The following is a 71100-nucleotide window of genomic DNA, read 5'->3' on the forward strand; positions in this document are numbered from 1 at the left end:
ATAACAAAGAGGGGAGCACAGTACATTTGGGGTGAGCTTGGAGTCAGTACACTGAGACACAGCCTGGACAGGAACTCTCATTAACAGACACAGAACAGTGGCAGGGTCTCACAATGTGATGGAGCAATAGGTGTGCTGTGGGCAACAGTACACAGTATCTAAAGTAGGAGAAAAGGGAAGTGCACTAATTCTGGGCTGTTTATCTGGAACTTGAGTCATGGGAAGGGTGACCACCCATCCTGAATTGTGTGGGACAGTCCCGAAATGCAGAGTTCAAGTCGCGGTCCCAGGCTGAATGACTCTGGGACAGCATTTGTACCGGATTCCCTGTGGCACTGCCCATGCCTGCCTGAGGCACAGGGGTGGCACCAGCCTCTTCACAGTGGGGGCAGGGGCTGAAGTGGGCCTTAGCCCCCCCTTCACCCTGAGGCCCTGCTCCTCCTCTTCCCCCTGATGTCTTGTTCCCTGGCCAGGCCAGAAGCCAGAGCCAGGCTGTGGTAAGAGCTGCAACAGATAATGCTGCACAAACACTTTCCATTTGGTATTTGTAATCAGGGTATTCACAAGGGGAAAACCTGATTTTAAGAGTTATGCTTGTCCAGTAGGGGAACAGAAACAAAACTACGTGACCAATCAAAACAGCACAGCTACTGAATAGTCCAACAAACTGCTCCAAAGGAGGTGCTGACCCAAATTATTTGATAAACAATTTAGAGTCATAAATAAATCTAAGGACATTGCAATCAGTTCTTGAGCAAGAAAAGGCAATTTTATGTACTATATACTGGGCAATAACATGAGAACGCTCCTGATTTCTGAAACTAACCTGGCTCTTTCTAAAGAGACCTTTTTACAGAGATGCTGCAGCTAATATGCCAACCATGTGCCCACAGACTGACTTCCTTCTCCAAACTCTTCCCTCCTGCCCCCGGTGCTCCCCTCTCCAAGTTCGTTGCAGGTTGCTGCAAGTGATATTTTCCAGGTAAATTGCTTGATACCACGGAGTCACAGATTTCTAACAGCCACGTGAGAGCTCTTTAAAGAGTTGTGCCAGTGCCCTTGTCCTTGACATTGTTGTCTTGTCTTTCTGGTGCTGACCTCAGATTCTAAGCAGCTGATTCTCTGGACTTTGGAGGAGGGAATCCTTTGCTTTGGGCTTATCAAAGTTCTGCAGCTGAAGTAACAGCCCACGTTGTAACCCTTTCAGACTGCCAGGCATAACAACGTGTTGAAGATTTTCCCCCACTTGTGAAAGTGTTGTGTGTCCTGAGTGCCCCCAAAAAGTCAGTTCAATGCCTCAGGCAAATTACTGATTTCTCAGCAGGGGAGGGTGGGGAGAGCAGCTGTGGATGGATAGAGGCAGCTAGAATTGCATACAGAGTGGTAGAAGCTATGGGAGAGCCCACTTGCTCTCCCTGAGTGAATTTTCATGCAAGGGATCATTTTATGAGCATTTGTGAGGTTGGTGCAGGGTGCACATTTCCTCTGGAAAATGCCTCTTTGTGTGGCAGGCAGCTGCCGGGCACCATTCCATTAAATGCAAAATGGAGACTAACTGGACATTTGCTGAGATGGAGATTATATATATTTAATATCTTTATTCATGGTTTAAACAGGGAAAATGGCTTTTAGTCTTTCTGAGAAACTAGCGGTGTAAGCTAGAAATCTGGCAAGTACATGAAACCCTGATTTGTGGAGAGACGTTGTTTGCATTTGGCAGTGAAAACTCTGTGCACCCTGCTCCGTGGCACAATTCCCCACCAGGTCTTGCTGCAGAATTCCAGTGGACCTTTGTTGTGACATATTCCTCCTTTTAAAGTGTGTGTGGTGGTGGTGGTGGGGAAGACATCCCAGCTCTGAGAATGAGACTTTACTGGTTAATTAATGAGTCATTTTCTCATTGAAGGGAGAGAGACGCGCATGCACATGCGCACACACACACACAAGTTCCTAATAATTCTGGCAATGAAAAGAACCAACCCATTGTTAATGGACAATAGGCGCCTCTGAGCTACAGCACCAGCAGCAACGAAAGATGAGATCCCACCCGGACTGGAGTCACGGTGGCTCTGGCACCCAGGCGACAGGGAATCTGGGACAAGCTACATGATGACTGTGTCTCAGCGGTTGCTTGGGGCTCGGGTCTCATGTCTGGGGGCACTGCTGGGCTTCCTTTTCTTCTCAACGGTGCTGAAGGCAGCCCCTGAGTTCTCAGGTGAGTTTGTGAGATGGCATAGTGGAGGGTGAGGGTAGGTTGTAGGGAGGAGAATCTTCTTAAGTCTTAGCCCTGTTATCGCTACCACTTCTTAGCAGACAGTAAATGAGGATGGGGTGGGGTGGAGATGGGTGGACAATTTCCTCTAATTGTACACCCAAGAGATCAGATTCTCAGACCTATCCAGGGAGGGATTCCCACCAGTGCAGATGCAGGGGTAGGGCAGGGTTATATTTGTCAGAGGTGTGGGGGTGGCACAGGCTGTATTTAGTTCTGGTGAGTCAGGGAATGAGTGACACAAACAAACACACCCCGTCTGAGTTCAAGACGGCTGTGATTCACCAGCAAGACTATTCTCCGTCTGACCCAGATCAGACCCCGAAGCAAACAATACCTTCCCTGAGCTCTGGCCATTCTGTGTTTGCTACAAATGGTCTAGGAGAAGGGCCCTGACTGCCACTGCTGCTGCTGGCCAAGTTAGAATGACGAAGTCACAAAGCAGAAAATGAATTCTAGGAAGATCCCTTATGTGAGACGAGAATCAATGAGGCTTTAACCCCAGTGACATTTCCTCCCTGCCCCGCGGAGGTTTGGGCATAGTACGAGTGAGCTGTGAGGCACAGAGACAAAGCCGAGCAGCCTTTAAAACTCACATGTCATAGTGTGACGGGGACCTTGAAGAAGGAGTTGGGTCCAATGCACCTGTGACTGGCCAGTTGCCTTCCAGTTGGGTTTAAGAGAAGGCACCTGGGGCTGAGGGGGAGGAAGACAGGAAGGGGCAGGGGAGAGCTTCCTCAGAACACAGACAGAAGGAACAGAGACTAGCCCCAGAGAGAGAGAGAGTTGCAGGAAGCCTGGAGGAGAACATTAACTGTGGCTGCTGGGGTGAGTTCTGTGGAAGGCCGTGGGGAGGACTGGCTAGAGCTGGAGAAACCTGCCAAGTTGTAGGAAAGTTGCTGCAGAGGCCCCTGAGAATGAGGGAAAGAACCAGTTTGGTCAGTGTGTGCTGGGCCCAGGAATAAGAAGATGGTCCTAGAGGGAGGTTCCCCTGAGTGAAGTGGGGCACACAGATGAGGAGCCCTGGGGCAGTGGAGCCTTGAAGGGGGCCCTCTCACAGGAGACCTCACTTGGGGCTACAGGAGAAGGCTGAGCTCCAAATCTTCAAGGAAGAGCAAGGCTTAATGGCTTCAAGGCTCATGGGAGAGCAGCAGGTCTGGGAACTCTCAGGTGGAGGCCTGGAGAGTGAGGCCCTGGGACAGGGGAATGGAACTGGGACCGAGTGGTTAATGACTCAGGTGAGAGATCTGGGAACAGACCTTTGTATGGGATTGAAGAGCTGGTGCATTGTGAGTGTATTTTACTGAGGGGTTTTGTTTTACCATGAAGGATCCGCAGGCTGTTGCCCTTTCTATGACTAAAAGGGTTTGCATTTGCCACAGAGGGAGAGAATATTCCTTTGTGTGGGTGACACTCTGGGGAAACTCTGGCAGGTACAGCCTGACCCTGGAGGGCACCCAAGTCGGGGGAGCCCAGTGATGCCATATATATTTAGGACCCTCATTTGAGCAGTGTTTTGCGTCTGTGAAATGAACAGGATGAAATGAGGGGTTGGGTAGAGCACAGCCACAAATGGAGTCTCTGGCTGGGACGAGAGAGCTGGAATTTTTCGTTGTGCAGGGGTTCAGATGGGCAGTGATTTGGATTCTAATGCCTGGATTTGAACCAGCACCCTTGCACTGCAGGTAGTCTTTGGGGGCTGCTTACACCTGCTTCAAGGTCCTTTCATGGTGCTGGAGTAGCAGATAGGGGTTTCTTAGAGCAATTAAATGTCTGGCCCTAGAATTTATGAGCCCAGCTATATGTACCCCCTCTGGGCCCAATGGTTCCGAGCACCCAAACTCCTGTGACTTCAGTGGAGCTACAGCCATTTATGCAAGTAGAGAATCTGGCCCTACTATGTGACCATTACAGTTTGTGACTTTTCTCCAACTAAGCTCAGTCAAACTCCAGCTCAGCCTCTAGAGATTTGTGCCTAGCCAGAAAGAGCAAAATGTTTCCCCCTACCTTTGTCCAAAGACTCCTGGACCAAAAAGTGTTTGAGCGAAACCCAGATGCTTCCCATTTTGTGGTAAACTGAAACCTGCTGTGTATTTTTGGGTTTCACAGTAAACAGCCCAGGGCTAGTAGGATAATAAACTGAACTGTCTGCCTTTCATTAAACCTAAGCATCTTGTAGAAGCATTAATGCATATCAAGATGTTACTAAGAATAACAGATGGGGCTGCAGTAAGATAAAAGGAAATGGCTTCATCAGGCAGGGTTATGGTAACTTCATAACCACGAGAAGAGGGACTGAGTCACTGGAACCTCGAGGCAGGAACAAGTCCCTGCAAGCCCCGTTCCTTAAAACAAATGTATGGACTGAAGTCTGTTTAATTCTAACACTCCTAAAACAATGTACCCCAATCCGCCTGCAGTTGTGAAAGCAGAGGCTGGATTCTGGTATTACGCAATATACCATGTACCCACGTTCCACCAGTGCCTTCACCAGCTTTGGCCTCATTTCAGATTTCATTTTAAAATAAAAGTTTTTAGTCCTAATGGTTGTAAAGAAAACTGTTGAACTGTCAGGACAATCATTGCTGGGAGGTGCCAGCTACAAGAGAGAGTGGGAGTTGGGAGCACACTGCGGTATTGAATCATTTTTGAATGCTTGGCATCAGGCACCTAAAATCACGAGACTAAAGAAAAGCCCAATACATTTTATATATATTTGGATTATTAGATGCCTTTTGAGTTTTCAGCTTTTAGGGTGCCCTCAGATCATGTTTTCAAGCTTTTCTTCATGACCATCAGGGCTAGAAACGTACTTTTAAAAAAAAAAAAAAAAAAAAAAAAAAGCTGAGAGTTCCATATAGTCACTTGACTCCAGGAATTGGAGCTTTAAGAAACCATCAAACGTCATGAAGCTCATGATAAAATCGTGAGAGTTGGCAACAATTAAGTTGTCATTGTAAGCTCAGTTGGCCATTCAATATACATAGGAGTTTAAAGAACAGGTCAGCACCATGTATGGCAGGCTATCAAGCAAGGAAATCTCTCTTGTTTGGACCACACTTGGAGGTGGTGTGAGCTGCCAAAAGTGTGATTTCCCCCTCTCACACACACACACACACCCTCCCGGACCTGTGAGACCATTTGAACTACAGTTCCCAGAATGTTCCTGTTCTAAGGAACCTAGGAATTCCAGACTGGATTAAAAAAAAATCATTTGGGACCTGAAAAAGCAGGAAAGCTTGTTTTTCTTTTCCAGATTATGGAATTGGATTTTTTTTATTTAAATCAGATTTTTTGATACAATGCTTTTTGAGGAAAAAACCTATCTAAAGATCGTTTTAATTAAGATACATTATAGCTCAATGATATCTCATAATGGACTAGGGATTATAAATTCTAATTCTATAGTATGAGATAATATATTCATGTAATGTTTAAGAAAAGTTTTGTAAATGAGTTCCAATAGTTCATGGATTAGGGACCCAATTTTATGGGGTTCCAGGGGCTTCTGTATAGATTATTTAGGTTAATCTTTCTATCTACCCAAGTTTCAGAGTAACAGCCGTGTTAGTCTGTATTCGCAAAAAGAAAAGGAGTACTTGTGGCACCTTAGAGACTAACTACCCAATGGGACTCAGTGCTCAGTCTAGAAGATACCATCAGAGATGCTTAGTTTTGCCATTCTCAAACTGTGGATTTTGTGTCTCCAGAGATAACATGCTTGTTAACAGCAAAAATGCTTTTAAATAAATAAATAATATATAGAGGTGAGAAATAACAGACCTCAACCCTATTGTCCCTCTGCAAATTTGTGTACACGGAGTCAATCCCTTACCTCTCTTTAAAAGTGCAAAGTTTCAAAAAGTTCAATGAATAGAAGATTGTTGGGGGCAGAATAGATCTGGACAAGGAGAAGAAGTCTGGAGATAATTGTGAGAAGGGAGGGACAGGCAGTAGACACAAAAGTGAAACTGTTTGAGCAGCATATTCCAGAAGTCTTGAGGTCTTTCTGAGTGTAGCCTTCATTGATTTGAGCTCTACTATACCATTCTCTCATTAGAAGGGAAAACCTATAATGGCAGCAGGCCGTAAAAGAGACCCAGTTTGGTAATAAGAACCATTCAAGAAATATATGTTTGCTGATGATCTTTTAAAGAAAGACGCACCAGTGAACTGGTAGAATCACTTAAGCGCTTGGATTCAGAGACTGTTGAAATGATAATCTCACTTTTAACAGCAGTAGTTTCTTCTGCCGGTGTAAAAAGAATATTTTCTTCCTTTGGACTAATTCATTCCAAACTGAGAAATCGTTTGGGACCTGAAAAAGCAGGAAAGCTTGTTTTTCTTTTCCAGATTATGAACAAACAGGAAAATGAAGGTGAAGACGACTGAGTTAGCTACAGAAGCCAATATGGCTGACATAGTCGATTTAATTTCTTTTTTTTTAATATTTCATTTTAGTATTTTAGTTAAAAACAATTTTAACAAAAACAAACCTGATTTTAAAAAACTTGAATGTTTAACTAAATTCAAAAATTAATATGCTTGTTTTGTTAAAATATTATGTTTGCTGTTGAAGAAAAAAATCCAGAATTCATAATGTTGTTGTTTTAGTTAAATAAAAAATTTAAATGTCTGTCTGATGATGTTCTCCTCCTAAAACAGCACGGCAAGAAAATCCTCCAAATATTAATGATTAACCTATTGAACTGGAGATATTTATGAAGCCATTGGGAGGTGAACTATCTGCTTCAATTACCTTTGGTAAATGAAATAACCAAGCAATCATACAGCTATATCAGAAAATGAAAAACTAATCTGAAAAGTTGTCAAAATAAATCACTTAAAAATGTATAGTGTGTACCTTCTAAAAATGAAACCTTCATCTATCTCTGAGTTGTGAAGAATATGTATTAAGGTTACAACAACCAACAAGAATGCACTTTTATGTAGAAATCCATGATTAAATCTAGTCTTCCTGACTAGTGATTTAAATAATGATTTAAATCAATTTGATTTAAATCAAATCCACCCTGCTTCAGAGGAAGGTACAAGAAACTCTGCAGTAGGTGGTTGGGTGATAAGCTGTCCCCCAGAAAGATCTCTTCCTGATCCCTAATAGTTAGAGGTTGTCTTAAACCCTGAAGCAGGAAGTTTTATATCCCTTCCTATATTCTTGTTCTTATCATTAATTCTGCTGTTTCCATAATCTTGTTATATGTATAAATGTCCAATCCCCCTTTGAATCTTGCTATTTAAGGGTTTTTTTAAAAATAACGTATGGTTCTGGTTCCTGAATAATTTATTACAGCAAATGTAATAATATGTGCTCACTGGGCCAAATCTTGCTAATGTAGGCACTCCAACAGCTGGAGATGGGACACTAGATGGGAAGGACTCTGAGTTACTACAGATAATTTTTTCCCAGGTGTCTGGTGGTAGGTCTTGTTGGCAGGAATCCAGCTCCTCTCAGTTCCCAGACACAGTTCACTGGAAAATAACAGTCCAGAGTCCAGTCTGCAAGCAGTTCAGTGGGTTTATGGGGTTAAGCAAGCCAGCATATTCCAAAGCCCTTCACACCAGTTAGGCTATCTCTGTACGCTGATAGAGTTTTCCTTTTCCGCTCCTCCAACTACAGTTCAATATGCTAATAGTACCCCCTTCTTCTCCTAAGCCCTGGCTTTGCACACTGATGGAGCTGCCTCTTCCCCCTCCCCCCCTTCTTGGCAAACTTAATTATATTTTTAGTTCCCCTCCCCTGGTACCACCCCTTCCAATATATGGTCTGTTCTGTTCTGGGAGGTCTTGAGTCTAGGGGGGATGAGACTACCTCTTTTGTACCTGATGGGAGGGGTAAGGAGCAGGGTTTCTTTTGGCCATGGTCACTTTCTTGCAGACTTTGCGTCTCCTTTTTATACCCTCCCACTGCTTGATTAGCCCCTTATCTTCTCTTGTTACTGAAAGGCAAGGCTACCCACTTGCGGTGGGAGGGGGGAGTGCAGCCTTGTACTTTCACTTATATTTTCTTGCTTGCTTATTCAGCCGGTTTAAACTAAAAGCAAGGCCAGAAGCAAGATTATTGTTTAGTCTCTACCCTATTTATTTCACATTCTCCTAACAGGTCTCACCTACATGCCCAGTGTCTAACAGGTTGCTGTATTTGGGGTCAGGAAGGAATTTTCCCCTGGGGTCAGATTGGCAGAGACCCTGGAGGGGTTTTGCTTCCTCTGAAGCGTGGGGTCAGGGTCACTTGCTGGTTTGAACTAGAGTAAATGGTGGGTTCTCTGTAAATTGAAGTCTTTAAATCAAGATTTAAATAGTTTGGTCACCACAAAGCTGCATTTTTCTGGTGAATTTACTATTCGACCAAAAAATTTCTCCCAGTTCTAGTGCAGCCACACTGAAGTCGATGGTTGCAAAGGGCCAAATTCTGTGTTCAGTTACACCAGTGTAAATCCCTAGTGACTCTGTTGACTTCAGGATTTGGCTCATAAGTCAAGTACATTGGTGCATTCTTCACCTGGGCTGAATTTGGCCTGGTATGTTTTAAATGCCCCAAAATTATTGAGCTTGTTAGGGTTGACTTACATAGTTGGAAAGAATAAGTCTATCCACTACAGGAATCAGTGGATGAATGTCTATAACCAGGATTATGCAGAAGGTCAGATTAATTGATTCCAAGGTCCAAAGGACCATTGTGATCATCTAGTCTGACCTCCTGTATAACACAGGCCAGGGACCTGCCCCAAAATAATTCCTAGAGCAGATTTCTTAGAAAAAACATCCAATCTTGATTTTAAAATGGTCAGCAATGCGGAATCCACAATGACACTTGATAAATTATTCCAAGGATGAATTATTCTCACTGTTAAAATTTATGCTTTATTTCCAGTCTGAATTTGTCCAGCTTCAGTCTCTAGCCACTGAATTGTGTTAGACCTTTCTGTGCTAGTCTGAAGAGCACATATTAAATATCTGTTTCTCATGTATATACTTGTAGACTGTGATCCAGTCACCTCTTCTTTGTCAAACTAAAAAGATTGAGTTCTTTGAGTCTATCACTCTGAGGGAGGTTTTCTGATCCTTTAATTGTTCTCGTGGCTCTTTTCTGAACCCTCTGCAATTTATCAACATCCTTCTTGAATTGTGGACTCCAGAACTGGACACAGTGTTCCAGCAGTGGTTGCACCAATGCCAAGCAGAGAGGTAAAATAACCTCTCTAGTCTTACTCTAGATTCCCCAGTTGATGCATCCCAGGATTACATTAGCTCTTTTGGCCACAGCATCACATTGAGTGCTCCTGTTCAGCTGATTATCCACGACAGCCCCCAAATCTTTTTCAGAGTCACTGATTCCCAGGATAGAGTCCCCCAGCCTGTAACTGTGGCCTGCATTCTTTGTTCCTAGATGTATACATCTACGTTTAGCTGTATTAAAATGCACATTGTTTGCTTGCATCTAGTTTACCTAGTGATCCCACTCTCTCCAAGTCAGTGACCTGTCCTTGTCATTGTTCATTCCTCTCCCAATTTTTGTCTCATCTGCAAACTTTATCAGTGATGATTTTGTTTTCTTCCAAGCAGGGCTGTCAAGCGATTAAAAAAAATTAATCACACAATAAAAAAATTAATTGCATGATTAATTGTGCTGTTAAACAATAATAGAATACCATTTAAATATTTTTGGATGTTTTCTACATTTTCAAATATATTGATTTCAATTACAACACAGAATACAAAGTGTACAGTGCTCACTTTATATTTATTTTTGAATACAAATATTTGCACTGTAAAAATGATAAAATAAATAGTATTTTTCAATTCTCCCATTACAAGTACTGTAGTGCAACCTCTATGTCATGAAAGTTGAAATTACAAATGAAGAATTATGTACAAAAAATAACTACTTTGTTTTTTAATGCAGTATAAAACTGTAGCCCCTACAAGTCCACTCAGTCCTACTTCTTGTGCAGCCAATCACTCAAACAAGTTTGTTCACATTTGCGGGAGATAATGCTGCCCGCTTCTTGTATACAATGTCACCTGAAAGTCAGAACAGGCATTCGCATGGCACTGTTGTAGCTGGTGTTGCAAGATATTTATGTGCCAGATGCGCTAAAGATTCATATGTCCCTTCATGCTTCAATCACCATTCCAGAGGACATATGTCCATGTTGATGACAGGTTCTGCTTGATAATGAATCAAGGTAGTGTGGACCGATGCATGCTCATTTTCATCATCTGAGTCAGATGCCACTGGCAGGTGGTTGATTTTCTTTTTTGGAGATTCAGGATCTGTTGTTTTCGCATTGGAGTGTTGCTCTTTTAAGACTTCTGAAAGCATGCTCCACACCTAGTCCCTCTCAGATTTTGGAAGGCACTTCAGATTCTTAAACCTTGGGTCAAGTGCTGTAGCTATTTTTAGAAATCTCACATTGGTACCTTCTTTGCTTTTTGTCAAATCTGCAATGACAAATGAACAACATGTGCTGGGTCATCATCTGAGATTGCTATAATATGAAATACATGGCAGAATGTGGGTAAAACAGAGCAGGAGACATATAATTCTCCCCCAAGGAGTTCAGTCACAAATTTTTAATTAATGCATAATTTTGTTAACGAGCATCATCAGCATGGAAGCATATCCTCTGGAATGGTGGCCAAACCATGAAGGGGCATACAAATGTTTAGCATATCTGGCACATAAATATCTTGCAATGCCGGCTACAAAAGTGCCACGTTCTCACTTTCAGGTGTCATTGTAAATAAGAAGCAGGGAGCATTATCTCCCATAAATATAAACAAACTTGTTTGTCTTAGCGATTGGCTGAACAAGAACTAGAACTGAGTGGACTTGTAGATGATAAAGTTTAATATTGTTTTGTTTTTGAGTGCAGTTATGTAACAAAAAAAATCTACATTTGTAAGTTGTACTTTCATGATAAAGAGAATGCACTACAGTACATGTATGACGTGAATTGAAAAATACTATTTTATCATTTTTACAATGCAAATATTTTTAATAAAAATAATATAAAATGAGCACTGTATACTTTGTATTCTATGTTATTGAAATAAATATATTTGAAAATGTGGAAAAACATCCAAAATATTTAATAAATTTCAATTGGTATTCTATTGTTTAACAGTGTGATTAAAGCTGCGATTAATCGCGATTAATCTTTTTAATCGTGATTAATTTTTTTTAGTTAATCGCTTGAGTTAACTGCGATTAATTGTCAGCCCTACTTCCAAGTCATTGATAAAAATGTATCTTCTGACTTTAAAATCTGTTAATGTAATGGTAGTTCTAATCCTAGTTCTTTTTAGCATAGGCAATGCTGTTTGGACTATACTACCTAGACTCTGCAACAAGAAGTAATAATTATTAACGTTATCATTTATAACCTATATAGAATCATAGATGTGCTTGGCATATATTTTACAATATAGATAAAGACTGAGTCTCTGTCCTGAAGACCTTACAATCTAAGCTGGTCATCCTGCAAAATCATACAATCATACATAAGTAGTCCCAATGACTTCAATGGACTGCTCGTGTGCATTAAGTTAAACAGATGCATACATTTTTGTACAACTGGACCTTTGTGCAGATGAGACAACAGTGAGAAAGTGAATTAAGAGGAGGGAAGCATGCAGGAGAAGAGCATGTGATTATGAGTATATGTGCTTATCTAGAAGGGAATATGACATGCTTACAACTGTGACTAAGCATCAAGATGATGAATATTTCTAAAAATAAGTGATATTTTGGGTTTATCGCTGTGCTTAGCGGATTTTTAGCTGTACAGCCAAGGTCAGTGTGTTTCCTTACAAAAATGAAACCCCATGGACTGTGGTGTATTGTACATATCTGTCTTGTTATACAATTCCCAGCACCCTGCATTTTACAGAGAAATGCCAATATTTCTTTGGATGCTGAATCCGGAGGTTTTGGCAGCGTCGGGCTTTTAGATTCACCTATCACAGTGCATTTTCCTCCTTGGTGTATCAATGACACACCTCTGCCAGGAATTATTACTGTTGCTGGTTAAGCACCTTAGCAGTAAGTTCTAACTTGGGTGGGCTATTATTTTGTATCTCACCGATCAGAACCCTCCTCCACCAATCAACTTGAGCCTCTGCTTGCCACCTACACTTAAAGGGTATTTGCTGTGGTGCCCTGGAGGCACACTCTGACCTGTGGTTCACTGGTCGATGGACACCTGTATTCTGCTGGCTATTGATACATTGCTTGTGACATGAACTCGTGCACTGTGTCTAGCTTTTGATAGAGAGGTGCCCACATCAATTTACAGTAATTGGCCTCTTTCAGGCAGTGGCACAGGGAGCCCAACTGACTGAATGGGCTACGAAGAGTGGCCCCAATGGGGCAAATTGGCACTGCCATCATCCTTTGGCTCAGTGGAACACTTTGGTCTTTGGGGCTGTCAGTCCGTCTTGTTTCACAGCACTAAATTAAATGTTGAAGCATAAAGTACCAGGCTCAGAATTAGGAACCCTGGATTCATTTTCTGGCTCTACCACCACCACTTTGCATGGCTTTTGGCAAGTCACTTAATCCCTCTTTGCCTCAGTTTCCCCATCTGTACAATGGGAATAACTACACTTGCCTTCTCCCACCCTTTGTTTGTCTCATCTCTTTAGAACATAAGTTCTTTGGAGTAGGGGTGGTCTCTTAGCAGGTATGTGCAGTGCCTAGAACAAATTGGATCTGATCCTAATTGGAGCCTCTAGGCAACCCTATTACATGCTCAAACCACTGTACTCTGTGGGGGACCCTTGAAGAGCAGTATTTTTCCAAGGGCTGAATGTTGCTCTGTGGCCTTGTTGATCCTGTCCCCCTCTCTCAGTGGATACCAGTACCCCAAGAGCTTCCCTCTTTCGTCCTTGTTGGTCCAGCACTGCTCTTTCCTGGAACCAGCGCCCATTCCAAGGAATGCCATTGCTTCTCCTCTGGGGGAAGTGCGCTTTGCAGGGACCCCACCAAAGCGGTTGATCCGCTGCCCTCTTGGCTGCATTTCCATCCTCCTCCCTTCCGTTCTCGTTTTCTTCTTTGTAGTGGCATTAAGATGAACGAACCAGCCGTGAAACGCCGAGGCCCTCCAGGGACAGATTTCAGACTGTTATTCTTCTCTCACCAATGAAAAGAGAAGGAAAGAAAATGATCAAAAAATCTGCTGCTGTGTCCAAGTGTAAAATTAACCCTGTGGGGCCCGGAGCGAGTCTGCATACAGGAAACCCTGCACTATGAGGAGCTCTGACGCCAGACATCAAAGGGTTAGCGCTGAGTACCGGGAAGGTAAAAGAGTCCATTGTGCAGCAGAGCCTGGTACCAGTGTTTCTGGATGGATTCAGAGAGCAGGTGTGGATACACTCAGTGTGGATGGCAACTCTCTCCCCAGATAGCTCAGTTGGAGGGATGGGGGATAGCTGGATGTACACAGCCCCGCCACACGGCTCTCCAGATCCTTCACCAGCTGTGAATTCAGAGCTTCTCAGACCAGTGAGTGAAAAATAATCTGGTCAATTGACTCCTTTACTCAGAGTCATAGACTAGGCCAAGTGTTTCTTAGACTTTGACTCTTGCTTGTAAATCTGGGGTGCTGCTGGTTTGTGGATCTCTAAGGCCTTATCTACAAATGCCTCATGTAGCCAGTCTGGTGAGATCTGCACTGGTGTAAATAGTGCAGACTCCTGCAGACAGAGATGCAGCTACATCAGGGGTTGAAATTCCAGTGTAGACAAGGCCTAAAACCTAGAAGGAAAGTTGGCATTAGGTTGACCAATTCACTACCCACCCTCGCTATTAAATCCCCAAGCTCAGGCATGTGCTGTAAGTATGTAAAGGATCCCTCAGGGTTTACACGCAATCCTTCACTATCCTTCCCTGGGGCAGGACAGTACTGCCAGGGAAGGATTTCGGGGAGCTGGTGTGAGATCAGCCTACAAAGAAGGAGATAAGGGTGGGACGGGCTTTGATATGTCAGGAGTTTCATACAACCTCAGTAATTAATGGCCAGTGCTGGTACTAGAGGACATGGTTCCTTCCCTCAGCAAGCATCAGAGAAGGGGAAGCTCCCTGCTAATCACAAGCTGCGGGGAAGGCAACTCACAGCCAGATTTCCTCCCCCTCGACCTGGCAATGAATTTTGATGGGGGGCAATATGAGCAAATCTAATCAAAAGCCCAGTATGATGTACGTTGGGCAGGGAGAGGGCAAGTCACTCACGGTCAGGGCGCTATGTATTTCATGATTCTTCAGCTGCAGCATTTGTCAATGTCCACCCCTTGCCAGAGAAATGCACTAAAGATTGTAACTTCCATTATAAATAACCAACCCCACCCCAAAATGGTTGCAAAGAAAACCTGCCAGAAGAAAATTGAGTGTAAGCGGATGCAGTCTTGCCTTAGACAGCCTGACAGTCTTAAACAAGAGAGCTGAGCTGCAGTGTTAACTCTGAAACCCACTGAAGACCACTTAAATAGTTAATGTGGTTGCTATTTCACTGCTGGCCCTTTTAGCACCAACATCCAGCTACTGTGCTCATCCCACAATCCCACTCTGCCACCATCACCTTCCACGCAGCCAAAAGTCCCAACTGCCGCCTCCTCAGCTACCAAAACCGCCCTCTTCCCCACTGCTGAGGCCTGCATGGCAGTATCTGCCATGCACTGAGAACTGATCTTCAGGGGCTGAGTGAAATTAACTGCGTGAAATAACCTGGTACCCAGACTGGATTATATTCATTGTCATATTTAACAACATAAGGAGCTCCTGTTTTTGTAATTCACCTCCAGCTGTTGTGGATTTTTCAGCCTGACCCCCCAGATTGTCATAGAAACCAAGAGACCTTTATACTGGATGTAGGCCCGACGCCTGCACAGTATACCTGGCCTTGCCCACAATGGCTGCAAAAAGTGCAGTGTCGGGGGGCACTGGTGCCCCATTGAACGCGGGACAGTGCCGACCTCTGGAATGGAGCATATAGGTGTCTGTCTAAATATGGGCTCGTGAGACGTGAAGTAGGGAGGGTTCCCTAGGGACCTTTCCTTCATAGTCTGGCCACAGTCATGAGTGTCAGGATATACTCAGGCTGAAGTGTGCATGGTAAGGGGAACTGAAAGTGGCCCTTAATGCTGTGCTGTGGCTTTGGCTGGTTTTAAGCCCTGTAGCTCTTGCTGCTTTGGTGCCCTCTGAGGGTCAGATTCTGCTACTGTACAGCTCACTGCCAATGATCCCCTTGACTTCCGTAGCACAGGATCACATGTTAATGAGGTCAGGGATCTACATGGGGGAGCCTCTCCACATGGTCCTTCACTTAGTAGGTCTATGTCATTAAATTAATCATTGCAAATGGCACAGAGAACTGGGAGGGAGGCAATTGTAACTTACTCTGGTTTTATTTCCTTGTTTAGCTGAGTGGGACCCAATGAGGGAGATATAGTATGAGTAGTGGAACTGCAGAGAGAGAAGAGCGGGGTGAGGAATGACCCATGTGAGACCTGAAAACTTCATGTGTGGAGCACTGGCCCCTCAATATCTAGAACCAAGCTTTCATGGTTTCTTAACTTTGCCTCCTTGCTGCTTCTCTTGTTCTCAGTGAAACCACCGCTGCTCAGCTGGCTGATAAGCAAAAGCTCCCTGACACAAGCCATGTACTTCAGACACAGGGCTGGAGCTTCAGTCATGGGGAAATGCTTCTGTAGAAGCTTTCATGTCAGACTGAGCACATCTCATTCCCTGCTGTAAAGAGCTGAATAACAGTGATGAGGGGAAGGGGAAGAAGCTAAAAAGTGAAGGGCCTAATTCTCCCCTTACGCTAATGTATAATTCTGCCAACTTTGGTGGAGTTATTCCTGATTTACTCCTGTGTAAATGAGGCCTGGACATGGCCACTTCCTGTGATAGTCTTCTCAGGATAAGGCCTGGCTTACATTTTTTTAATGTAGAAGTGACCTTGGAGAGGTCTTAATGCAGGTCCCTCCAGAGCAAACTTGATGTCTCCTCAGTGTCCCAAGCCCTCTGCTCAGCTGGGAGAACAATGTGAGGAACTGGCTGTGGAAGAGCTGGTGATCTGAACTCCGATTCCCTGAGTGCCAGTGCATTGTGTCTCTAGAGGCAACTTAATCTTGGTCTATAAGTACCTGCACATAATATATCTGATACTACAGGGCTCTTTAATCTGGCAGGCAAAGGTGTAACAAGATACAATGGCTGTAAGTTCAAGTTAGAAAAATTGAAGTGGAAATAAGGTGTAACTTTTGAACAGTGAGAATAATTAGCCATCACAACAGCTCACCAAGGGATGTGGGGCGTTTTCCTTCACTTGGTGTCATTAAGTCAAGACTGGATGTCTTTCTTAATGATAAGATCTAGTTCAACCACAAGTGATTGGGCTTGAGGCAAGTGCTGCTGGTGAATTTCTGTGATCTGTTATGAAAACTATTAGATTATTATAATTGTCCCCCCTGGCCTTAGAAGCTATGAATCTATGAACCATCTTGGTCTGTTTCTACAGTAAATTTGTTATGTCACCAAAAATCTTGAAAACCCCCAATTGGTTCTTTTAGCTTAAAGACAGGTTAAAAAAACCCAAATGTTTGTCTCCAACTCTTGCTTATTCTTTCCAAGTGGCTGAGCTGGTTTTTATTACTTTTATCCCACTTTGGACAACCGTTAGTGTAGACTAGGGGTTCTCAAACTTCAATGCACTGTGACCCCCTTCTGACAACAAAAATTAGTACAACAAAAATGACCCCAGGAGTGGGGACCAAAGCCTGAGCCCGCCTAAGCTCTGCTGCCCTAGGTGGGGAGGATCAAAGCCAAAGCCCAAGCCCCGCTGGCCCAGGCACGGGAGCCAAAGCCCAAGGGCTTCATCCCCAGGCAGGGGGCCTGTAACTTGAGCCCCGCCAACCATGATGGGAGCCCTCAGGCTTTGGCTTTGGCCCTGGGTGGTGGGGCTCAGGCTTTGGCCCTGGGCCCCAGCAAGTCTAATGCCAGCCCTGGCAACCCCATTAAAATGGGGTTGTGACCCACTTTGGTGTCCCGACCCATAGTTTGAGAACTGCTGGTATAGACCTTGGTACAGTATTCCCCTCCCCCTGCCTGGCAGAAAAGTGCATTCCCCTCCCTGCCACAATATCTCCCTCCTTTCCTGAGTTTGCATTTGCCTGGGATACTTCAGGGCCATCTCCTCCAACTGGGTCTTGAACCTTCCTCCCCCCACTGCCAGGAGTCTGGAGGCTGTGTTCTCATTCCCTGCGGCTCTAACACTTCCCAGCTCTAATGACTCTCTATGTTTTATAGGGACAAGGTGGGACTAGCATGGCTACAACGACCCTGCATACATCTGTGTGTTTTACTCCTCTCAGGTTACCTTCAAAAGGTGCTGAAGAACCACACAGCCCACGCCTGTGATGGGGAGCAACTGGGAGTCATTTGTCCCCACAAGACCTCCATTAGCATCCTATCTGCATTTTATGGGCGTCGAGTGCCCAGCCAGAACCTCTGCCCAAGCACTGGCAATATCTCTGGTGAGAGCATCATGTGTGTGTCTGCCACAGCCCGCCAGGTAAAAGCAAAAACATCCTTGAAATTCACAAGTAACAACATTCCAAGGGACTGCAGGAAACCAGGGTAGTACCATGCATGGAGGTGTTCAGGGTGACATGGGATACTCTTGGGTTCAGGCAAGGGAGATCAGATTGTCTGATCAGGGTCCCCCCAAAGTGCCCCTACATCTGCCAACTGGCCCTCAAACATTGTAGCCTCAGGTCCCATCCTAAAAAATGGTGGGTGGTTTGGGACCTTGTAGTGAAGCCCCGCCCCTTACCTATACATTCAGAAGGAATTCAGGATGCTATTTTACCAGTGGAGTGATGAAAGGTACTGACAATGGGACTTCTGTGATGGACTGGGTGGGGTTCACCTCCTGGAACTGCATTTGAGGATATAAACCTAGGAAGAGGCATTACAGATTTATTTTAACCAAGAGGAATTTTGGAATAGGCATACAAAAAATTAATTGTGAGAAATTTGTCCATGTTAGGGCTTAACCCAGAGAGGAGGGATGGTCCAGTGACCGTGTAACCCCGAAAAATTGATTTTGGGGATGCCGCTATAATAACCTACCCCCCTTAAACTGTCCTTCCCGAGGTATAAGTTTCCAGGGTGGTTAAGGAAACGCTAAAGGACATGGATATAGCCTTCGGATAAAGTAATTGACACAGGCAGTATTGTTTTCCAAAACAAAGTAACTAATAATCCCTAATACACTGTATCCTAAAAATTCTAAACAAAACACAAAATCCCCGAGACACAAATCCCTTGTTCCAAGTTTAAAGAGCGTTTAAACCACAGTAGTATATAGTTTACCATTCTAAGCAAAGTGCTTTGTTACAAGTGGCCAGTTTGTAACAAATTGCTGACAGTAGTTCTTTAAATCAGTGGTTCTCAACCTTTCCAGACTACTGTACCCTTTCCCGGTGTCTTGATTTGTCTTCTGTACTCCGTTTCACCTCACTTAAAAACTACTTGCTTACAAAATCAGACATAAAAATACTAAAGGGTCACAGCACACTTACTGAAAAATTGCTGACGTTCTCATTTTTACCATATAATTATAAAATAAATCAATTGGAATATTGTACTTACATTTCAGTGTGATACTTGAGCCTGTTTTTCACTTGTGAGCCTTGTCTGAAGCCCAAGCCCTGCTGTCCAGGGCTGAAGCCCTGGTTGTCACCCACTGATTTCGGCCCTGCACTTGCAAGCCCGTCCCGTGACCCCCCTGAAGGCTGCAAACCCCAGGTTGAGAAACACTGATCTAGATGAGTTGAGTACCCCCTGGAAGACCTTTGACTACCCCCAGGGGTACACGTACCCCTGGTTGAGAACCACTGCTTTAAGTTTTGCATAAGTAAAATACAATTAAAAGACACACACTTCTAGCATACACATGTTAAATACTATGCTAGACTACACTACACTAAAATTATATTAAAACTGGCAAGCTTACTTTATAAATTCATTGGTATCCCTTTATATCACTGCTGCTGCTGTGATAAATCTTTTAGTCTTCTTCTTTAATCGCTGTTCAGCTCCTGGTCAGTCAGCTCTGCTCTGCTCCAGTTTTCTTTTCTCTGTCTCTCTCTGCAGCAGCTTTTCTGACTTCTTTCCTTCGGCTTCTCTTGCTGGTTTCCAGTTCAGCCGTCTGCTCCCGACTGAATCTCTCTCTGACTCAGACTCCAAAACTGCCTGGTGGCAGCTGGCCTTTTATGGTGCACTGTGGCTCTCTCCTAATATACCTTTCTATTCTTATCAGCAATTACCTCACTCTCACATGCCCAGTATCAACCACTTCTTTAGGAAATGTAAATTTCAAAGATTTAAATACAGAGAGATCATGGTTTTTAATTTACTGGGGCTAATACAGAATGAAAGGAAATCATTGTTATCCTTTGACTCTGGGTACTTGAGTCATGTATGGTGGAGGTGAATACCTAAGTCCTTATTCTTTTCACCCAAGAGAATCTTTGAGAGGTGCTTTTATTGTGTGGAGTCCAATGGCAAAACAATTTTTAAACCTGGTTAAATACTTCCTTAACATTGCACTTTGCTGGGAAGAGATCTGCCTTCATGTGGGCTTATGAAGGAAAGACATTGTGTGCCAAAAAATCAGAAAGCCAGATAGAGGCATAGGTTCTTTGACATTAGTAGCAGCTAACTTTTCATTCTGGGTATGGATAGTGTCACCATTTTAAGGAGGGGTGTCTGGATAAGAAACTAGGAGATATGTTGGGGTTTTAAAGCAACTGAACCGCCCCCACCCCACTAGGTTCTGACAACTACTGTGAAAATTGTTTGAGGTGGGAGGCATCCTCTAACCATCTGGAACAGGCAGTGACTTTTCTGACACCAGTTAGATCCTCGTCACAATCACAGTGGAATGTTTTTATTTAGTGACAGGCCATTTATCACCATTTACAGCAAGCTGATCTTCATCCTTTTCATTTAGTAGAAACATTCTTGACTGTCCCAGCTGACATATCAGGGAGTCAAAATGGAGCCATGAGCCTAGACTGATCCTGGGTCTCTGATCTCATGAGCCAGGGGACTTTATACTTGTGAAATTTAATTGCCTCCTGTTGGCTTATCTTGGGGATAGGATGCAGCTGGGTTTTGCTATTGAACTGAGAGCTCTGACTTGTTTTGTAGCTGAGCCTGTGGTAACACCACTGAGCTCCTTTTTACTCACCATCACCTCCTTGTTCTAGATTCACCAAGAGAGTGGAAATCCTTGTCCTTGTGCCTTTGGCTGCCAAGGGCAGCTGGACTTACAGAGAATATTAGAGCAAGAGGTGGGCAGAGCAGCACAGGAGAACTAAGAGCTGATTGGAACCTTCCTTATAACCTCAGACTGAACCTTTCATAGTACATGCCTCAATAATAAGAGCAACCTTCCATAGGCAGTTAGGAGTGCCCTGGATGTCATGTTCCCTGAGTCATGAATGGAATAAGGAATGGGGCAGACAGGGGATAGCAGTGTTACCATCTCCCCATAGCTCAGAGTTAGCATAGTTATCCATCACCACTCTTAACATGGGTGACCGCTGGGGCAATCCCCTCACCCGTCAGAATCAACCAACTTTCCTGGTTCTCTGGAAACCAACCTGATTTCAGTGAAAATAATGGTGCTGATAATGAGCATAAATCACACAACTAGTTACAGTAGCTTTGTCTCTTTGGAAGATTCCCCAGCCCAGCAGCTCTAGTTCTTTCTCTGCCGTTTCACTTTTGACTTAATAAACATACCAAAGGCTTTTCACCCACGGGCTGGGCTTTCCATTCCCAACTTTTGTTCCCCATCAAATGCCTCACATCAGCCTGAGCTGTCCTTGTGTTGAGCCTCTCTTTAGTTACAACACTCTGGGCCCATCGACCCAGCTAGAGGAGGGTGTGGGTAACTCCCTGGTTCCCTCCAGGGACTGAATCTCCCTGGCCAGTCCAAGTATGCAAACTAGGAAATATCATTTGGTCCAGCCGCTGATCATTTTAATCATGGATAAGCCTGTGATTCTGTCACAGAGGTCGTAGAAGTCACGGATTCCGTGACTTTCTGTGACGTCCAGGACTTCCGGAGCAGCTGGTACGGCTGACTCCAGGGCCACCCGAGCAGATGGCCCCAGGACCAGCTGCTCCGGTGCCCCGTGGCCAGCCGCACCGGCCACTGCTGGAATGGCCCCAGGGCCAGCTGCTCAGGCCATCCACAGGGCTGGCCGCACCGGCCGCTGCTTGGGCGGCCCCAGCAGCTGGCTCCGGGGAGCGCCCATGCACCAGTTGGTGTGCCTGGCTCTGGGGAGCACCTGAGCATGGGTCCCGGGGTGCCCCGGGGACTGCCCGAGCAGCAGCGGCCCCAGGGGCAGCTCTGGAAGTCATCTGGTCCATGGGGAGTAGCAGCCGCTGGGAGCAATCAACCCCTAGTGTTGGAGTAGGGGCCCCTGAGGTAAGGTCTGTTGACTTAAGGTATTGAGGCTTAAGAGTGAAATGGGTCAAAGTTGTTTTCCGTTTGTGTCATTACAGATACAGTGTAGAGGGAACAAGTCACCAGGTTTGGAGGCTTATTGAGTTATTTGTCTTTATGGCCTGTATCCATCAGTCCCTATTCCTGCCACTCGTGGGGCCCACTGACTTTCCCTTACTCACCACAACCAGCATGCAGGGCATTTCTTAGGGGGCTTTCTAAACAAAGTGCTCCGGGGTATGTGCCCTTTTCCCCCAACTGCCTCTCTCATGAGGTCAGAAGGCTGCCGACCCTTTAAGGGAAGTCCCTATGCTAGATCCATGAAGTCATTCAAGCCTCCAGTTATCTCATGTACACAAGATGATGGGGTTAGAACCAAAGAAATGGTATGTAAATAACAGCACTGGTGTGACACCCCACCAAGGTCATCCAGACAGGGTCACCCTAGGGCTAAGTACAATGAGTAAGAGACACCTCACAGTTATAGAGAGCACTTTCTCACCCTCCTACGGGCTGCAGAGCTATCAGAGACACCACTCTGGATTTCAGCACAGCACAGGTATACACTGCAGGTTTCTATCTGGCCCCACCATGGGAATCAGTAATACACTTATCTTAGCAGCCTTCTGTGAGGCAGGGCAGGGCTATGAGTCTCATTTTACAAGGTGAAGATTAAGGAGTTTGCCTGCAGTCACACGTGGCAGAGGAGAGAATCAAACCCAGATCTCTCCCAGCCCAGACAAATGCACTAATCACTGGACCATCCTTCCTCACTGCAGGGTGCCTGGCTTGTCTGCTGGGATCTAGCCCTGAACTGATCCAGGATTGTCTCCAGAGCGGTAGCAAACACTCTCATTGCCAAGTCTACCTTTGCATCTCATCACTTCTACTAAGCATCCCTGATCTCCCAGGCTGCCTGCCTTCTGGGCTAGCCATAAAGACCAGGCTTTGGCAAATTGTCTTGACTTGGTGTGTGGGGTCACCCTGAAACCAGTGCAGTATGCTTTGAAAGATGCAGGCAGATATAACACCAGATCGGAATGACCTGATTGGGTACACAGCCCTCAGACAGTGGAGTCCTGTCAGAGGCCTAGGATTTCATGTGACATTTTTCTATTGTCATATCTAGTGTAGGCTCTTGCCAGCACTGGTCTTAGAGACAACGGACACCTGAAAGAGTCTGAATGGGCATTGCAGTAGAAGAGAGACACAGAGTAATAGAGAGACCCAGAAGTGTAACAGCAGCTCACATACATTTTGCAGTGTCGGGGACTCTAAAGCCTCTTTGCCTGCACATGTTCCTTTCAGCTGTGGTTTTATGGCTAAGTTCAGTACTAACCCCTCATTGTACACGGGGATCTGTAAGTGCTAATACAGAATGTTTTGCCCTAGGCTTCCACTTGTTCTCCCCATAGTAAATAGGAGAGCTGTGCTGCCCCTGGCTGGTAGTGTCCTTTTAAAATCATTCTTCTCAACATGTGCCTCCATTGGTGGAGCTTTGGAAGCTAGCTCAGGATGAGAATGTCAAAGAATTGTTCCATATTGGTTACATTTAAAGTTGCATCAGTAGATAGAAAGGGATTATTGTATGTGACCTTTCTGGTTTTAGCTTTTTCCTTTAAAAAATAAAAGGGGGGGGGGCAGGCAACCAGGAAGCCATACTTGGCACTGATGTGGCCATTGCTGGAATATTGTGTCCTGTTCTGGTGCCCACAAATCAAGAAGGATGCTGATAAATTGGAGAGAGTTCAGAGAAGATCCATGAGAATGATTAAAGGATTAGAAAACCTGCCTTATGGTGATAGACTCAAGGAGCTCAATCTATTTAGCTTAACAAACAGAGGTTAAGGGGTGACTTGATTAGTCAGTAGTCCATGGGGAACAAACATTTAAGAATGGACTCTTCAGTCTAGCAGAGGAAGGTCTAACATGATCCAATGGCTGGAAGTTGAAGCTAGATAAATTTAGACTAGAAATAAGGCGTACATTTTTAACAGTGAGTAATTAACCACTGGACAATGTACCAAGAGTCGTGGTGGATTCTCCATCACCGACCATTGTTAATACAAGAAGGGATTCAGAGTAACAGCCGTGTTAGTCTGTATTCGCAAAAAGAAAAGGAGTACTTGTGGCACCTTAGAGACTAACCAATTTATTTGAGCATGAGCTTTCGTGAGCTACAAGAAGGGATGTTTTTCTAAGAGATCTGCTCTAGGACTTACTGTGGGGATGTTCCCTGGCTTGTGTTATACAGGGGGTCACACCAGATGATCACAAAGGCCCCTTCCCGCCTTGGAATCTGTGAATCTATGAAAAGACTGGAGTAAGATATATGAGAAATAGGCTCCTGACTCTCTAAATCAGGGGTCGGCAACCTTTGAGAAGTGGCGTGCCAAGTCCTAATTAATTTAAGGTTTCACGTGCCAGTAATAAATTTTACATTTACAGGGGCCCCCCGATGGAACCCCAGACTGGCAGCGGGCTAAGCAATGCTGGCGGCCAGGACCCTGGCTAGCAGGGGCCAGTGGACAGAGCCCCAGACCAGCAGCGGGCTGAGCAGCTCAGCGCGCTGCCTGTCTGGGGTTCCATCTGCTGCCCTCGCTGCAGGTCTGGGATCCCAGCCGCTGGCCCCGTTCATCCCACTGCCGGCCTGGATGGGCAGAACCTCGGGCCAGCAGCAGGCTGAGTGGGGCCAGTGGCCAGGACCCCGGCTGTCAGGGGCCGCCAGATGGAACCCCAGACTGGCTGTGCGGGCGCCAGATGGAACCCCAGACCGGCAGTGCACTGAGCCGCTCAGCCCTGCTCAGCCTGCTGCCGGCCCAGGGTTCCATCCATCCATCCATCCAGGCCAGCAGCGGGCTTAGTGGGGCCAGTGGCCAGGACCCTGGCAGGCAGCAAAGTGCCACTAAAAATCAGCTGGTGTGCCGCCTTTGGCACGCGTGCCGCAGGTTGCTGACCCCTGCTCTAAATCTTTCCCCTGTCCTCTGAGTGAATGCCAGCTGTAGGTGTCAGGCCAGCACTTCTTGGTTTGACCACAGGCTCAGAATGCAGTAGATCAATTTAGATTAAATTGAGTTAGACCAGATGATCAGTTCTTATCCCTGATTTGGTTATTTCTGGGTCTCCCAATACCATTCCCAGCTGCTACCAAGCTTTCAGTAATGCCATTCTGGGGTGGGCTTTTTTTTTCCCCTGACCTCTGCAAAGCTGTGGCACCCAGGCACTCCCATTAGAAACAACCCCCAGCATCTTATTGCAGATTCTTCTAAACCTCTCGCTAGAGCTGGTGAACCGTGGAGCTTAGAGAGCTCTGCAAATGCTCATACAGAGTTTGTTGCCCTAAGCTCCCGCTTGCTCTGCCTATTCAATGGAAGAGCTGACAATGTCCTCTTAAAATAATTCTTCCAAACCTGGATCCACCTCAGGCCTGGCTCTGGCTGCTTATATGGGGCTTCCATTGACTGAGGTTGCAGCAAAGCTAGTATTTTACCTAGAGACTGCGGTGAAAATGAGCCTTCTCTGTGTGTGCTAAACCCCATGTCTCTGGGGTGCATGGGCTCTGCTGAGAGTAGTGTGGAGGGACTGGGGAATGTCTTCCCCCAAGAACTCACCATATTGAAGTCCAAAGCAGAAGCACCTCCATCGTGGGACAATCACTCCCAAACTTCTTTTCAAACTGGTTGTTGTATTTTAAGAAGGGGCTTTTGAGCGCCTGCTCCAGCCCATCACTGAGATCACACAGGATGACTAATGCCATGAGTCTTGGATTAGTTCAGCTCAGATCCTGCATGCTGCAACCAACTCCATCCTTTGCTGGAAACGATCCGCACAGAACTCCTCAACAGCCACCTCTGAATTTATTTTCTAGGTACGTTCATGGCTGTTTTTAGCCCCATTGGAGCACTGCTCCTTTAAAATACCTGATGCTAACCTGCTCAGCTCTGGGCCAGGAAGTCACGGGCTCAAATCCTACATGTCCCATGAGTTCAGGTCTGGAGCTTCGACCCAGTGCTGTGACTGTGGGGCATTTCTGTGCGGGTGTTGCACTGTCAAGGCATCATCCACTGGTCCCTTCTACCCATCTCCAAATGGCCGTGTATGTGGGAGTTAGAGAGCCCAGGGCACTCTTCTCTTAACCTTGGTGTCTTGGTCAGTGTTCCTTCTTTCAGCATAAAACCAAGTGCTACAAGCCATAGCTTTCTGGAGCTGCTGCTATTGAGCTAAAAAGCTGCTGTGTTATAGTCTCTGGCTGCAGTGTTTGTGCTGCCAGCATCTAACTTAAGGATTTCTCTGTAAGACCAAATTCTACTCCGTTTAGGGAGCAACTGAGTTGCAGCCAATAATTGTGTTTGCTTATTGATCTGTGTCTGTGAAGGGAGGAAGTGCCATCTAGAGGCCAGTGCCTGTAATAATCGGTGCTGTTGAGAGTATATCACTTTCCCACTAGTGAAAAGCAGCTGTGCAGTCCTGACTCTGGAGCTGCGCATGCAGCATTTTAATGCAAGACAGAAAGAATAAGCTGGCAGTCGTTAAACTGTGTGCAAGGCCTCACAGGCTTTTAAATTGGAATTTGCTAATGCCTAGGGGCTGCAGTAAAAGAAACAGGTCGGGAGAGCCCTGAGCCAAGGCGTGAGAAAGCAGCAATACTCTGGAATGGTGCAGGATCTCTTCTTAGCCTAGGGTCCCTTTGGTCTCTCTGCTGATGAGCTAAGTTCCCAACAGTGTTCAGTACATCTGAATGCCTTTCCCTGGGAAGCTAAGGAGATTAATATAGAGATACAAGGTCCAGAAACACTGTAGCCCTGTTTTCCAAATTCTCCGTCTTTTGCAATATGAGGCACTTGAATTGTTTGAAGAAATCTATCCTTGGGTGGAACTTGAACTAGCCATCTTGTTATACAAAGTGGCAGCTCTGTCACTGCAACAAAAGGAAAAACCCTGTGAGCTGTCAGTGGAAACATCACTAGAAGCTCCATGTAGATTGTGATCCGACTGAACTAGGCACTGTACAAACTTAGAGAAGACATAATCCATACATCAAAGAGCTTGAAATCAATTTATGTGTAAAGCAGACATAGCAAATAAGTATAACTAAATGGAAGGGGTGCAGGGAAGTTGCGTAATATATGAAGATCCTTTTGCATAGACAAGCTGTCTGCACAATTTATAGGAAGTGAGGATTTTTAACTCTATTTGCTGCAGCTACATGATGTATTTTGCTCAGCACAACACACCTGTAGGTTCACAGGGCAAGAATCAGATGCCGCCATGTGTTAACTGTAAAACAAATGTCAAACAATTTGTAAAATTAAAATTGGTTCTTTCTTTCCCTGCTAAAATACCAAAAGAGCAAATCACCAGATACCTAGAGAGTAGCAGAACCATGACCAATAACCAGGTTGGTTTTCTAAAGAGTAGGTTTGTCTAATCAATTTGCTATTTTTGATTTTGGCTAGAATTGCAAAATTAGTGGCAAAGGGAATGCAGTAGATTCAATGGATTTGGATCTTAGCAAAGGATTTGATATGGTTGCATGAAATTTGAATTGAAAATCTAATTCAAAATGTTCTGGGATGAAAACACTCTTATGTTGACTGAAAAAATGTCACAAAGGGGTAAAGCCAAACTGCACAGTATATAGAACTATGAAGGCTACAGCTGTCTTCCTTAATGATCTAAGGCAGAGTTTCACATCTGGTGGGTTGCAACTCCCAGGGGGGTCACAATAGGCAATTGCAGGAGTCGAGAAGCATTGGAAATTTTATTATAGTCTCAAGCAAAGATAATCTCACTCACCCACTCCCAGCACACTTCAAGGTCAACTATTCTGTGTCCACCTCTTGAAACACACACCAATCAATTCTATAGGTGTAACATTGCTATCATTTTTTATTCTTACTTTTATCGTAAATAGTATTTATGGTATAGTAAAAATGTTTGACTCTGAAGAAGGCACCGCCAACCTGAAAACTGTTGAGAAAACTGGCCTAGAAGTTGGAATAAACACCATGGTTAATGGAACCGGCAGATGGTTTTAACTTGAGACGAGCTGTGTATGTGAGGGCAGAGAAATAGTACAAAGGAACTGGATCAATGAAGCAGGACTGGAAGGGAGTTCCTGGGTCACCACACCCTGTCTCCTGCTGTTGTCGGTAACCCCCACCATATAGTCCGGTCATAAATTTATCAAGATCCCTCTTAATCCCAGTTCGGTTGCTGCTCCCACTGCTCCTGTTGGGAGGCTGTTCTAAACCCCTCCCTCTGATGATTAGAAGCCTTCTTTCAATTTCCAGCCTAGATTTATTCATGGCTAGTTTATCCTCATTTGTCCTTGGCCCACCATTGTCCTTTAGCTTCTACAGCTCTCCTCCATCCCTGGTGTTTGCTCCTGATGTATTTATAGAGCACAACCAGCTCCCCACTAAACCTATGTTGGCTTAGCACGGCTCTTCCAGCCTCCTTGCATGAAATTGGACCTCCCTTCCCCTCATCATCCTTGTAGCCCTTCTCAGCGCTGATTCCAGTTTGAATGCATCTTTCCTGAATGGGGGTGACCAGAATAGTATGCAGTATTCCAGATGAGGCCTTGTGAAATGGTTTTAATATATTGGCAGAAAATAACCAGATTAAATTAAATTTGGAATAATCCAGGCCAGTATCTCTGTGGAAAAATAATCTGAAGGGCAGATATTCAATGGGAGGGTGAAGTCTGGAAAGCAAAAACAACGAGGAGTCCTTCTGGCACCTTAGAGACTAACAAATTTATTTGTGCATAAGCTTTCGTGGTCTAGAACCCACTTCATGAGATGCATAGAGTGGAAAATACAGGAGCAGGTGTAAATACATAAAAAGATGTGAGTTGCTTTACCAAGTGTGAGGTCAGTCTAACGAGACAAATCAATTAACAGCAGGATACCAAGCGAGGAAAAATAATTTTTGAAGTGGTAATGAGAGTGGCCCTGGACCCATGGAAAAGAAGCCCTTGAGGAATTCCACCATGATTTCAACAATTTCCATCCCACCATCAACGTCAGCCTAGACCAGTCCACACAAGCGGTCCATTTCCTAGACACTACTGTGCTAATAAGCAGTGGTCACATAAACACCACCCTATACCGGAAACCTACTGACCGTTATACTTACCTACATGCCTCCAGCTTCCATCCAGGACACACCACAAGATCCATTGTCTACAGCCAAGCTGTAAGTTACAACCACATTTGCTCCAATCCCTCAGGCAGAGACAAACACCTACAAGATCTCTATCAAGCATTCTTAAAACTACAATACCCACCTGCTGAAGTGAAAAAGTGACAGAGCCAGAAGAGTACCCAGAAGTTACCTACTACAGAACAGGCCCAACAAAGAAAATAACAGAACGCCACTAGCTGTCACCTTCAGCCGCCAACTAAAACCTCTCCAGCACATCATCAAAGATTTACAACCTATCCTGAAAAATGGGCAGCATGTGACCTCCAGAAGAAGAAAGGGGAGTGTCCATGTACCAGCAACGCAGACACAGGTAAGTAACCGTTTTCATGTTCTCTCCACAGGTACTAATGCGGAGAGTGGACTAGATGATACATCCGAGGGAAGGGAACAGAAGGAGACTCCGCCAATTGAAAGGCATGAGGTGCACTGTCCTAGGGTTGGGGGTTCCACGACCACCGCTCCCAAGAGAAGGAGGCGGGTAGTGGTGGTCGGGGACTCTCTCGTCAGGGGGACTGAGTCATCTATCTGCCACCCCGACCAGGAAAACCAAGAAGTCTGCTGCTTTCCAGGAGCTAGGATTCACAATGTGACAGAGAGACTGCCGAGACTCATCAAGCCCTCGGATCAGTACCTCTTCCTGCTTCTCCACGTGGGCACCAATGATACTGCCAAGAATGACCTTGAGCGGATCACTGCAGACTACGTGGCTCTGGGAAGAAGGATAAGGAGTTTGAGGCGCAAGTGGTCTTCTTGTCCATCCTCCCCGGGGAAGGAAAAGGCCTGGGTAGACACCATTGAATCGTGGAAGTCAACGAGTGGCTCCACAGGTGGTGTCGGAGAGAAGGCTTTGGATTCTTTGACCATGGGATGGTGTTCCAAGAAGGAGGAGTGCTAGGCAGAGACGGGCTCCACCTAACGAAGAGAGGGAAGAGCATCTTCGCAAGCAGGCTGGCTAACCTAGTGAGGAGGGCTTTAAACTAGGTTCACCGGGGGAAGGAGACCAAAGCCCTGAGGTAAGTGGGGACACGTGGGATACCGGGAGGAAGCACAAGCAGGAGCGTGCGAGAGGGCAAGGGTCCTGCCTCATACTGAGAAAGAGGGGTGATCAGCGAGTTATCTCAAGTGCCTATACACAAATGCAAGAAGCCTGGGAAACAAGCAGGGAGAACTGGAAGTCCTGGCACAGTCAAGGAATTATGATGTGATTGGAATAACAGAGACTTGGTGGGATAACTCACATGACTGGAGTACTGTCATGGATGGATATAAGCTGTTCAGGAAGGACAGGGAGGGCAGAAAAGGTGGGGGAGTTGCACTGTATGTAAGGGAGCAGTATGACTGCTCAGAGCTCAAGTATGAAACTGCAGAAAAACCTGAGTGTCTCTGGATTAAGTTTAGAAGTGTGAGCAACAAGGGTGATGTCGTGGTGGGAGTCTGCTATAGACCACCGAATCAGGGGGATGAGGTGGACGAGGCTTTCTTCCGGCAACTCACGGAAATTACTAGATCACAGGCCCTGGTTCTCATGGGAGACTTCAATCACCCTGATATCTGCTGGGAGAGCAATACAGCGGTGCACAGACAATCCAGGAAGTTTTACGAAAGGGTAGGGGACAATTTCCTGGTGCAAGCACTGGAGGAACCAACTAGGGGCAGAGCTCTTCTTGACCTGCTGCTCACAAACAGGGAAGAATTAGTAGGGGAAGAAAAAGTGGATGGGAACCTGGGAGGCAGTGACCATGAAATGGTCGAGTTCAGGATCCTGACACAAGGAAGAAAGGAGAGCAGCAGAGTACGGACCCTGGACTTCAGAAAAGCAGACTTTGACTCCCTCAGGGAACTGATGGGCAGGATCCCCTGGGAGAATAACATGAGGGGGAAAGGAGTCCAGGAGAGTTGGCTGTATTTTAAAGAATCCTTATTGAGGTTACAGGGACAAACCATCCCGATGTATAGAAAGAATAGTAAATATGGCAGGCGACCAGCTTGGCTTAACAGTGAAATCCTTGCTGCTCTTAAATACAAAAAAGAAGCTTACAAGAAGTGGAAGATTGGACAAATGACCAGGGAAGAGTATAAAAATATTGCTCGGGGATGCAGGAGTGAAATCAGGAAGGCCAGATCACACCTGGAGTTGCAGCTAGCAAGAGATGTTAACAGTAACAAGAAGGGTTTCTTCAGGTATGTTAGCAACAAGAAGAAAGTCAAGGAAAGTGTGGGCCCCTTACTGAATGAGGGAGGCATCCTAGTGACAGAGGTTGTGGAAAAAGCTAATGTACTCAATGCTTTTTTTGCCTCTGTCTTCACGAACAAGGTCAGCTCCCAGACTACAGCACTGGGCAGCACAGCATGGGGAGGAGGTGACCCGCCCTCTGTGGAGAAAGAAGTGGTTTGGGACTATTTAGAAAAGTTGGACGAGCACAAGTCCATGGGGCCGGATGAGCTGCATCCGAGTTGGCGGATGTGATTGCAGAGCCATTGGCCATTATCTTTGAAAACTCATGGCGATCGGGGGAAGTCCCGGACGACTGGAAAAAGGCTAATGTAGTGTCCATCTTTAAAAAAGGGAAGGAGGAGGATCCTGGGAACTACAGGCCAGTCAGCCTCACCTTAGTCCCTGGAAAAATCATGGAGCAGGTCCTCAAGGAATCAAATCTGAAGCACTTAGAGGAGAGGAAAGTGATCAGGAACAGTCATCATGGATTCACGAAGGGCAAGTCATGCCTGACTAATCTAATTGCCTTCTATGATGAGATAACTGGCTCTGTGGATGAGGGGGAAGCGGTGGATGTGTTGTTCCTTGACTTTAGCAAAGCTTTTGACATGGTCTCCCACAGTATTCTTGCCAGCAAGTTAAAGAAGTATGGGCTGGATGAATGGACTATAAGGTGGATAGAAAGCTGGCTAGATTGTCGGGCTCAACGGGTAGTGATCAATGGCTCCATGTCTAGTTGGCAGCCGGTATCAAGTGGAGTGCCCCAAGGGTCGGTCGTGGGGCCGGTTTTGTTCAATATCTTCATAAATAATCTGGAGGATGGTGTGGATTGTACCCTCAGCAAGTTTGCAGATGACACTAAATGGGAGGAGAGGTAGATATGCTGGAGGGTAGGTATAGGATACAGAGGACCCTAGACAAATTAGAGGTTTGGGCCAAAAGAAATCTGATGAGGTTCAACAAGGACAAGTGCAGAGTCCTGCACTTAGGACGGAAGAATCCCATGCACCGCTACAGACTAGGGACCGAATGGCTCGGCAGCAGTTCGGCAGAAAAGGACCTAGGGGTTACAGTGGACGAGAAGCTGGATATGAGTCAACAGTGTGCCCTTGTTGCCAAGAAGGCCAATGGCATGTTGGGATGTTTATGTAGGGGCATTGTCAGCAGATCGAGGGACGTGATCATTCCCCTCTAGTCGACATTGGTGAGGCCTCATCTGGAGTACTGTGTCCAGTTTTGGGCCCCACACTACAAGAAGGATGTGGAAAAATTGGAAAGAGTCCAGCGGAGGGCAAAAAAAATGATTAGGGGACTGGAACACATGACTTATGAGGAGAGGCTGAGGGAACTGGGATTGTTTATTCTGCAGAAGAGAAGAATGAGGGGCGATTTGATAGCTGCTTTCAACTACCTGAAAGGGGGTTCCAAAGAGGATGGATCTAAACTGTTCTCAGTGGTAGCTGATGACAGAACAAGGAATAATGGTCTCAAGTTGCAGTGGGAGAGGTTTAGGTTGGATATTAGGAAAAACTTTTTCACTAGGAGGGTGGTGAAACACTGGAATGCGTTACCTAGGGAGGTGGTGGAATCTCCTTCCTTAGAAGTTTTTAAGCCCCGGCTTGACAAAGCCCTGGCTGGGATGATTTAGATGGGGACTGGTCCTGCTTTGAGCAGGGGGTTGGACTAGATGACCTCCTGAGGTCCCTTCCAACCCTGATAGTCTATGATCCCTCACTCTCACAGATCTTGGGAGACAGACCAGTCCTCACGTATAGACAGCCCCCCAACATGAAGCAAATACTCTCCAGCAACCACACACCACACAATAAAAACACTAACCCAGGAACCTATCCTTGCAACAAAGCCTGATGCCAACTCTGTCCACATATTTATTCAAGTGACACCATCATAGGACCTAATCACATTAGCCACGCCATCAGGGGCTTGTTCACCTGCACATCTACCAACGTGATATATGCCATCATGTGCCAGCAATGCCCCTCTGCCATGTACATTGGCCAAACCAGACAGTTTCTATGCAAAAGAATAAATAGACACATATCTGACATCAGGAATCATAACATTCAAAAACCGGTAGGAGAACACTTCAACCTCTCTGGCCACTCAGTAAAAGATTTAAGGGTGGCAATTTTGCAACAGAAAAGCTTCAAAAACAGACTCCAACGAGAAACTGCTGAGCTTGAATTAATATGCAAACTAGATACCATTAACTTGGGTTTGAATAGAGACTGGGAGTGGCTGGGTCATTACACATATTCAATCTATTTCCCTATGTTAAGTATCCTCACACCTTCTTGTTAACTGTCTAAATGGCCCATCTTCATTATCACTACAAAAGTATTTTTTCTCCTGCTGATAATAGCTCATCTTAATTACCCTTTTACAGTTTGTATGGCAACTTCCACTTTCTCTGTATGTATATATATGTATCTTCTTACTATATGTTCCATTCTATGCATCCGATGAAGCGGGCTGTCGCCCACAAAACCTTGTGCTCTATTAAACTTGTTAGTCTCTAAGGTGCCACAAGTACTCCTGTTCTTTTGCGGATACAGACTAACATGGCTGCTACTCTGAAACCATTTCAGACAGTTGACAAGAAGGTGTGAGTAACAGTAGGGAGAAATTAGTATTGGGGAAATTAGGTTTAGGTTTTGTAATGACCCAACCATTCCCAGTCTTTATTCAGGCCTAATCTGATGGCGTCCAGTTTGCAAATTAATTCCAATTCTGCAGTTTCAGGTTGGAGTCTGTTTCTGAAGTTTTTTTGTTGAAGAATTGCCACTTTTAGGACTGTAATTGAGTGTCCAGGGAGGCTGAAGTGTTCTCCGACTGGTTTTTGAATGTTATAATTCTTGACGTCTGATTTGTGTCCATTTATTCTTTTGCGTAGAGACTGTCCGGTTTGGCCAATGTACATGGCAGAGGGGCATTGCTGGCACATGATGGCATATATCACATTGGTAGATGTGCAGGTGAACGAGCCTCTGATGGTCTGGCTGATGTGGTTAGGTCCTATGATGGTGTACCTTGAATAAATATGTGGATAGAGTTGGCACCAGGGTTTGGTTCCTGGATTGGTGTTTTTGTTGTGTGGTTTGTAGTTGCTGGAGAGTATTTGCTTCAGGTTGGGGGGCTGTCTGTAAGCAAGGACTGGCCTGTCCCCCAGGGTCTATGAGAGTGTGGGATCATCCTTCAGGATAGGTTGTAGATCCTTGATGATGCACTGGAGAGGTTTTAGTTGGGGGCTGTAGGTAACGGCTGGTGGCATTCTGTTACTTTCTTTGTTGGGCCTGTCTTGTAGTAGGTGACTTCTGGGTACCCTTCTGGCTCTGTCAATCTGTTTCTTCACTTCACCATGTGGGTATTGTAGTTTTAAGAATGCTTGATAGAGATCCTGTAGGTGTTTGTCTCTGTCTGAGGGATTGGAGCAAATGCGGTTGTATCGTAGAGCTTGGCTTTAGACAGTGGATCGTGTGATGTGGTCTGGATGAAACTGGACACATGTAGGTAAGTATAACGGTCAGTAGGTTTCCGGTATAGGGTGGTGTTTATATGACCATCGCTTATTAGCACTGTAGTGTCTAGGAAGCGGACCTCTTGTGTGGACTGGTCCAGGCTGAGGTTGATGCTGGGGTGGAAATTGTTGAAATCTTAGTGGAATTCCTCAAGGGTCTCCTTCCCATGGGTCCAGATGATGATGTCATCAATGTGGAGCAAGTACAGTAGGGGTATAAGGGGATGAGAGCTGAGGAAGTGTTCTAAGTCAGCCATAAAAATGTTGGCATACTGTGGGGCCATGTGGGTACCCATTGCAGTCCTAAAAGAGTCCCAAGCAGTAATCCTAAAAGAGATCTAGGGGTGATAGCAGATCTAGCCCACTTTACAGCTAGGAGTTGCAACTATCTGCTCCTACCCCTTGGCCAAAGCCATACTGTCAGGTGGTGGCGTGAAGAGGAAGAACATCCTTAGATAAGGATCAGCGGCAGAATAGACCCACCACGGAGGGCGAGGCCCAGCAAGAGAGCAGCCAGGGAGGCCACCTGGAGTTAAGTACATTAAAAATAGTTTCCTGTCTCTTTACATCTTCTTCCTGCTGTGAGAGTGGCTGGCCCAGAATGGGATTGGGCCGGCCCTTCCTGGATCAATGAGAGGCTCAGAATTTAGCAGGGAGCAGCAGAGTTGGGGAGAGGAGCTCTGTGCTCAGTAGATGGCCCTGACACCAGACTGGGCCTGCAGGATTTCTTAGAATTGACCTTGTCAATCAGGATCGGATCACTCCTCACCACTGTGTGTGTTGGGTGTTATGCATGTCTCCTTTGGTTTAGCTTTATGCAAAGGCCTGTGGTCACACTGCTCATCACAGGGCAGTATGGCCAACGCTGAGCAGCACAAATCATAGTCAAGCCCAAGAAGGAGTGTGGGGAGGAGTGGAAAGCGATTTGAGGAAAGGTTCAAAGAGCTAAACTAAGGAGGAGAGCTCCTGATACAAATATGGGTAGGCTGTAAACATCATGATTTGTGTCATTCCCAGAGAGATGTGGCTGTACGTCCTGAGATGAAGTGAAGACAGAGGGAAGTCAGGGTGGCCTCTTTCAAATGTGGCAGCCACCAGGACAATACTTTAAACAGCCTGAAAAAGGAGGGGAGTCAGTGGGAGCAATTGAACTAAAGTGATATTTCATTGTAAGAGATTCCAAAGCCATTGTGATCATCCAGTCTGCTCCACTGGGTACTGTCTTGTCAAGAGGAGATTGCTGGCTTGGCAGTTTTTAAAATGGTTTGAAAGGTTCTTATGGAGGAAATGGTCAGCTATAGAAGGCAGCACTTGTGTAGTTGTTGCAGTCTGATGCTTTGCTAGCAATGTAGAGCTTGGGAGTAGCAGCAGCAGGTCCCTGTCACCAGGGCTACGTGCACTTTGCCTGGCTCTCTTATTATAGAGGTATTCTAGGGTATGCCAATGTGGCCTCAGGATTTCTAATGTTAAATTCATGTCTGTCTCCCCATCTGCCCCCGCCCCTCCACAGAAACTTCTGGATGAGTGCCAGGACCAGCGCTGGTGCCAGTTCTCTGTGCATAGCCCAGTGTTTGGGCCAGACCCGTGTCCCGGGACACGCAAGTACCTAATAGTTTCATACAAGTGCAGACCAGGTGAGTTCTGCAAATGGCTTTAAAGTGCAAAGGAGGGTGTCACTTAGCATCCTCTCTGGTTTTTCCATAGACTATTGGTGCAGTCAGCACTATAAGTGTACCAGAGGCAAAAAGGGGATTCATTGTCTTTGTCGAGCCATTGTCAATTAACCCCACCTGTCTCCTGGACAGATCATCCTACTCCTGGAGAGAGAAGGAGATTATAATTTTTTTTTCTTGTCTTGCAGTAGCATTCCAAGGCCTCAGTCCAGATCAGGCCCTTTTGGACAATGTGCTGTGAAATCACGCAGAAAGAGAAAAATCTCCATTAAGGAGCCTAAACTATGCCATGTGATTTAGGTGACACAGATAAATAGTTTGCAAACAGTTTGCAAAAATCCCATAGGATGAAAAATATCTGCCAAATTGTTTAAGCAAATGCTAACAAATAGCTAGTACATTCACCAGTTGCCGAGACGACAGCAAAGGGAATTGCTCAGTCTCTTGGTTTCTTCTTGTTAGGCGTTTTATATATTGATTGGGAAGGGATGCTTTTAGGCCAAATGGGAAGAGCTCAGAGCTGCCACTTCAGAGAGGACTGCATAAAATTTGCTCTCTGACTTTTGGAATGGTAAAGGCCTAACTGTTAATGCTGCAACAGAATGCTGTGTAATGTTGTTTCCCAGCTAACCACCGCATTAAGACCGTATGTGAGAATGACAAGCTGAAGCTGCAGTGCAGGGCTAAATCCATCCTAGCAATTTACTCTGCAAGCTATGGCAGATCCATGAGGGGCAAACCAGAGTGTGACTCTGCAAACAGGACTGGACCCAATGTAGGTATGTTGGGAAGGTGTGAACTAGAAATCTGGCTGGGCCCCTTTCACATTGAAGAATCTGGAACTCATTACCAGGGGGATGTTGTGGAGGCCAAAAGTGTAATTGGGTTAAAAAAAGAACTAGATAAGTTCCTGGAGGATAGGTCCATCAATGGCTATTAGCCAAGATGGTCAGGGATGCAACCCCATGTTCTGGGTATCCCTAGCCTCTGATTGACAGAAGCTGGGCATAGACTGAGAATGGATTACTCGGTAACTACCCTGTTCCGTTCACTCCCTTTGAAGCACATGGCACTGTCCACTGTTGGAAGACAGAACACTGGGCTGGATGGACCATTGGTCTGACCCAGTGTGGCCGCTCTTATGTTCTTAATAAGTCATTACGCTGTCAGAGACGTTACACTGGGCACAGCTGTATCACTGCTGTGTGGGCATCGAGACATGCACGTTCCCAGCCTATTGCTGGGGATAGGTGACTGTCACCCAGGCACGGGCGCTGGGATACGCAGTCTCTCAGCCAGCTCACTGCCATATGGGCTGAGGATGTATGCATTTAATCAGCCACATGGACACAATACATGCACCCTTCCTTCACAGCTAACTCCCTGCTCACTGGGCAGGGAGGCATGCGCTCCTGACAAGGTCACCACTATGGGCTCATTCACGTACACTCCTACGTGGTGCATTTGAATGGGATATTACAGACCAAGTCTGGCTTTGGGTTACATGGTTTCCAGAAGCAATTTCTAAGCTTTTCTACCTGCTGCTGGGAATGCAGGTGCCACAGCCTGGTGACCACCTGGTCTATATTTCCAGAGTGCTTAGCTCCTGATGCCTTGAGGAGAGTCTCTCGGAAGTGTCACAGGAAGGAGAACTGTACCATCTCAGCTAACAAGGCCACCTTTGGTGACCCCTGCTTCCCTGGCGTGAAGAAACAGCTGAGGGTCTCCTATACATGTGGTAAGAGTCCCCAGTCACCCTGACACTGCATTGGGGGGGGGGGGCTGGAAGGACTCCAGCAAGTGCTTTACAATGTACAACACAGATCCCAGAGAGCAGGGGCGTCTTGAGGACTAAGGGCACCCGTTGGCCTAGCAAGCCACTAGCGTAGCTGTTGAGGCTGCTGGGCAGGATCAGTTTAGATGAGAGTGGTGCCATGTCTCCTGCCTTGAGAGATGCTTGTGCATTCTGTCAGCAGCAGGCTGAGAACTATAGAAATGGCCACAAAGCCGAGCCCCTGAGAAACAGGACAGATGCTGAGCAGCTGTTGCTCTGTCTTCTCCTCTTGGGGCATGGATCTTTAACCATGTGCATGCAGGTGGGGAGTGGGGAGATGGGAAGCTTCAGGGTGCACAGATTCAGACAGAAAGTGAATCCTCAAAGCTCCCCATTAGAGGAAATATTTTTGTCTTTCTTTGTAAGTAGCAAACTGTAAGGATCTAAGGGTCCATGAAAGCAAGATTAATATCCAACCAGCCAGGGCATGGGCAGGTTCTGTGCAAGCTGCCTCTGCCCCCATGGGTGTACCACATGCCAGCCTCCTGACCTGCAGCACCCCCTGGGACCTTTGTACAACTCTACCAATGTGCCTCCATCCTGCCAGTAGCCCCCCTGCTATTTCAGCCCGGGGTCTGCTCTCTGCCCACTACAGACGAGGATGACACGTGACTCACTGAACTCATGTCTTTGGTGGTCAAGGCCAAGGACACTATTTACCCAACCTGGCCCCTCCCTCCTTGACCCACAGAATTCCCCTGGTCAGACTGAGGCTGGCACCTGTGCTGTCTCCTTGCCCACTGCTTTGACACAGGGAAATATTTTGTATGTACATTTCTGGCAGTGGTGGTTGGTCCTGATCTGTCCATACACCCCTCACCTGAGGTACCTGTGCAGCCCTCATGTCTCCTCTCCATCCCTGGCTGCTACCCCCATCCCAGGAGTTCTACATGAGCTGCCCTTTCAGTGCAATCTCCTTTATCATTACAGTGCCAAGGCAGCTGCTCGAGGAGGTGGGCCAGGATTCCCCAGACCCCTTCTCGCTCTCCGACTACACACATGGTAAACACTTGCTGTTCCCCTGGGGCTGTGCTGTGTGGGCTAAGAAAGGCTCGTTTGAGTGTCCGGTTGGGGTTTCCTGGCTGGCTGGGGACCGCATGTATGTGATGTGCCAGGCTGGCTCCTCTCACACAGGCTGTGCGCTAGAAGGTTTGCCCAAAATCTGGCTCCTGCATCGCAGTGAAGGGGGAAGTCCCTGAGCCAGGCACTTCTACCCTCCATGAGGAATGCAGTCTGAGCCCAGAGAAAGGGAAGCAGAAATCTAAATCAGGGCCTTTTCCCTTCAGGGACCAGGCTGATGGTCACAGGGGTCACAGAAATCCAGTTCATCTGCCTATCCTAGATGTGCAACAGAAGGACGGCTCTATTCCTTTATTTAGGCACACAGCCTCTGTGTCTCCTGGGTGTGGGAAATTACTTTGAGCACCCCGGCCTGGTTATGCAGACAGTTCAGTGCTGTGCTATTCACTAGGATGGCTCATTCAGTCTTTTATTTCTTAATGCTGTTCCATCAATGCTCTTGCTAGACCCCGCTCTGCCCTGTAGCGGCCCCTCTCCACTGGGAATTCATTCACCGGGTGTGACGGGTTGGATCACAGAAACCCCCTTGGGGCTGCCACCTGATGTGCCAAGACTACTTCTGCCCCTGCCTTTCTTGCCAGCTTGGGACTCCAGAACCCTGCCTGGCTGTATCAGACACACTTGCCAGCCACAAACACAGACCCAGGTCTGAACCACGTCCTACAAACGCAAGCTTAACTGAGAGCAGCTTACAGAAGTGTGCCTGTCTTTAACACTCATATGCCCAACTCCCAATGGGGTCCAAACCCCAAATAAATCCTTTTTACCCTGTATAAGCTTTATACAGGGTAAACTCATAAATTGTTTGCCCTCTATAACTCTGAGAGAGAGAGATGCACAGCTGTTTCCCTCCCCCCACCCCCAAGGTATTAATACATACCCTGGGTTAATTAATAAGTAAAAAGTGATTTTATTAAATAGAGAAAGTAGGTTCCAAGTAGTAACAAACAGAACAAAGTGAATTACCCAGCAAAATAAAATAAAACACACAAGTCTAAGTCTAGTGCAGTAATAAAACTGAATACAGATAAAAATCCTCACCCAGTAAGCTTCCTTTTACAGACTAGTCTCCTTCTAGTCTGGGTCCAGCAATCACTCACACCCCATGCAGTTACTGTCCTTTGTTCCAGTTTCTTTCAGATATCCTTGGGGGTGGAGAGGCTCTCTCTTTAGCCAGCTCAATACAAAATGGAGGGGTCTCCCCGCGGTTTAAATAGACTTTCTCTTGTGGGTGGACACCCCCTCCTCTCTCCTATGCAAAGTCCAGCTCCAAGATGGAGTTTTGGAGTCACCTGGGCAAGTCACATGTCCATGCATGACTCAGTATTTTTTACAGGCAGCCCACATGGTATCTTGAATGTCTCCAGGAAAACTTCTTATGTGGATTGGAGCCTTCCAACATCCATTGTTCGTTAAATGTTTCTTGATTGGGCACTTAACTTTGCAAATTCCTTTCTAAAGAAGTTGACCAAAGGTCTTACTAAGGTTATTTAAAATCAGACAAGTATACAGCCAATATTCATACTTTGAATACAAAAATGATACATGCATACAAATAGGATTAATAGATTCAGTAGATCATAACCTCTACAGAGATATGTTACATGGCATATGTAGCATAAAACATATTCCAGTTATGTCATATATACACATTCAAAAGCATATTTCCATAAAGCCTTATGGGGGGCACCGTCACACCGGGTTTGTTCTCTCCTCGGTATCACACACTCTCCCAATGGACCCCAGCTTTTCCTGGGGACTCCACCTTCTCCTTGACTAAGGGCAGGTTTCAGTCCCCATAGTTATCTGGGCGTGGACTAGGATCCCAGCCCAACACTGCAGGATACATTTTGCCAGTGGCAAAAGAGAAGTGGAATTGCCCTGTGAGGCCTGTCTCTTTGGTGTATTTGTAGCACCCTGCACGGTAGCAGTGGCAGTCAGGTTGCACTGGGAGTTCATGCAATGGCAGATGAATTAGAGAAAAGGCAGCTAGTGGAAGGCTAACGAGGACTGGGAAGAGAACTCTTCCCCCTGCACTGCCTCCACACACACTTAGCTTTGTAACATTTTTTCATGAGCAAAACCAAGGTTGCAAAACCAGGAGTGAGATCTAGAGGATGTGGCCAAATGGTTTGGCAATGACATGGGGTCTCTGGAGGGGAGATAACAGATAGACACAGACCAGCCAGGAGAAGTGAGCAGATAGGAGAAGCACTGAGACCCACAGAGGAGGGGTACCACAGAACATAGCAAAGGGGAGCAGACTATGGAAGAGTTAAGGGAAGAACAGATCCAAGGGGCAGAGAAGTGGCAAGGAGCAAAGGAAGACTTGGAGGAGCTAGAGCAGAAGGTTTGGAACATGGCATGGAGGAGAGAGAGATGGTAGTGGGGGAGCAAAGAGTGGGAACGCAGACAACGGAAGGCACTGAGAGTGGACAGGAAGAACTTAGGGATGGGATGGCGAGGATCATGGAAGAGAGACGTGCCAAGTGCCTGGGAGGAGCAGAGCCGAGGAGGGAGGAATGGGAGTGAAAGTTGGCAGATGTGTGGTGACAGGTGAAGGTTCAAGTCCACAAAGTGGGTGAGGGCGTTGAGAAGCGCCTCATCCCTGTACCCTAGCCAGTAAGACCATGTCCCCTTGTTCACTGCAGGTGGCTGGTACCGTGGGCCGAGGCTGTCCAGGCTCCATGAAGATCTGATGATTTTTACTAGCTCTCTGGAAATGTTTGCCCACCTCTGGGGTACGTGAATTCTCTGAGCATGTGCACAGTGCTCTGTAGAGAGGGTGTGAGCAGAGAGTCACATTCCACTCTGTCTCTCTTGCTTTAGTGTGCCGGGAGACATGGACATGTTAGGGGGCACTTGGCGAAGAGCCTGCAGCACTGTGCGCTCCCTTTATGCCCATTAGTGCTCCTCTGGTGTAGGCTGGCCATTGAAGCCACATCCAAAATGCAGCTGCCACTTGTTGGAACTCCATGGCCACCCCTTTCCTGGCCCCCTTCCCTTAGGGTGTCTGCACACTGCAATCAGGGGGGCGGCTGCGGCACATGTAGACAGACCCAAGTTGACTTTAATCTAGCTAGTTCCAACAGCAATAGCAGTGAAGGCGCATCAGCGCGGGCTAGCCACTCAAGTAACATACCCAGGGTCCTGGGTGGAGTTGTACAGCCCATGCTGCTGCCCATGCTGCCGCAACTTCCTTGCTATTGTCACTGGAGCTAGCTAGACCAGGGCTAGCTTGGGTCTGTCTACACGTGCTGCAGTCACACCTCTGACTGCAGTGTAGCCAGACCCGCAGCCTTTTGCAGGATATTGATTTGCATCCGTTTCTGTAGAGAGAGAGGACAGTGCCTCACAAGGTTTATTGCTCAGACCCCCAAGCTCAGTGTGAGCTGTACCATTTGGCGAACTAGCCCTCCATTCTGGAAAGTTACTAGTGTAAATGAGTTACACAGTAACTCCTGGAGTTACCAATCCACTAACTGTTTGCCTTGCCCCCACCCTGCCAGGAGTCAAACCCATTTTTGATTGTGCTAGTCAGAGAAACACAGAATTTATCCTGCTGGAATAAACCAATGTCTTCCAGCCCGGCACCCTGTCTCCTACTGGGACCAGTGAAAGATGCTTCTGAGGAAGGTGTAACACCCTATACTGTCTGTCCCTTGTTCATCAGCAAAACTCTGCCAGCTAACAACTGGAACAGTTTCCTTTATTACTGACAACACCTCTCCTGCCCCTGCTCCTGACGACATGTTGTCTTCTGCTGGAAAGGAGCTAGTCTCAGCTCCTCCCATACTTGGAAGCACGCTGCTTCTCTGTGTTACAGAGTCGCAGGGATCCTCACCCACCTCAGTGGCTTCTGAGACTTCCTCCCCCTTCTCTGGACTCCCCTTTGGGACATATTTCCCTATGCTCCCTAGAGTGGGGGCTGTCTCTGGTTCATCTGCAACTTGCTGGTAGCTAACTACCTGGACAATTCTCTCCCTGGCAGCCATTACATCCCCATCTTTTCCTAATGTGGTGTTGCCTGTAGCTGCAATGCAGAAGCTGGTCTCAACCACTCTCACACCTGGACGTATGTGGCTTCCCCCTGCTGCAAAGGAATCCAATTCCCTCAGCAGTTCCTGAGACCTTACCCTTTCCCTTGGGGTCCCAGCATGAAACTCCCTCCTACTGCAGGCAAATACTTTAACCTGAGCTACATGGAAAAATCATTACCAAGAAGCAGGTCAACTAGGAGGTGTTCCATTACCCCTACAGTCAAAATGCTTTCCAAACCTTCCCACAGCACATGGATTTTAGCTAGTGGTACAAGGAATCTGCTTTCGCCCACCCCCACAATCTCTGCCATTTGGCAAGGTAACATACTAGCCTTTGGGACCACACTCTGCTTAATCAGAGAGATCTGGGTCCTGTATCCCTCTACCCCAAGTACTCCCTGCCATTAATTCTGACAACCTTAACGTGCTCCATTCTGTTTCTGCAGAGGCTAATATCACAAAATCAATACGATAGGGTTCAATTGCTTGGGGGGGGGGGGCTCTGTGTTAAGGACAGCAGAACTAACATGAGCTATTGGTTGCCTGCTTCCTCCTAGCACAGGGCATTTATTTCTCAGATGATCAGTGGAATTACACTGATAGCATCTTTTGGGCTCTTCTGTTTTTACAGGAGGTTTGGGATGAGGGTTAGAGGAATAGTTTTGGGAAGGTGAGTACTCAGCCTCCCTCCCTCTTGATAGGGATAAAATGGGATCTTCCTTTCCCACCAGCTTTAAACACCTCTGTCAGTGCTGTTTTCAATAGATGCCTGGGTCTGTTCAAAGGCATCAGCTAGAGACGCCATCTCCATCCACAGACTCACAGCTTTGTCCCATAGACACTGCTTTACATCCGCCTTACATATGCCTAGGAAATGCTCTTGAGCAACGAGATCCAACATTCCCTCAAGGCTTGTAACACCTTTGCTCCTCACCCACTTTCCCATCAAATCTTCCATTTTGTTCACATATTCCCCATTACTCATACCAGTATCCCTCTCAAGCTTCCTAAATTTAACTCTGTGTTTCAGAGGTAATCTGAAACCTTTGCAAAACAGTGTTTTTAAATTTACAATAGTCTAAAGCATCCTCAAGAGGCATTTCATTGAATACATTCAGAGCTTTACCAGTTAATTTTGCAATCAGGTTAAGAATTCTCTTGGCATCCGGGATCTCATGCACTGCCCACAGCCTTTCAAAGGTAGTCAGATATTCGGCAATATTATCTGTCTCCTTGTATGCAGGACATAAATTGTTCCAAATTGTGGATTTTTGGAGTGATGGGAATCACTGGGGTCGGTGTGTTCTGATGCTGCTTCTCTAGCAGGTCCAGTTGGTGTTTTCGCTCTCTTTCTCTTTCCTCCCGCTTCTCCTTTATCTCCAGGTCTTTCAGTTCCAATAGTCTCTGATCAGCGGTGGCAGGTTTGTAGAAATTTTGGTGATGCTCAGAACCCGCCCCCCCCCCAACCTTCGTCCCCCGCAAACTGCACCCCACACTTGCCTAAGGCTCTGGGAGAGAGTTTGGGTGGGAGGAAGGAGGTCTGGGGTGCAGGCCCTGGGCTGGGGCAGGGGATTGGGGTGCAGGACAGGTGAGAGGTTGGGCTCTGGGAGGAAGTTTGGGTGGGGGAGGGGCTCTGGGATGGAGTTTGGGTGCTGGGTGCAGGCTCTGGGGGTGCAGGAGTGGGTGAGGGGTGCAGGCTCTGGGAAGGAGTTTAGGTGCAGGCTCTGGGAGGGAGTGCAGAGGGTTTGGGTGCTGGCTCTGGGCAGGAGTGCAGGCTCTTGGAGGGATCTTGGGGATGGGAGGGGGTGCAGGCTCTGGGCGGGAGTTTGGGGACCAAAGCGGGGGTGCAGCGCTTACCTGGGGCTCCCAGGCAGAGCAGGTCAGGAGTCTCCATGTGCTGCTACCCCCAGGCACTGCCCCCGCAGCTTCCTATTGGCTGCAGGGGCGCTTGGGGCGGGACACAGACCCATCCTGCCCAGGGGCTGCAGAGAGGGGACGGCAGCCACATGGAGCGAACAGGCAGGAAGCCGCCCAGCTCCGCTGCGCTGCCGGTGGTGAGTGGGGACCCTGGGCTGTTTTAAATGGCCCGGGGGGTGTGCGGGGCGGGGGCACGCAGCGTGGAAGGCAGGGCCGAGGGAGAGACCTGGCCTCAGACATTGCCGGAGCCAGGCCCAGGCCAGGAATAGGACTCGCCGCCCATGTTTCTCTCTCCTTTTCTGCAACCTGTAGTCCGAAAAGCTCCAGCTTTGCAATGGCTTCATTGTTTCAGTCAGGTTCCTGCTTTTCTGTCCCTACTTCCCTTTCTCGAAATAAGCAAACAGAAAATAACAAATCGGTAGCCTCCTCCTCACTGTCCTTAGCCACCACACTTAAAGCCTCACTTAAAATCTTTACACCACTGTATGAAGTACAAGTCTTGCTCATAGAATCTAAGCCCTGGTCTACACTAGGACTTTAGATCGAATTTAGCAGCGTTAAGTCGATGTAAACCTGCACCCGTCCTGTTGAGGTTACAGGGACAAACCGTCCCGATGAGTCGAAAGAATAGTAAATATGGCAGGCGACCAGCTTGGCTTAATGGTGAAATCCTAGCGGATCTTAAACATAAAAAAGAAGCTTACAAGAAGTGGAAGGTTGGACATATGACCCGGGAAGAGTATAAAAATATTGCTCGGGCATGTAGGAAAGATATCAGGAGGGCCAAATCGCACCTGGAGCTGCAGCTAGCAAGAGATGTCAAGAGTAACAAGAAGGGTTTCTTCAGGTATGTTGGCAACAAGAAGAAAGCCAAGGAAAGTGTGGGCCCCTTACTGAATGAGGGAGGCAACCTAGTGACAGAGGATGTGGAAAAAGCTAATGTACTCAATGCTTTTTTTGCCTCTGTTTTCACTAACAAGGTCAGCTCCCAGACTGCTGTGCTGGGCATCACAAAATGGGGAAGAGATGGCCAGCCCTCTGTAGAGATAGAGGTGGTTAGGGACTATTTAGAAAAGCTGGACGTGCACAAGTCCATGGGGCCAGACGAATTGCATCCGAGAGTGCTGAAGGAATTGGCGGCTGTGATTGCAGAGCCCTTGGCCATTATCTTTGAAAACTCGTGGCGAACGGGGGAAGTCCCGGATGACTGGAAAAAGGCTAATGTAGTGCCAATCTTTAAAAAAGGGAAGAAGGAGGATCCTGGGAACTACAGGCCAGTCAGCCTCACCTCAGTCCCTGGAAAAATCATGGAGCAGGTCCTCAAAGAATCAATCCTGAAGCACTTAGAGGAGAGGAAAGTGATCAGGAACAGTCAGCATGGATTCACCAAGGGAAGGTCATGCCTGACTAATCTAATCGCCTTTTATGATGAGATTACTGGTTCTGTGGATGAAGGGAAAGCAGTGGATGTATTGTTTCTTGACTTTAGCAAAGCTTTTGACACGGTCTCCCACAGCATTCTTGTCAGCAAGTTAAGGAAGTATGGGCTGGATGAATGCACTATAAGGTGGGTAGAAAGCTGGCTAGATTGTCGGGCTCAACGGGTAGTGATCAATGGCTCCATGTCTAGTTGGCAGCCGGTGTCAAGTGGAGTGCCCCAGGGGTCGGTCCTGGGGCCGGTTTTGTTCAATATCTTCATAAATGATCTGGAGGATGGTGTGGATTGCACTCTCAGCAAATTTGCGGATGATACTAAACTGGGAGGAGTGGTAGATACGCTGGAGGGGAGGGATAGGATACAGAAGGACCTAGACAAATTGGAGGATTGGGCCAAAAGAAATCTGATGAGGTTCAATAAGGATAAGTGCAGGGTCCTGCACTTAGGATGGAAGAATCCAATGCACCGCTACAGACTAGGGACCGAATGGCTAGGCAGCAGTTCTGCGGAAAAGGACCTAGGGGTGACAGTAGACGAGAAGCTGGATATGAGTCAGCAGTGTGCCCTTGTTGCCAAGAAAGCCAATGGCATTTTGGGATGTATAAGTAGGGGCATAGCGAGCAGATCGAGGGACGTGATCGTTCCCCTCTATTCGACACTGGTGAGGCCTCATCTGGAGTACTGTGTCCAGTTTTGGGCCCCACACTACAAGAAGGATGTGGATAAATTGGAAAGAGTCCAGCGAAGGGCAACAAAAATGATTAGGGGTCTAGAGCACATGACTTATGAGGAGAGGCTGAGGGAGCTGGGATTGTTTAGTCTGCAGAAGAGAAGAATGAGGGGGGATTTGATAGCTGCTTTCAACTACCTGAAAGGGGGTTCCAAAGAGGATGGCTCTAGACTGTTCTCAATGGTAGCAGATGACAGAACGAGGAGTAATGGTCTCAAGTTGCAATGGGGGAGGTTTAGATTGGATATTAGGAAAAACTTTTTCACTAAGAGGGTGGTGAAACACTGGAATGCGTTACCTAGGGAGGTGGTAGAATCTCCTTCCTTACAGGTTTTTAAGGTCAGGCTTGACAAAGCCCTGGCTGGGATGATTTAACTGGGACTTGGTCCTGCTTTGAGCAGGGGGTTGGACTAGATGACCTTCTGGGGTCCCTTCCAACCCTGATATTCTATGATTCTATGATTCTATGATGAAGCCCTTTATTTCGACTTAAAGGGCTCTTAAAATCGATTTCCGTACTCCACCCCTGACAAGTGGATTAGCGCTTAAATCGGCCTTGCCGGGTCGAATTTGGGGTACTGTGGACACAATTCGACGGTATTGGCCGCCGGGAGCTATCCCAGAGTGCTCCATTGTGACCGCTCTGGACAGCACTCTCAACTCAGATGCACTGGCCAGGTAGACAGGAAAAGAACTGCGAACTTTTGAATCTCATTTCCTGTTTGGCTAGTGTGGCAAGCTGCAGGTGACCATGCAGAGCTCATCAGCAGAGGTGACCATGATGGAGTCCCAGAATCACAAAAGAGCTCCAGCATGGACTGAACGGGAGGTACGGGATCTGATCGCTGTATGGGGAGAGGAATCCGTGCTATCAGAACTCCGTTCCAGTTTTCGAAATGCCAAAACATTTGTCAAAATCTGCCAGATCTTTGATTGCGTGGGCTACTTGCATCACAGCAGCCCCCACAGTAGATTTGCCCACTCCAAATTGATTCCCAACTGACCGGTAGCTGTCTGGCATTGCAAGCTTCCACAGGGCTATCGCCACTCGCTTCTCAACTGTGAGGGCTGCTCTCATCTTGGTATTCATGCGCTGCAGGGCAAGGGAAAGCAAGTCACAAGGTTCCATGAAAGTGCCCTTACGCATGCGAAAGTTTCGCAGCCACTGGGAATCATCCCAGACCCGCAACACTATGCGGTCCCACCAGTCTGTGCTTGTTGCCTGAGCCCAGAATCGGCGTTCCACAGCATGAACCTGCCCCATTAGCACCATGATGTATGCATTGGCAGGGCCCATGCTTTCAGAGAAATCTGTGTCCATGTCCTGATCACTCACATGACCGCGCTGATGTCGCCTCCTCGCCTGGTATCGCTTTGCCAGGTTCTGGTGCTGCATATACTGCTGGATAATGCGTGTGGTGTTTAATGTGCTCCTAATTGCCAAAGTGAGCTGAGCGGCCTCCATGCTTGCCTTGGTATGGCGTCCGCACAGAAAAAAGGCACGGAACGATTGTCTGCCATTGCTCTGATGGAGGGAGGGGCGACTGATGACATGGCTTACAGGGTTGGCTTCAGGGAGCTAAAATCAACAAAGCGGGTGGCTTTACATCAAGGAGTATTTCTGGCAGGACTTCATGGAGGGTTCCAATAAGAAATGGTGCACCTAAGTTATTGTTCTTATTGGAACAAGGAGGTTAGTCTGGCCTCTGATTGATACATGGCTAGATTTACCTCGCTGCACCTTCTCTGTGAGTGACTGCAGAGTGACCTAGAGGAATGAGTCCCCTAGACGGGGGAGCGGGATAAGCAAATGAGTACAAAACAAATCTGGTCTATTTCTTGTTTTGATCTGCTCCATCTATCTTTTTCATCTTTGGCTGGCAGCAGACGGTGCAGAAGGTGCATGCCATCCTCATCTCTTGCCTGCCCGGCAGAAGATGATGCAATAGGACTGCTAGCAATCCGTATCGCCTGCCTGCTCACCATAAGACGGTTCAATAGGACTGACTGCAGGACTAAAGAGAATGACCTGGTCAAGTCACTCCAAATTTAGTCCCTGCGCCCATGTCTGCCCAGGCGCTCCTGGCCGACGTGGCCAGGAGCACCTCGGACATGACGATGACGGCTACCAGTCGTACTGTACCGTCTGCTGCCACAAGGCAATGGGTTGCTGCTACTGTGTAGCAATGCAGTACCGCGCCTGCCAGCACCCAGGAGACATAGGGTGACGGTTACCTGAGCGGGCTCCATGCTTGCCATGGTATGGCGTCTGCACAGGAAACTTAGGAGAAAAGGCGCGAAACGATTGTCTGCCCTTGCTTTCACGGAAGGAGGGAGGGAACGGGGGCCTGACGATATGTACCCAGAACCACCCGCGACAATGTTTTAGCCCCATCAGAGTGCTCCATTGTGACTGCTCTGGACAGCACTCTCAACTCAGATGCACAATTGTTTGCCGTTGCTCTGACGCAGGGAGGGGCGACTGAGGACACGGCTTACAGGGTTGGCTTCAGGGAGCTAAAATCAATAAAGGGGGTGGCTTTACATCAAGGAGTATTTCAGGCAGGACTTCACGGAGGGTTCCAATAAGAAATGGTTTACCTAAGTTATTGTTCTTATTGGAACAAGGAGGTTAGTCTGGCCTCTGATTGATACATGGCTAGATTTACCTCGCTGCACCTTCTCTGTGAGTGACTGCAGTGTGAGCTAGAGGAATGAGTCCCCTAGACGGGGGAGGGGGGGAAGCAAATGAGTACAAAACAAATCTGGTCTATTTCTTGTTTTGATCCACTCTATCTATCTTTTACATCTTTGGCTGGCAGCAGATGGTGCAGAAGGACTGCATGCCATCCGCATCTCATGGCTGCTCGGCAGAAGATGGTGCAATACGACTGCTAGCCATCCTCATCTCTTGCCTGCCCAGCAGAAGATGGTGCAATATGACTGCTAGCAATCCATATCGCCTGCCTGCTCACCATAAGACGGTTCAATAGGACTGACTGCAGGACTAAAGAGAATGACCTGGTCAAGTCACTCCAAATTTAGTCCCTGCGCCCATGTCTGCCCAGGCGCTCCTGGCCAATGTGGCCAGGAGCACCTCGGACATGACGATGATGGCTACCAGTCATATTGCACCGTTTGCTGCCAGAAGGCAATGGGTTGCTGCTACTGTGTAGCAATGCAGTACTGCGTTTGCCAGCACCCAGGAGACATATGGTGACGGTTACCTGAGCGGGCTCCATGCTTGCCGTGGTATGGCGTCAGCACAGGTAACTCAGGAAAAAAGGCGCGAAACGATTGTCTGCTGCTGCTTTCACGGAGGGAGGGAGGGAACGGGGGCCTGATGATATGTACCCAGAACCACCCGTGACAATGTTTTAGCCCCATCAGGCATTGGGATCTCAACCCAGAATTCCAATGGGCAGCGGAGACTGCGGGAACTGTGGGATAGCTACCCGCAGTGCAACACTCCGGAAGTCGACACTTGCCTCGGTACTGTGGAAGCACTCCCCCGAGTTAATGCACTTAGAGCATTTTCTATGGGGACACACACACTCGAATATATAAAACCGATTTCTAAAAAACCGACTTCTATAAATTTGACCTTATTCCGTAGTGTAGACATACCCATAGAATCATAGAATATCAGGGTTGGAAGGGACCTCAGGAGGTCATCTAATCCAACCCCCTGCTCAAAGCAGTACAACAAGCTGTGTATTTCACCCTGCTTGCTGCGCCACTGTGATGGGATCCCCAGGGTGCAGCCTGTGATGGTGGGACTGCTGTGCCCCCTGAACACTCTCCCAGCCCGGGCTGTCTCTCTCACAGTGCCTTGCAGGTGACAAGCAGCAAGCCCCTCCAGGCACTGTGATCACTCATCATAATAGCATGTGAAGCCCCACTCCCAGCTATATTACATGAATACTCCCAGAGCCACTCATGAATCACATAGGGAAAGGCACCAGCCCAATCCTCCCAGCCTTGCACCTCAGGAAATATACCGTCTTGCTTTGCTCAAGAAGAACAATGCAGATTTATTAATTGGTTCACCACTTCATCAATGGAAAGTGGATATACACCAGCCTTTGCAAAACATGAGCAGATTTGCCACACAATTCATACAAACTCACTGGCAAAGATAAACAGTAAAACAAATGTATTGACTACAAAAGATAGATTTTAAGTGATATTAAGTGATAGGCAAAAAGTCAGAGTTAGTTACCAAAAGAAAAGAAAATATAAGCACACAGTCTGAACTCTCAACCCCATTAGACTGGGCAACATCTAGATTAAGCAGTTTTTCTCACCTCACTGGATATTGCAGTCCTTAACATACAGATTTGTCCCTTAAATCTGGGCCAGTCTCCTCTGTTGGAGTCTTCAGTTTTCTTCTCAGTGTCTTTGTTGCTTGCAACATAGGTGGGGGCAGGAGAAAGGCCCAGCATGGGCCTGCTATGTTCTGCTTTATACCCTCAGTCCCATGTGGTTGGGGAACACTCAAGTCCAAGCATGTCTGGTGGGAATTGCTGAGTCTCCAAGGCAAGGTTGAGCAATTCCCCTGGTGTGGCCTCATGCAGGTAAGTCACTGAATTGTAGCTGCCTTGTTGGACAATGGCTGTTGATGGGTTGTTTCACACCCCGCCCGGGCGTTGGTTACTTTCCTTGGTGTTGCCTCTGGGAAGCTAATATCTGGCTGATTCCCCAGTTTACAGCATGTTTTAGTGACAACCATACAACACAATTCTCATAACTTCATATGCATTAATGATATACATATATGGATAGATAAATGACTTTCAGCAAATCATACCCTTTCCCCTGATACCTTACAAGGCATGTTTTATATGTAAGATTCTGATTATATAAAAATGAGGAATATGGGGATTACAGGACACTCCCCCAAGGTATAGAATGTCACACTCTCCTAATTCCATAATATGTTATCATGGGGAACAGGGGAGGTTCCTTCCTGACCCCTATACTATGAAGAATGAGGATTGAGGGCCCTTGTTCTTTTACATCCCTTCTTCCCACTTGCTCTCGTGCTTGCTCAGTAGGGCTACAAGACTGGTAGCTCATTGCTAAGGAGAATGATGCCTGTTGCTCTTTAGGAGTAATTCATATTCTCTTCTGACGTGTTTGCACTTCTCTCCTTAGGTGTCCCTGAGAAAGTGGGCCTCTATTTTCTGTGTGGGGTTTCCGGGGGCCTGGTGTTCCTGCTTTGTATCTTCAGCCCCAAAATGGCCTTCATACAGGACATGAAGGAGGTCTTAAAGGACTCAAAAGTGGGGAGCAGCTTAGAGCTGAGCCGGGGCAAGTTACAGGATGACCACAATGAGGATAACCACAACGATGACAGCTCCTCAGACTCCTCGTTCCGCCACCTCAGCCGCACCTACCATGCATCCAACATCTTCAGCCCGGAGCTGACCGCAGCCCTGGAGGGTGCTGCTGAGCACAGGGCCCACGAGGGAGAGGAGATCTGGATGCTCAAAGAGTCCAGCCCCTATGCTATTCACAAACTCAAATCTGCTACCAAATGAGAACAAGGAGCAGGGGCCACCCATCAGAGCAATGAGCCAGCACTGGCTCCACATCAGCAAGCAGCTCTTCCTGGAGTGGGGGCGGGGTGGGAAGGGAGACAATTTTCATCTCTGGGGACCCAAACTCATAACAGGCTTAGGTCATGTGCAACGAGTATGTTGATAACAGTCTGATCCCTGACAGAGATTTGCATGACTCAAACAAAGCTAGGCAAACTAGTATACATTCTGTGAACGCCATGTAATAACTTTCCTGCTATAGAAACCATAGATTCCATAATCAGTATTTATATCACACACAACAGAAGCATATTTGTTACGATTGGCAGTCTCTGCTCAAGAGGCGAGCTGGTTGGAGAAATGTAGACATAACCATATTCATCAGAATATACAGTTCTGTTGAAAGCAAAACATTTCACAAAATTGGGTTGAATTCTGCCTGAACTTTGTTTAGGAAGAAATACATGGGGGAAAACGGATTCGAACAATGTTGAAATGACCTGTACCAACATTTTCAGAATGAAACTTTTTTGATTTTTTTGTTTTGAAACAACTTTTAGTTTCAATTTTTTTGCATTTTGTAATAAATACAAAATTTTTATAATACAAAATGAAAAAGGTCAAAATTGAAACAATATGTTTCGGATGTCCCCAAATGAAATATTTTTTGGAATGTTCCTTTGCAGAAAACATTGAGATCTTCAGTTTAGGAAAAACAAAAATTGTGAAATCTCAAAATCCTTCTGTCCTCCCTGAGATCCTGGTTTAAAACAGCAGGGAGTGCTGCAGGGCAGGATTGAATGGGATTGTCTGTCATTTCAACTGGAAGTTCTGACTCGGAGTTACCCTGGTTTGGTTACCAAGAAGAATCCAGAAGTGGAAGCCTTGCATTGTCATTACAGTTGGGTGTTTGTAGGGTCAGTGAACTATCTCAATAATATCAAGCAAGAAATCAGACTGGTACATTATGTGGTGTTTTGTCTGATTTCTTGGTGACATGTGACTAATTTTAGCCAATTAATGATGCAGTTCATACTGAATGCTCTGCTTACTCATGTTGTGTTGCAGTCAATTGCTAACACTCAATTACTGTTAATTTCTTGTCTATAGGCCTATTTATAAGGCCCCTTTATCCTCCTTTTCACTCTTTCCTGTCTTCTGTTTTTTATTCCAGTTATGTCATTTTACATTACAATTCATGGTCAATGTTCCTTAATGATATGTGATAACATTGTGTGGATAGAGAGCCAAGGAGATCAGAGTCTGTTTTTTGGCGTGTATGGGAAAATCAGTAAAGATGCATATTCTAAGTAAAAATGAGAGAGAGAAAGGGAGGAATGAGTAAGACAGACAGTGCTGTGTGAGGCACTGGACTAGAACAGAGGTGGGTACGAGAGGTCAGAGCTGTGCAAGGTCCAGTGCTTGAATTAGCAATGCTACAGACAAGGTTGAGTGTACTAGGAACAAACAGGGGTCAGTACCACCATGTTGCGCGACGGACACTTGACAAAATTACCTGACTTAGTGACTGACATTGGCGGAGGGTTATGTCATTCAGTCATTCAACCTGTAAAATAGCGCACACAATTTTCCACACTGAAAAAAAAACAGTAACCTAGTATGGGAATGGGTTTTGAAGCAGCCGTGTAACATTACTGGCCTTTGCTCTAATCTTCAGGGGGTTGATTCAGAGCCGCCTGCAAGGCCTTGGAGTGGAAACCAGGCAGTGCAATGGGCAGGGCCGTCCCTAGCTATTCTGGGGCCCTACGCAACCCCCCCGCGGTGTGTGTGTGTGTGTGGCCCCAGGCGTCTGTGAGGGGACAGGGCTGGCTTGGGGGGCTGGAGGGAACCAGCCCCCAGCACTCACTGGCGGTGAGGCTGGGGCCAGGACGCTGAACTTCCCGCCACCGGTGAGTGCAGGCCCACCCTTACTCCTCAGGGGCTTGGGGGTGGGGCTGGGGTGGGAAGAGGCGGGGCTAGGGCAGAGCAGGGGCAGGGGCCATGGGGAAGAGGTGGGGCAGGGGCTGGAGCAGCACGCAGCTGCGCAGGGCACTAGGAAATTTAGTGCCCCACATTTCCTGGTGCCCTATGCAGCTGCATACTTTGCGTATGGGTACAGATGGCCTTGGCAATGGGGTCTCCCCTTGGTTTGGGGGATGAACCCCTTGTGAGCTCATAAAGGGACAGTGCCCCCAGTTGATTGCCTTGATTCACAGCAATTCACATGCAGATAAACCCAAGCAGCCCAGTTCTCATTTCAAAGTGCCTCTTGAAAGGTGCAGCCAGCTCCTCGCTACTCCCTGGGGAAGTGGAGATTGACACAGTCTCAACACTTCTGAGAACTGCATGAAATATTTGGCTGGTGCTATTTAAATGCGGAGGGGGATTTTAACGCAAACAGGGCCTGGCCAGGCATAAGGAAAGACCCCTCTGCGAGATCAGCTCCGTGCACTGCCATGAGATCCCAGGCCAGCCCGCAGGAGAGCGGCCCCCAAGGGGGAGCATTGGGGAAGGCTGGATCTTGGCACAGCCAAGAGGCCCTCTCCCCTCTCCATGTTCCCAACCCCCTGATTTACCAGGAAAGGGCAGGGCTCTGCGGGGCGGGTGCTAGGCGCTGGCACTGCTGCTGCACCCCATTCTCGCTGACTCTGGGTAGCTATGGGGCACGCCCCTAGGAGCCCTGTGGCAATTTAAAAGGGCCTGGGGGCTCACAGCTACTGCCACTACCGCCAATAGGCTGGGAGCTGCAGAGTCAGCGCTCAGGGACGGGGGACAGAGGCAGCCTGCAGAGCCACCTGGCCATGCCTCCGCCAGCAACAGCAGGGATGGAGAGCCACTTGTGGGGAGCCTCCCAAGGTGAGCGCCCCCATGGACCTCAACATTTTTACCAAGGACACTTGTGTCCGTGTATGGTCACATTGCCGACCCCTGGGAACAAACTGGCAGATGAAGTTTTGCCTTCTTCTGTCCCCAGCTGTTGTTTTCTGTCCCTCAATTTCAGGAAGACCAGCTATTGCCCAAAAGAAAAATCACACCCAGAAATACCAATAATGTGCTATGCACTTGTAACGTATCAAACAACGTTGATACGTTTACTTTCCATAGCTCGAGGTAAATGAATTATCCCTTCATGGTGCTTGCATAACTGCTCCAAAGGTAAGGAGTCACTCAACTCTCATTGAAAGCTTTGTGAAATTCCCAGAGAATTTAAAGGGCGGATCTGATGGTTCTCTGGTCACCTGAGGGCAGGGCATAGAGTTCAAAGTGATGACCAGAGTGACTAGAACAGGCATTGTGGGACACTTCTGGAGGCCGATCAGAGTGTATTAATAGACCAGGGCGTCCACTCTGGTGCCACGGCACTCCAGCCAGGGTGCAGCAAGCGTTATGCCTCACTTCAAGGTGGATTACCAGGAGCGCTCCAGCCGCGGAGTCCGGGCACTCAACGTGCCTTGCCAATGTGAACGCGTCGTGAGTTAGGGCACCCGGGGCTACTTTAACATGCTCTAACTCGCAAGTGTAGCCAAGCCCTAACTCTCCCCTCACACTGCGGTAGCTATATTAACTTTACTGGAGTTACGCCTGGTTTACACTGAAATAAGTAAGAGGATAATGAGGTGCTCAGATTTTAATTTCTCTCGTGGCAGGTGATTCGGAATAATGGGACAGACCATAAATTGGTGCAAATGAGCATAGCTCCATTGATTGCACTCACTAGGGCTGTGCCGTGTAGATCAGTTGAAAATCTGGTCCAATGAGTCCCCCTTGGACTTATGCATTACAATAGGGCCTTTTGTTTAAAAAATGACACAACACTCAGCAATGTGACAAACCATTTGCCAATTACAATGACACAAAGGAGCTGTTCCTTTTTACATAGCTGTTACCTTTTGTGTTATCTCCACAGGGTTGTGCAAATCGATGGAGACGCAGGTTTGTCCAGGGCATGAGGGGGTGACAAACACCCTAAATCCCATGGTTGTACATATTTTCTCTTCGGTGCTTTTCATTGTGGCCAAAACCAAAACTCCCATTGATTACAATGGGAACGTGATGAGGCTTCTAATAATGCTATAATAATAATAATTAATAATAATACTGTGAATTCAGGTTTCAGAGTATGAGCTGTGTTAGTCTGTATTTGCAAAAAGAAAAGGAGTACTTGTGGCACCTTAGAGACTAACAAATTTATTTGAACATAAGCTTTCGTGAGCTACAGCTCACTTCATCGGATGCATTCAGTGGAAAATACAGTGTGGAGATTTATATACATAGAGAACATGAAACAATGGGTGTTACCATACACACTGTTACCAGAGTGATCACTTAAGGTGAGCTATTACCAGCAGAAGAGTGGGGGGGGGGGGGGGGAAGAAAACCTTTTGTAGTGATAATCAAGGTGGGCCATTTCCAGCAGTTGACAAGAACGTCTGAGGAACAGTGGGGGTGGAGGGTGGGGAAATAAACATGGGGAAATTGTTTTACTTTGTGTAATAACCCATCCACTCCCAGTCTCTATTCAAGCCTAAGTTAATTGTATCCAGTTTGCAAATTAATTCCAATTCAGCAGTCTCTCCTTGGAGTCTGTTTTTGAAGTTTTTTTTTGTTGAAGAATTGCAACTTTTAGGTTTGTAATCAAGTGACCAGAGAGACTGAAGTGTTCTCCGACTGGTTTTTGAATGTTATAATTCTTGACATCTGATTTGTGTCCATTGATTCTTTTATGTAGAGACTGTCCAGTTTGGCCAATGTATATGGCAGAGGGGCATTGCTGGCACTTGATGGCATATATCACATTGGTAGATGTGCAGGTGAACGAGCCTCTGATAGTGTGGCTAATGTGATTAGGCCCTATGATGGTGTCCCCTGAATAGATATGTGGACACAGTTGGCAACGGGCTTTGTTGCAAGGACAGGTTCCTGGGTTAGTGGTTCTGTTGTGTGGTGTGTGGTTGCTGGAGAGTATTTGCTTCAGGTTGGGGGGCTGTCTGTAAGCAAGGACTGGCCTCTCTCCCAAGATCTGTGAGAGTGATGGGTCGTCCTTCAGGATAGGTTGTAGATCTTTGATGATGCGTTGGAGAGCTTTTAGTTGGGGGCTGAAGGTGATGGCTAGTGGTGTTCTGTTATTTTCTTTGTTGGGCCTGTCCTGTAGTAGGTGACTTCTGGGTACTCTTCTGGCTCTGTCAATCTGTTTCTTCACTTCAGCAGGTGGGTATTGTAGTTGTAAGAACGCTTGATAGAAATCTTGTAGGTGTTTGTCTCTGTCTGAGGGGTTTGAGCAAATGCGGTTGTATCGTAGAGCTTGGCTGTAGACAATGGATCATGTGGTGTGGTCTGGATGAAAGCTGGAGGCATGTAGGTAGGAATAGCGGTCAGTAGGTTTCCGGTATGGGGTGGTGTTTATGTGACCATCGCTTATTAGCACTGTAGTGTCCAGGAAGTGGATCTATTGTGTGGACTGGTCCAGGCTGAGGTTGATGGTGGGATGGAAATTGTTGAAATCATGGTGGAATTCCTCAAGGGCTTCTTTTCCATGGGTCCAGATGATGAAGATGTCATCAATGTAGCGCAAGTAGAGTAGGGGCATTAGGGGACGAGAGCTGAGGAAGCGTTGTTCTAAGTCAGCCATAAAAATGTTGGCATACTGTGGGGCCATGCGGGTACTCATAGCAGTGCCACTGATTTGAAGGTATACATTTTCCCCAAATGTGAAATAGTTATGGGTAAGGACAAAGTCACAAAGTTCAGCCACCAGGTTTGCCATGACATTATCGGGGATACTGTTCCTGACGGCTTGTAGTCCATCTTTGTGTGGAATGTTGGTGTAGAGGGCTTCTACATCCATAGTGGCTAGGATGGTGTTTTCAGGAAGATCACCGATGGATTGTAGTTTCCTCAGGAAGTCAGTGGTGTCTCGAAGATAGCTGTGAATTCAGATGTACAAATTGCATTAATGTAGGTTTTTGCATATGCCTTTATTGTATTTCTAATCTAAGGTTCTAAACATGGTTCAGAAATGTTTTTTCTTGTCTTGCACAAGAACTGAACTGTGTACCAGACCATGAACTTTGCAACTTGCTGAGATGCTAAAAGCCAACACTGTAGGTTAGTCTGGGACTGGTTTCACTTTCTTGTTGATAAAAAAGGAGGAATCTTTAGTCTGTTTATTCAGACTCAGCTGAGGCTGAGGAATTTCTACACAACATATTTATAGCAGCCACTTAGATATGATTTCCATGTTAAGGAGAGGGAATGGTCAGAGAATGTTATTTCTTATTTACTTTTAAAAAGAACCTTACAAAATATCACACAAGTGGCATTTCTGGGGCACATATCAGGAAATGCGAAATCACATCATTCTTGGCCAATAAGTCCCCTCACACTGAGCACAACTCCACATGCCTGGGCAGTGGGCAAAGCTTTCCCTGGAGGAGGCTAGCTCCCGGTCTTACCTCTTCTGCCAGTGGCCCCACCCACACTCCACCCCACTCCGCCCCAGGCCCCACTCGGCCCCCTCCCCACTGCTCTCCACGTCCCTCCTCTCCTCCCCACTCCTCCACGAGGCCCTCACCGCCTGCAAGTGGTGCTGACTTTCTAAAATGCCGGGGGGTTGCTCATCCCCGGGCTCTGCCCCAGGCCCATCCCCCACTCCACCCCTTCCTCCAAGCCTCCCCTGCCCTGCCTCGCCCTGCCCCTGCTCCACCCCTTCCCCCAAGGCTCCACCCCCACCCTGCCTCTTTCCATCTCCACTCTGCCCTGCCCCACCTCTTTCCACCGCCCCCCCCCCGTGTGCGCCCCATTCCCATTCCTCCCCCTCCCTCCCAGTGCCTCCTGCACACCGTGGAACAGCTGATCGCGGCGGGTAGGAGGTGCTGGGAGGGAGGAGGAGGTGCTGATTGGCAGCACTGCCAGCAGGCAGGAGGCTCTGGGGGGTGGGGAGGTGAGCTGGCTGCCAGTGTGTTCTCAGCCCCCACCATTTTTTCCAAGTGGGTGCTCCAGCCCTGCTCCCCTCTGCTCCCCTTCCCCACAGGGGTGGGGCCATGAGGAGCGATGTAGCGGGAGGAGGGGTCTCACAGGGGATGGTGGTGGAGGAGAGGAGAGATACGGGTGGGGGGTCTCGCAGGGAGCGGGGATGGAATGGAGTAGAGAAGTGAGGAGGGATTCACCAGGCAGCGGCAGGCGGTGGGGCCTCAGGGAACGGGTAGAGCAGGGAGGGGAAGAGGTGGAGCCCAAGCATGGCCACCAAGGCCCAGGTGTCTGGCGGTGGGGCAGCAGCGGTGGCGTATGGGGAGTCTTACCCTCTCCTGGCCTATTATACCCGCTGCCCATGTCCACCTGTCTGAAGTTCAACAAGGCCTACGGGGGACAGCTAGTGACAACTGGAGCAGTCACAATGCTCTGTCCCGTAACCAGTCAATCAGGCAGTGAATGACTGAGAATGATGGTGGAACCAGTAGAGGGGGGCCAGAACTAAACCCTGGAGTCAAACACCCCCAAACTATAGGGAATTTGGATCTATATCCACACATCCATCCACCACTGTGATGGGGGCTCAGCATGGGGAGTAGCTGCCCTGCGTAGATTGTTCTTCCCTTGTGCTGCTACCTTCCTATACTGACAGTGAGTGCAGGGGAGGGAGAACCCATCCTACACCTACACCTTGACTTCAGTGGGACGCAAGCATGTGCAGGACAGGATTGCCATTATTGAATCAGGGCCTGTGTGCTGGAGAGGCGCTAGGAGGACCAGCAGAAGAAACCTGGCTGCCATAGCTGACTGCGAGACACCTGTGTTCTAGTAATGTCAGCTGTTTTAAACCTCAACTGGAAATGCAAAGCCCTTTAAATCAACAATAAAACTCAGACTTTGTTTCTTAAGTGAGTTAACCTTCGTCATTCTGAATTTGTGGTTCTGAAGTTTTATATAGCAGAGAGAATATTACTTTATTACCTTAAACCCACAAAACAACATACTCTGTCCTAGATGCAGCCTTCTTTACAATAGCCTCAACTTCACCCTGGCTTACCAAGGACCCAAGCAAATGACAGGAGCTGACGAAAGTCCAGAGTTGAATCTGATTGACTGCCACATGAGTCATTTTTATGTTCCTATGCCAGAACTAAACTCTGGAGTCAAACACCCCCAAACTATAGGGAATTTGGATCTATATCCACACATCCATCCACCACTGTGATGGGGGCTCAGCACAGGAAGTAGCTGCCTGTGTAGATTGCTCTTCCCTTGTGCTGCTACCTTCTATACAGACAGTGAGTGCAGGGGAGGGAGAGCACATCCTACACCTGAGAGATTGACCAGGAGCCCAGCTGTCCCCTGTTTCTTGCTTCCTCACTCCATGCTGGGAGTAGCGAGAGAAGCTGCCTGGGGCTTCTGATGGGGAGAGCCACACCCAGAGTCCGGTTGGCTGCCGAGCTCCCAAAGGGGAGTAGGGAGACAAGACCTTGAGGGGCAGCAGGGCGGAGTGGGGAGCCCTGGCAGCAGCCCAAGCTGGGAGCCTGGGTGGCAGCCCAACTTGGAGCAAAGACCAGGAAGCAGCCCAGCTTGGGAGCTGGCTTTCTTGTCAATTTCACGGCTCGGCAGAGCCATGATGTAAGCGATGCAGTGTCTACACACACACTGCATCACCCTAACTACACCGACATAAGCCCTATGCCTCTCGCTGAGGTGGTTTTATTATGTTGGCATAGCAGGAGAGTTACATCAGCAGGAGGAGCATTTCAGGCTCTACACCTCCACTGTTTTGTCAACAAGAGCTGACTTTTGTCGACAAAACTGTTTAGTGTAGACGAGGCCTTAGGGAGAGGTTTGTCCTTTGTGTGGTATCCTGCCAGATCCGTGGTTATAATGAAGTCAAATCCTTCACTGCCCTAGAAGCAGTGACTTTCCTGAGCCCAGCAGATCTCTGCTACAGAGAGATCCCAGGACAGACAAGTAGAGTTGGACTCTCAAACCGTAGTTGCATATTTTACTCTAATCAATGGGACTAACTGCATAGTATGGCACTTACGGCAGCAAGGGTGGCAGAATCAGGCCCACAATGAGCAAATGAAATGAGGGCAGAGGTAGCTATGGCAAGAGTTTAGGAAGGCTTCCAGACTCGAATCCCAAAAGAACCGCAGGTCCTTGCTCCTTCTCTGATTTCTTGCTGGAATTTTGAAGGGAGGGAGGGGAAGTTTGCAAGGAAGGTGTAGCGTATAAGAATTGGGTCGTATCCCTTTAAAAAGTTTGTGAGCCTTCTAGTGGCCCCCATGGGCTAGGTTTCAGAAGCCACTTGGACCCTGCCAGACCAGCAGGGTATATAAGTAGCTAGGCCTGGCATGTTATGTATGTTTAGTACATGGCGTGATTTGCACTTCACTATGCCCAGGTGGCTCCTTCATACCATGTATGTCAGGCGAAGAGCAAAAGACAACAGGAGGAAAGCATGGACTCTTCATCAGAAGGGGTTAAATCAGAGCAGGAACCCAAGTGCCTCTCTCCAGCTGCCCAGTGTCCTGCCCTTCTGCACACCCAGACCAAACACCCCTTGCAGTTCTGGGCTTCAAGCAGCCTAATCTGGTTACCAAGAGGTGAGGAAGAAAGGAAGGGGGAGAAAGGCTGAGAGGAATTCCTGAGCACAATCACTCCTGTATGCTACAATAATTGCCCTTAACGCTGCATTATCACCTCTGTAAGCGTCAGCAGTTTGGACCCAAACTGCCCAGTTCTTATAACTAAAAATACTGTTTAGTTCTTCATGTAATTATTAGTAAAATTAGAGGTGCATGTATCGTATTAACTCTGTTTTCCTAAACCTCCAGGAAGAAATCCCAGCCGGTGTTGACCTGACCTGAACCAGGCTGGCCTACACCATCTGTGATTTGGGGGGCGTGACAAATGAAGTGGGGGGGAGAGCTCCCTTCTATGGACACCCATCCAGCCAGTAGCTATAAAATCCCTCTTAGTAGCTGTTCTCTAATTGCTCTACCTGTAAAGGGTTAAAAAGTTTCACTTCTATGCATAGGTAAAAGGAAGTGAGTGGGCACCTGGCCAAAAGAGCCAATGGGAAGGCTAGAACTTTTTAAAATTAAAACAAGACTCCCCTTTTGTCTGTCTGTCATTGTTCTCGGGGAGAGGCAGACAGGGAGCAGTTATGCTGTGAGAAGCTTGGGCCAGGTATGAAAAATTATCAGTATCATACCTAAAAACTACTCATCTAAAACTCCAAATATGTAAGTAGATCAGGAAATGTTTCGGAAGACGTGATTAGGTTGATCCCTTTTATTTCTTTATGGCTTGTGGATTCCTCTGTGCTAACCCAAGGTGCTTTTGGTTTGCTTGTAACCTTTAAGATGGACCGCAAAAGAGCTATTCTTGATCCTTAATCCTTGTAACTGTTTTTCTTTAATCTAGAAAAAGCCTAAGTCCCAAATTTATTTTCTTTTTTTTTTAATTAATAAAATTTGTCTTTTTTAAGAAAAAAATTTTATTTTTGTGTCGTAAGAGGTTTGTGCATGTTGTTTAATTAGCTGGTGGCAACAGCTGATTTCCTTTGTTTTTCTCCTCAGCTCTTTCCCGGATGAGAGGTGGTGGTGGTAAAAGGGCTCCAAAGGAAGAAATTCCCAAGTGCGCCTTCCTGGGTTCTCAAGGGGGTTTTGCATTTCATAGAATCATAGAATATCAGGGTTGGAAGGGACCTCAGGAGGTCATCTAGTCCAACCCCCTGCTCAAAGCAGGACCAATCCCCAATTAAATCAACCCAGCTGGGGCTTTGTCAAGCCTGACCTTAAAAACTTCTAAGGAAGGAGATTCCACCACCTCCCTAGGTAACGCATTCCAGTGTTTCACCATCCTCCTAGTGAAAACGTTTTTCCTAATATCCAACCTAAACCTCCCCCACTGCAACTTGAGACCATTATTCCTTGTTCTGTCATCAGCTACCACTGAGAACAGTCTAGATCCATCCTCTTTGGAACTCCCTTTCAGGTAGTTGAAAGCAGCTATCAAATCCCCCCTCATTCTTCTCTTCTGCAGACTAAACAATCCCAGTTCCCTCAGCCTCTCCTCAAAAGTCATGTGTTCCAGTCCCCTAATCATTTTTGCTGCCCTCCACTGGACTCTTTCCAATTTTTCCACATCCTTCTTGTAGTGTGGGGCCCAAAACTGGACACAGTACTCCAGATGAGGCCTCACCAATGTCGAATAGAGGGGAACGATCACGTCCCTCGATCTGCTGGCAATGCCCCTACTTATACATCCCAAAATGCCATTGACCTTCTTGGCAACAAGGGCACACTGTTGACTCATATCCAGCTTCTCGTCCACTGTCACCCCTAGGTCCTTTTCTGCAAAACTGCTGCCTAGCCATTGGGTCCCTAGTCTGTAGCAGTGCATGGGATTCTTCCATCCTAAGTGCAGGACTCTGCACTTGTCCTTGTTGAACCTCATCAGATTTCTTTTGGCCCAATCCTCCAATTTGTCTAGGGCCCTCTGTATCCTATCCCTACCCTCCAGCGTATCTACCTCTCCTCCCAGTTTAGTATCATCTACAAACTTGCTGAGGGTGCAATCCACACAATCCTCCAGATCATTTATGAAGATATTGAACAAAACTGGCCCCAGGACCGACCCTTTGGGTACTCCACTTGATACCAGCTGCCAACTAGACAAGGAGCCATTGATCACTACCTGTTGAGCCCGACAATCTAGCCAGCTTTCTATCCACCTTATAGTCCATTCATCCAGCACATACTTCTTTAACTTGCTGGCAAGAATACTGTGGGAGACCGTGTCAAAAGCTTTGCTAAAGTCAAGGAACAACACGTCCACTGCTTTCCCCTCATCCACAGAGCCAATTATCTTGTCATAGAAGGCAGTTAGATTAGTCAGGCATGACTTGCCCTTGGTGACTCCATGCTGACTGTTCCTGATCACTTTCCTCTCCTCTAAGTCCTCTATTTAGAAAAGCTGGATGTGCACAAGTCCATGGGGCCAGACGCGTTGCACCCGAGAGTGCTAAAGGAATTGGCAGTTGTGATTGCAGAGCCATTGGCCATTATCTTTGAAAACTCGTGGCGAAAGGGGGAAGTCCCAGATGACTGGAAAAAGGCTAATGTAGTGCCCATCTTTAAAAAAGGGAAGAAGAAGGATCCTGGGAACTACAGACCAGTCAGCCTCACCTCAGTCCCTGGAAAAATCATGGAGCAGGTCCTCAAGGAATCAATCTTGAAGCACTTACACGAGAGGAAAGTGATCAGGAACAGTCAGCATGGATTCACCAAGGGAAGGTCATGCCTGACTAATCTAATCGCCTTCTATGATGAGATTACTGGTTCTGTGGATGAAGGGAAAGCAGTGGATGTATTGTTTCTTGATTTTAGCAAAGCTTTTGACACGGTCTCCCACAGTATTCTTGTCAGCAAGTTAAAGAAGTATAGGCTGGATGAATGCACTATAAGGTGGGTAGAAAGTTGGCTAGATTGTCGGGCTCAATGGGTAGTGATCAATGGCTCCATGTCTAGTTGGCAGCCGGTATCAAGTGGAGTGCCCCAAGGGTCGGTCCTGGGGCCGGTTTTGTTCAATATCTTCATAAATGATCTGGAGGATGGTGTGGATTGCACTCTCAGCAAATTTGCAGATGATACTAAACTAGGAGGAGTGGTAGATACGCTGGAGGGCAGGGATAGGATACAGAGGGACCTAGACAAATTGGAGGATTGGGCCAAAAGAAATCTGATGAGGTTCAACAAGGATAAGTGCAGGGTCCTGCACTTAGGACGGAAGAACCCAATGCACCGCTACAGACTAGGGACCGAATGGCTAGGCAGCAGTTCTGCGGAAAAGGACCTAGGGGTGACAGTGGAGGAGAAGCTGGATATGAGTCAACAGTGTGCCCTTGTTGCCAAGAAGGTCAATGGCATTTTGGGATGTATAAGTAGGGGTATTGCCAGCAGATCAAGGGACGTGATCGTTCCCCTCTATTCGACATTGGTGAGGCCTCATCTGGAGTACTGTGTCCAGTTTTGGGCCCCGCACTACAAGAAGGATGTGGATAAATTGGAGAGAGTCCAGCGAAGGGCAACAAAAATGATTAGGGGTCTGGAACACATGACTTATGAGGAGAGGCTGAGGGAACTGGGATTGTTTAGTCTGCAGAAGAGAAGAATGAGGGGGGATTTGATAGCTGCTTTCAACTACCTGAGAGGTGGTTCCAAAGAGGATGGTTCTAGACTATTCTCAGTGGTAGAAGAGGACAGTACAAGGAGTAAGGGTCTCAAGTTGCAGTGGGGGAGGTTTAGGTTGGATATTAGGAAAAACTTTTTCACTAGGAGGGTGGTGAAACACTGGAATGCGTTACCTAGGGAGGTGGTAGAATCTCCTTCCTTAGAAGTTTTTAAGGTCAGGCTTGACAAAGCCCTGGCTGGGATGATTTAATTGGGGATTGGTCCTGCTTTGAGCAGGGGGTTGGACTAGATGACCTCCTGAGGTCCCTTCCAACCCTGATATTCTATGATTCTATGATTCTAAGTGCTTCAGAATTGATCCCTTGAGGACCTGCTCCATGATTTTTCCAGGGACTGAGGCTGACTGGCCTGTAGTTCCCAGGATCCTCCTTCTTCCCTTTTTTAAAGATGGGCACTACATTAGCCTTTTTCCAGTCGTCCAGGACTTCCCCCGATCCCCATGAGTTTTCAAAGATAATGGCCAATGGCTCTGCAATCACATCCGCCAACTCCTTTAGCACCCTCGGATGCAGCGCATCCGGCCCCATGGACTTGTGCTCGTCCAGCTTTTCTAAATAGTCCCGAACCACTTCTTTCTCCACAGAGGGTGGGTCACCTCCTCCCCATGCTGTGCTGTCCAGTGCAGTAGTCTGGGAGCTGACCTTGTTCGTGAAGACAGAGGCAAAAAAAGCATTGAGTACATTAGCTTTTTCCACAACCTCTGTCACTAGGTTGCCTCCCTCATTCAGTAAGGGTCCCATACTTTCCTTGACTTTCTTCTTATTCCTAACATACCTGAAGAACCCTTCTTGTTACTCTTAACATCTCTTGCTAGCTGCAACTCCAGGTGTGATCTGGCCTTCCTGATTTCACTCCTGCATCCCGGAGCAATATTTTTATACTCTTCCCTGGTCATTTGTCCAATCTGCCACTTCTTGTAAGCTTCTTTTTTGTGTTTAAGATCAGCAAGAATTTCACTGTTAAGCCAAGCTGGTCGCCTGCCATATTTACTATTCTTTCTACACATCGGGATGGTTTGTCCCTGTAACCTCAATAAGGATTCTTTAAAATACAGCCAGCTCTCCTGGATTCCTTTCCCCCTCATGTTATTCTCCCAGGGGATCCTGCCCATCAGTTCCCTGAGGGAGTCAAAGTCTGCTTTTCTGAAGTCCAGGGTCCATATTCTGCTGCTCTCCTTTCTTCCCTGTGTCAGGATCCTGAACTCGACCATCTCATGGTCACTGCCTCCCAGGTTCCCATCCACTTTTGCTTCCCCTACTAATTCTTCCCTGTTTGTGAGCAGCAGGTCAAGAAGAGCTCTGCCCCTCGTTGGTTCCTCCAGCACTTGTACCAGGAAACTGTCCCCTACACTTTCCAAAAACTTCCTGGATTGTCTGTGCACCGCTGTATTGCTCTCCCAGCAGATATCAGGGTGATTGAAGTCTCCCATGAGAGCCAGGGCCTGCGATCTAGTAACTTCCGTGAGTTGCTGGAAGAAAGTGGGTGGTGGCAGAGAAAAGCTGTAACCTTGAGGGTTTAATAGCAGGCTGGAGTGGCAAGTGTTAATTTTTAGAGTCCTTGCGGGCCCCCACCTTCTGCACTCAAAGTGTCAGAATGGGGAATCAGCCTTGATATGGTGGCAGAGCGATGGGATCATTTTGAACCAGAGGCACAGATCTCAGGATTTTAAAGGGCACATTTTTCCTTTTGGCAGCCTGCAAAGCCAGGGAGGTTTTTTTTCTTTCTTGCCAGAGTGGGGAATCAGCCTTGACCACCTCTGTAAGCAGTCAGCAGTTTGGACCCAATAACAATAGGAGGAGGATTCGTAGGATGTCCCTGTAACTGCCTGAGGAGAGAGAATATCTGAAATTCTGGAGGACTAAACAATAGGAAACAAAACAAGCAGAAATTGTAAAGCAATGAAAACAGAATTCTTCCCATAGGATGTTGGCAGGCTCAGACCAGGCCTGCCCTCCTCACCTGCCATGACAGACAGAGGAACAAGCCATATGCACCTCTGAAAGCTTGAGAGAGCCTTGGACCCAGGTTAACAAACTGGAGGGTCCCATGAACAGCAGAAAGGATTTGGTGTTACAAAGAGACTCAGTCACAAGCCTGGCTTTGGGTTTCAGTGCAGAGCCCTAACAGGCAACAGAGATAAAGGCTGGACTTGTAGCTAAGGCAAAAGAGCTGGGTTAGGTTGTGTGTGACCTTGGACAAATCACTTAATGTCTGTGCCTCAGGTCCCCATCTATAACATGAGACCATTCACGTACCAGCCTTTTGTCTTTCTCATTGTAAGCTGTTTGGGGCAGGGACTGGCCTTATTATGGGTATATGGAGTGTCGACCATGGTAGTGCCCCAATCTCAGCTGGAGCCTGTAGGAGCTACACAAATACATATTCCTGTAGATTCATAGATATTAATGTCATCTAGTCTGACCCCCCGCACAACGCAGGCCACCAAACCCCACCCACTCACCCCTCCAACAAACCCCCCACCCACGTCCGAGCCACCGAAGTCCCCAAATCATGGTCCAAAGACTTCAAGGTACAGAGAATCCTCCAGCAAGTGACCTGTGCCCCATGCTGCACAGGAAGGCAAAAAACCCCCAGGACCTCTTCCAATCTGCCCTGGAGGAAAATTCCTTCCCAACCCCAAATATGGCAATCAGCTGAACCCTGAGCATGTGGGCAAGATTCACCAGCCAGATACCCAGGAAAGAATCCTCTGTAGTAACTCAGATCCCACCCCATCTAACATCCCATCACAGGCCATTGGGCCTATTTACCATGAATAGTTAAAGATCAATTAATTGCCAAAATCATATTATCTCACCATACCTTCTCCTCCAGAAACTATTGAGTTTAATCTTGAAGCCAGATAGGTCTTTTGCCCCCACTGCTTCCCTTGGAAGGCTGTTCCAGAACTTCTCTCCTCTGATGGTTAGAAACCTTAGTCTAATTTCAAGCCTAAACTTCCTGATGGCCAGTTTAAATCCATTTGTTCTTGTGCCCACATTGGTACTGAACTTAAATAATTCCCAGGTGGTTTTTGGTACAGTTCAAGCCATTTTTCTTTAGCCTGAAAGCCCTTTGTGGATGGTGCTCTGTGCAGCTTAGAAATAGCCTCTGCCTTCTGGCTTTCACCCAGCAGGGATGCTGAGGCTGGCGCTCCGAAAGTACATCTGAAATGTGGGCAGGGCACCCTGGTGAGACCCGACCTAGCTAAGATACTTGTGTGGCACCAGGAACATCATATCCGAGCATCTTATGGCTGTCAACTCTTCACACATGCCTGGGAGGTGGGGACATGCTGTGTCTCACTTTCCAGGTGGGGCAGTGAGGTACAGTAGGAGGAAGGCCTAGATTCACAAAGGGACTCAGGTGCTCAAAGCCCAGATTTCAGTGCCTACGTCCTGGTTTAGGCTCCTCTGTAGTTCACAAAACTCCTGCTGAACTCTGTAGGTGCCCGAATTCCCTCGGTGCCTCAATTTCTGCCTCGGAGCACATGTACTGCTGCCTCCCTCTGGGCATCCTGATGCCTATCTCCTGTCTACGCCTGAGAGCAATGCACACGTTGGGGGAAGATCAGTCTTGTTAGGGCCTGGGCCAGTGGGTGTGCCCCGAGGCTGCCTGCTGGATTGGGTCCCATTCAAAGTCTGGCTGGGCAGAGGTTGCTACCGCAGCCTCCCTTAAAACTGTTAGCCTCATGGGTAGCGCACTCGCCAGGGATGTGGCAGACCCCTGCTCAAATCCTCTCAGGAGAGTGCTCTAACCACTGGGCGATGGGAGACTCTGGGGTGAGGCCCTGTCAATCTCTCCTGCTGCATCTAAAGAATTAATCATTGGAGCAGGGGGTTGGACCCTGGGTCCCCCTGACCGCCCAGTGGGTGCCATAACCACTAGGCAACAGAGTCATTCTCTCTCTCTGGCCCAATGACTCGTTATTTATATTGTTTATAAAGAACCCAAGAATCCAAGAGTCTGGAACTAGAGTCCAGGGGCCAGATTACTCCCCCAAGATGTGAGCACAGTGGCCCCGGCATGTTTCTGAAAAAGCCACAACAAGGGGTGGGGGACCCTGACCTGGAAGGGCTCCTGCCTCACCTTACTTCTTTGCTCTCCGACGTTCTCCTTCTCACTCCATACACATTCCCCATGTAAGCTGCCTTCCAGCTGCTAGTTCAGTGTCATCTTTGGCCAGCACCCAGGAGACAGCGACCCAGGGCTAAGGGACTGAACCACAAGCCGCTGTGGGAAGGCAGAATAGGAACTGGCTGTGGGAAGAGAGGGTTGGGTTGTGTCATTTTGGAGGGATGGGATGCAGGAAGGCTAGTGGGTGTGGTGGGGGGAAGGGCAGCACGTTTGGTGGGGTGTATGGGGGAAGAGAAAGGAGAAGAAGTGAAAATCAGCGTATTTGCCTTCATTTCCCTATGCAGTTCACTGAGAAGGAGCACACCTGTCCCGTGCTGACAGCTCCTTTGCAACTGGAGGAAAGTTAGAGGAGGAACTATGAAATCCCAGGGGGAGGTGCTCGTGAGGCTGTCTTCAGCTCCTGAGCCATAAAACATTCCACTTGAGATTCAGAGTTCAGACTACAGAAAACAAGTGCAGCAGAGACACTTCTATCATGTCAAGCCGAGTAACAGGTAACTCAGCTGTTCCTTCCTGTCTAATGACTTGAGAGCTGTTACATGGCAAGAAAATAAAATCTAACTTCTCAATGGTGATTGTTTTCATGAATAGAGGGCAGTGGATCAGATTCCCACAGCAAGCTTGACAGGTTCACAGAATGGTATGTAGTGCTGGGGGCAGCCCCTTTTTATTAGTGAGCATGA

General features: G+C 47.3%; 1 protein-coding gene and 2 long non-coding RNA genes across 5 annotated transcripts in view; 2 read left to right on the forward strand and 1 right to left on the reverse strand.

Annotated features, from left to right (window-relative positions):
• Nucleotides 1-1451: 1451 nt before the first annotated feature.
• Nucleotides 1452-54250, forward strand: LOC102946615 (protein eva-1 homolog C). Of its 2 annotated transcripts, XM_007056241.4 has the most exons (8): nt 1533-2215; nt 17669-17868; nt 36295-36418; nt 37084-37236; nt 38052-38195; nt 39222-39293; nt 42023-42112; nt 52654-54250. In XM_007056241.4, the coding sequence occupies exons 1-8, from the start codon at nt 2107-2109 to the stop codon at nt 53037-53039; spliced, it is 1278 nt and encodes a 425-aa protein (XP_007056303.1). In that variant the 5' UTR covers nt 1533-2106; the 3' UTR covers nt 53040-54250. The 2 variants fall into 2 exon arrangements, with proteins under 2 accessions (XP_027674415.1, XP_007056303.1); XM_027818614.3 differs by lacking the exon at nt 42023-42112 and having other exon boundaries at nt 1452-2215.
• On the reverse strand, nt 7995-19558 carry LOC114018589. 2 transcript variants are annotated; one of them, XR_003563881.3, is made up of 3 exons: nt 19315-19558; nt 18130-18254; nt 7995-13424 (listed from the first exon to the last, which is right to left on the reverse strand). It is a non-coding gene; the product is annotated as an uncharacterized LOC114018589 (long non-coding RNA). The 2 variants fall into 2 exon arrangements; XR_003563882.3 differs by having other exon boundaries at nt 10445-13424; nt 18166-18254.
• Nucleotides 54251-70760: 16510 nt separating the features above from the next.
• Nucleotides 70761-71100, forward strand: part of LOC119567108 — a 3448-nt gene continuing 3108 nt past the window's right edge. Inside the window, exons 1-2 of the long non-coding RNA XR_005226873.2 lie at nt 70761-70911; nt 71009-71057. This is a non-coding gene — a long non-coding RNA (uncharacterized LOC119567108). The remainder of the gene's footprint in view (nt 70912-71008; nt 71058-71100) is intronic.

This window comes from Chelonia mydas, chromosome 9, assembly GCF_015237465.2.
Source record: "Chelonia mydas isolate rCheMyd1 chromosome 9, rCheMyd1.pri.v2, whole genome shotgun sequence".
In the NCBI taxonomy this organism is placed as follows: Eukaryota; Metazoa; Chordata; order Testudines; family Cheloniidae; genus Chelonia; species Chelonia mydas.

Bases quoted from the DNA above. Each gene is read 5' to 3' on its own strand.
- LOC102946615 (XM_007056241.4), top strand. From the start codon at position 2,107: ATGATGACTGTGTCTCAGCGGTTGCTTGGGGCTCGGGTCTCATGTCTG. The intron at 17,869-36,294 runs GTAAAAGCAAAA...GCCCCTCCACAG, and splicing joins TGTCTGCCACAGCCCGCCAG to AAACTTCTGGATGAGTGCCA. The intron at 36,419-37,083 runs GTGAGTTCTGCA...GTTGTTTCCCAG, and splicing joins TTCATACAAGTGCAGACCAG to CTAACCACCGCATTAAGACC.